This window comes from Nannobrachium achirus (genome assembly GCF_963921795.1).
Source record: "Nannobrachium achirus genome assembly, chromosome: 6".
NCBI lineage: Eukaryota > Metazoa > Chordata > Actinopteri > Myctophiformes > Myctophidae > Nannobrachium > Nannobrachium achirus.
In genome coordinates, this window is record NC_137815.1 from 37,430,440 (window position 1) to 37,502,528 (window position 72,089).

Here is a 72,089-nt window from a genome sequence, read left to right on the forward strand (position 1 = left end):
ATGGATCAGATTTTATTAGCAGTGTAGATCGTTGTAACATTCAATCAGCAAAACATGACTTTGATCAAGTTTGCTAAAGTGCACATGGACTTTTACTTGCAACATGTGCGTGTGTGTGTGTGTGTGTGTGTGTGTGTGTGTGTGTGTGTGTGTGTGTGTGTGTGTGTGTGTGTGCACGCGTGCCAGCTCGAGAGCATGTGTGTGCGCGTGTGACGTGCGCGCGCCGCGCATATGTGTGTCTAGTTGACGTCATCGGTTGGGATTGTGCTATTTTTTCCCTTTTTGTCTTTCAGTAGGAACAATATTATCCTGTGACACCATTACCACTTCGGGTCATAGATGTGACCATGTGACCCAGACCAAACGGTGTGCACACATCATCGTCCTGCAAAGTGGCAGCTAATTCACGTTTCACCAGTGTCATATGAGCCAACGCTGTGTGTGTACCACCCTGCTTGGCCCGTCACTTTGCTGCAAGCCTTCTGTCCTTCTGCACAGAGTTGAGATGTGAAGAGTGAGAGAGAGAGGAGCTCTGCTGCCATCCGACTGCAGATCAAATACACATCAGGCAGTGGGTGAACGACAAACAGTCAAAACAGAACCTGATCTCGGGGGCAATTACCAGTGTTTGCTTAATCTTTGGAACGTGCTGTCGAGAGCTGGGGTCAATGACGCCGTTTGACTCCCCTCTTTTCTAGCCGGGGCGAGGATAGGGATTATTACTCATTAGGACTTCACAGCTTGGGGTTTTTCGAGTTGTGTGGGGGTTGGAAAGTGTAATACTCTCCCCTCCCTCCCTGACAAACATGACGTTTTAGGGGAGTGGGGTGGGATGAGATGGTGAGTGAGTGAGGGAGGGAGAGGGAGAGAGAGTGCGTGTGTGTGTGTGCGTGTGCGTGTGCGTGTGTGTGCGTGCGCATGTTTTATATAGAGAGCAAGAGAAACGGGGGACAGGGAGAGAAAGAAAAATCTTTTAATCTTTTTCTGTTCTTTTATTTAAATTTAAACTACCACAAGCAAATAAGATGTAGACATTTCTTTAGCTTTTAATTTTCTTCATTTAATTTTCCAATACTTTTTGCAGAGAATAAAGCTGTGTGAGACTGAGAGCTCTGAACCGTTTCAACCGTTAACCCACTGGCAAAACTCTCCCAATGATTCAGTTACCTGTTTGTTACCTCAACAATAATTAAAGCTACTTGAAACCCCAACCACCCACGGGCGCTTTGCGCCGTACAATTAAGGTGGCGTGAGACCTGGGTTTACTTTAACCTGACTCCTTGGCACATTTTAAATGACAGCGTAAAAAGGCCCTTGAAGGCAGTGGGGAATTGCTTTACTGCGAGAGCTAAACATTTGTAATTACCTGAAAAAAAGTTATTACACCTAATTCCACCCAGCCGAGGTTATATGCTTTAAACCACAGACCAACACGTTTTGGTGCCTGGTTGTCACGGAGCTTGTCTACACTGGAAAATTAGGCTGTCGATACATACACGTTCTTTCTATGAATCATAAACGTTTTTTTTTTTTTGTTTTCTTTTGAGGTAGACTCAAATAGATGTTTAAATGAGAGGCTTCATGAGCTGTGCTGTAGTTACTAAACTGTGACTCGTTCCTTCTTCTTCGTCTGTTCCTGTTGTTTGCTCATACTACCTTCATATTTTCCAACAAATGCATGCAGTCACACACGTGCTTACACAAGCACAGGCACACGCACACAGGTTTGTATAACTGGAAAATAGTTGCTATTGCTGAAATTACAAAGTGTCAAAGTACAACGCTTTGTAGATCAGCTATTTTTCGGTGTGTGATATCACCGCACGACCACGTTTAAAATAAGGGAAACTCTAACCCCAAACCCCTAAATCTATAAATGCCTGATCCTAACCCCAACCCAAATAGTATGTTTTCACCATAAAACAACCATTTTTGTCTAATTCCCAATATACATCTGGCCCTTACAAGTATAGTAACACACACACACACACACACACACACACACACACACACACACACACACACACACACACACACACACACACACACACACACACACACACACACACACACACACACACACACACACACACTCTCTCCCTCTCTCTCTCTCTCTCTCTCTCTCTCTCTCTCTCTCTCTCTCTCTCTCTCTCTCAGATATTGTGGTCATGTAGTGACTAACCCGGGGGATAAGAAGGGGCTCCATGCTGACAGGATGTCAGTGCACAGTGGGAGATGGCTAACTAGAGGGAGCATCAAAGAACGACTAAATCAGCTCACTCCGCCACAGCACACTTAGTGCATTCCTCCAGGGCAGAGATATGCAACGGAATCTGTTGTTTTGTAGACTCTAGCGGTGAAAATGTGGTGCAGGGTGAATGGAGGTTTTGTGCGTACTTCACTGTCAATGTATATATCTTAAGCCGTTTCATTGTGATATGGTGAAATTGCAAATGCCTTATTAGTTTGGGTGAACTTCAGGGCTTATATCCACATATTTAAAGCTACTATTGCAGCCAGCCAGCCACCAACCATCTGTTCTTCCAGAGGGCATTATAGTACGAACAATATTACAGTCTCTGTATTACAACTCATATCCTATGGTTTTATAGTTTTATACAAGGCACCCTATACATTTTTCTCTAGCTACCTCCCATACAAATTTCATTGTACTCTACTCGATACTCATTGCAAGAAACACATTTATCTTAACTCCTCTAACAATGCTCTTTTTAACGCTACAGCTGTCTTCACTTTGTACTTTATTGTTCACCCTTTTCATTACTTTGGCAGCAATAACGCAGTAACCGCTGTCCTAAAAGCAAAGACCATATAACACTCAACGCTCGCTGAGAGGCCCTATGCGTGTATAGTTTCACCATTATGGAATGGCAAATGTTGCTGCAGAAAGGCCAATATAATGAGACATTTATTTGGTGACAGCTTCACTTGCTGTGTCTATGAGCCGCACTCGTAAAGGGACGCCATAAATGACAAGACGGAAGTCGTGAACATGCACACAAAAAAGGAAAACGATGGGTTATACTTTAATTTCGGAGTCATTTTCGAGTCTTCCAGCTGCGGGCGGATACATTTGCAGTGGTGTAAAGTAACTACAGGTAAGTAGATTTACTACTAGGCTACTGTACTTAAGTACAATTTTGAGTTATTTGTACTTTACTTGAATATTTCCAATACTTTTACTTCTACTCCACTACATCTCAGAGGCAAATATTGTACTTTTCCTCCACTACAATCAAACTATTAATTTACCGAATTATCTGTCCGCCGTACTGACATCACTGACTGACATCACTACAGTGCCCAGATTTGGAGATGACATCACAGACTGGCCTGGAACACCATATATGGGCATAAAAGAGTGCCAGCCAGACAGACGGATACAACGGGTAACTAGACATCGATGGTGACCATTCTGCCCAACGGGCACCGGTCTGGGTTCTCCAACATTACTTACTTCTCTCCAACAATCCCTCACCGCACACCCCCGGGAACAGGACTAGTTGTATTTTTTGCCTAAAATCACGCAAAGCGGTACACAGTATCTCTAAAGTCATGTCATCAACATGGATCTGTCCCCTTATTCCCTCCTGATTGGCTACGATTGCCTTCTAAAGTTTGTGTATACGACGTGACGGTCGCTTAACTCCCGATTAGGGAGTCTTACTGGTATTACAACTTTAGTTACTAGTTACTTTGTAGATTTTTATTAAAATTAAAAATCACTTCAGCCTTATATACATTTCGGCCATTTGAAAATAGCTGATCTGAGCTTGTAGATCTGCTATTTTCAAATAATTTTTTATCAATTTTATACATTGGAAAACTTGTGCATTATGAGTTCGTTCTACTTTTTTCTACTTGTAACAGGAGTATTTCTGCATTGCAGTATTGATACTTGAAATACTAAGTACTAAGTACTTTTTCCACCACTGGATACATTTTACCATATGTGTCTATCCTCCAATGTTTTTGTTCGGTGTCACGTTGTTTTTTTTATTGGTAGCTTTGCTTGTTGCAACATAAATGAAAATGCCCACAGACAAGTAGTGGGCTAGTTTTACAACATCATTGTTCACACATCAAAACTGTCACCATAAATGGAGGTGGGTAAACATTGCCTTTATTTTCATCCCTAGTGGGTTTTACCTCTCTGCGCTCTATAGCCTCACCCATTGTGTGCTAGCCACACAAAGCAAACCCCCCCCCCCACAAACCCTCTGACTTTGCCCCTCTAAACACGCCCCCACCTCTGTCCCCCCATGCGCCCCTCCCTCCCCCCCCCCCCCCCGCCAGCTCTGTCCCACACCCAACACAGGACCTGCTTTGATTGCCACTTAATTACACACCGTTTTACTCCACCATTTACCAGTCAAAAGGAGGGGCCAACTGGAGGTGGGGTTGGTGGTGGTGGAGGTGGAGGGAAGAGGAGGCAGGGAGGGGTGGGGGTGGGTGGGTTATGGGGCCCCCAGCATCTCCTCCATCAATGTCGGCGGCCCCCACAAAGGCCCCCGCGACAGGGGATGAGTAGCCATAATGCTGTGGCCGTGCCTGCCGCTCAAAGCCACCCCATTCCTAATTGCCCTCAGAGATGGCAGATAATGGAGGGGCTTTGAAGTGAAAATGGGCCCTAATGAGCGGGAAAGAGAGAGAGAGACAGACAGAGAGAGAGAGAGAGAGAGAGAGAGAGAGAGAGAGAGAGAGAGAGAGGAGGTTGGAGGAAAGGGGGATAGTGTGTATGGGATAAGGATCAGATGTCAACCTGCTTATAAAAAAGTAGTCAGGGAGAGAGAGAGAGAGATAGAGAGAGAGAGAGAGCGAGAGAGAGAGAGAGTATAGAGAGTATAGAGAGCGGATGTGTTTAGGGAGACTGCTGTCCCTCCTGTCTCCCTCTGTGCTCACAGGAGTGCGGAGGAGTCGGAGACAGGAGTCGGAGACGGACTCTCTGCAGGGGTCCGCTTCATCCATCTTCCTGCCCCCCATCCCCCCGCCTCCTCACTCCTTCCGTCCCACCCTTCTGTCTCCAGCATAGCCTTCAGGCGCCTGTCTCCCCCCAACGGTTGCTAGCAGCACCACTCTCTCTCTCTCTCTCTTGCCTGCCCACTCTCCCACGGATAGAACTCTTTTTTCGCCTTCCTTTTTCTTTGCTCTGTTGTAATTTTGTCTTTTCCATGCCCTCCCTCTATCCCTCCCTCCCTCCATCCCTCCCTTGTTCTGTCTGTGTGTCTCTGAGAATGGGAGTCTCTATGAGGAAGATGACAATAGCACCGCCACTTGGTCTGGCGTCAGGGACTTCTTCCCATACCAGCTAACATGCTTGGGATTCTTTGCACTGTCTCCGTATCTCTTGTCTTCTCCATGCATGCTTTCTGTGGAGGCCAGACTTCAAGGCAGATGATTTGCATACAAAGCGCCGTCGTCTTTTTAACTGCGTTCTTTCTTTTGTCAAGCTCCTTTGGTCCTGTCTTCACTTTACCTTTCATTGTTACCTCTCAATTTCAATTCAAAAGAGCTTTTTGGGCATGTGAAACATGTTTACATTGACAAAGCAAGTATTTAAAATAAGACTAAATAAATGTTTGTACAATTAAATATATAGTCATACTGGAATAAAATAAATGTGTATAAACAGAGCGGCGTAACATTGCAACTTCCCAATATAGTAGGTAAATAACTCAACTGAAAAATACAAACACATGTGCTTTTGCTGTTAGAATATGCATATATGCCCTAAATACAAATCCTCTCTCTCTTTCTTTCTTATTACACCTTAAGGTCAGTTCCTTTCCCCCGACATTAAAAACCCTAAACATAAACCCTCTTGCGATTTCAGATTCGGTACAATGAGAGAAATATTTCTGTATTCAAGCATGAGGAAAAAGTTACATTTTTGCACATGGATGCATGTCTTCAATACTCCCAGTTCGATTTGTATTGAAGTACAAAGTTTGACCTGGAGATGTCTTTGCCTGGTACATACATGCATATATTCAACCATAAATCGATACATGTCTAATATATGGAACTGCATTTTTGCTATTTTGGTTCATAATGACTATTAAGATATTCTTGTGTTTTTATTTTTGTCCACACTGTTGAGAAGTACAATAATGTCAATACAATATTTACTACATCTGTGTTGTAAGGTTCCAAGGTTTTTATTGCCTATGCATGTGACAATAAAAACCTTGAAACCATCACATTACAACACTACAACATTTTAAATGGTAGCACCAAGAGATTATAAAATTCATATGTATTTACTGGCCGACCCAATAGTCGAGTGATTAAGGTGTGTATCAAATGCATGACACTCTCATACTCTTTATCTGTTTTCTGTCTCTATCAAATGAACACACACGCACGCACGCACGCACGCACGCACGCACGCACGCACGCACGCACGCACGCACACACACACACACACACACACACACACACACACAATAATAACAGTGGGTGCCAATGGCCTAGTCCTAGCGGTTGAGGTGCATACCCCTTATAAGCTCTAATGCCCGGTGACCTTTGCTGCGTGTCACTCCCTGTCTCTCTCTCCCTGATTCCTGTCTCTCTTTACTTTACTATCCAAAATAAAGACAGAAAAGCCCCCCAGAATATCTTTATAATTATTATTTATTTAATAATAATATTAGTAATTATAATAATAATAATTTTAAATGTATTCCTTGGACTACACACACATCCAACCTCTTGATAACCTTTAGGTTCAAGTCCGACCAGGCCCTTCACTGCCGGATCTAGGGTTTGCCACTGTTAAAAACTGCCCATTTACCTCTGACGAGACCTATAAACCTGCCGGAGAAGCTGAGCTGACAACAGCCACTTCACAGCCCGTGAATGAAAAAAGGTCTCTCTGCTCTCTTTAAACAAAAGAGTCATCACACCAGACACTTCCAGGGGTATGTGTCGTGACCCTGGCTCGTTGCACCATAAAACAGCCTGTTTGGCTAAATGAAAGAGCCCGGTTTTAACTGTAATCTGCCTTTATCAGGCTCCATCAGCCATTGGAGGACTCCCTTGGCCTTTGTCTGGGGACCTTAAAAACAAGTTGTGCTTCTGCCATTTCAAAGGAGACTCTCTCTCTCTCGGCTCTCGACAAAGAGCAGCGACAGCAGGGACCTTCTGAATGACAATTGTTGTTGCGCATCGGTTGGTATTTACTGCTGCAGAGGGTTGAGTGCATTAAAGCCATGGCACTGATTGTTGATGTGTTTGCCTGTACTAATTGGCTCGAGGGCAACAGACTGCCTATACAATGCAAAGGGAAAACGGTATCAAAGGGCGGGGGTGTGGAGTGGAAATTGCTTATTAACCACTTAAAGCCTTTAGTTGCCCGGGATCCACCAGGGGTCTATTAGTTGGTGCCTTCCTTTAACTGCTCCAATAAGTGTTTTTCCATGGGTTTTCCAATTGGATGACATTTAAGTTTGACGTAAGCTTTCCAATTGTTTCCCTTGGGGTTATAACTACATGGACAGGATATCAGTATTTGATACCATGCAAAGTGAGTTAGCACCGCTCAATTCACACCGGTGTGATTTTTATTTCCCTCTACACCTCATCCCTTTTCCGAAAATAGCTGTGTGTGTGTGTGTGTGTGTGTGTGTGTGTGTGTGTGTGTGTGTGTGTGTGTGTGTGTGTGGTGTGTGTGTGTGTGTGTGTGTGTGTGTGTGTGTGTGTGTGTGTGTGTGTGTGTGTGTGTGTGAGATTGTAGATCTGCTATTTTTGCAGAATGTTTGCTTTTTATGGCAGGCCCAGAACAGGGATGCAGGGGTTCAATTGGTTGAATACTAAATAAACACATAGACACACAGATTCTTTACACAGAGTTAAAATGAACACTGAGGGTTTTACTGTGTGGCTGGCATCAGGAAGGCCCGATGACGACATCCACATGCAAAGCATGCGGTACAGCCTTGTTTATTCAAAACCAAATTATATACTCTTATGTATTCCAATATCTGAGGTCGGGCTTCATCAATGACTTGCATTATATGTTCATCGTGAAGTTACTGTATAATACCTGCATAATATGTATGAACCCGCACCACGGTGAATATAACTTAAAGCAGACTGATTTTTTTTTATGTCCATTTGACCTTCAAGGGGGTCTCCTGTCCTTCAGTGAAACCTCAGAGGCTGTCACTCTGAAATATGAAGGCGGTGAAACGAGCAGTGCAGGGACCTGGTTCCATCTAACCATGGGTGCTTGTCTACTTAGTAATCAGTACAAGCTGTGGGGAGACTTGGCCTAAAACTCACGACCACAATTTGTGCCTCCGCAATGGAAGAAGAAGAAGAGGAGGAATAACAGGGGCGGGGAGGGGGTTCACAGGATGAACGGGAAAGTGGCAATCTCTGTGATGTTAAAAGAGGAGAGGGCATGCCACTCGTCTAGTGAGTGAGTGAGTGCGTGCGTGCATAAATATGTGTGTGTCATGGATAAAGGTGTGCGTCAGATTTTTTTGTTTTAGTTTTTGCTGCCGTGTGTAGCTTCAAAAATCCAGTTCTAGGTCAGAGGAAGCCTACGTTGACTGCATGGCACACAGTGCCGAGAGAAATCAACGTGAAAGCCAAAAAAGTCAGGACCTCAAATGGTCATGGTTGAAACCAGTATTCACAGCGAATTTCCGGCCGCAGTGCCATGCCTAAGTCCCCCTGATTATTTTCTGGTTCAAGGGTTGCCTCGTTTCAAAGCCTTCCCCTCTGCCTGTGATTTGGTCTTGTTAAGGGGCCTATATTTCAGCCGAGAAACACACACGGAACCTTAAATGAAATTAAAAGTGACTATCAATCACACAGAGTTCTCAGTCTCCCATCAGCGTTGCGGTGTGTACCTTCGGTGTTCAACAGGCTGACCCTGTGTGACGCTGAGTAGACTGATATTTGCCGAGTGTTTTTGTAAAGCGAGGTTGGGTTTATGTACAAGGGGAATTCTATACACACCCAAGACTTGAAAGTGAGTAGCTATGAAACTAGTTTGTTTTTTACTGTAACGTTCAGAGGATCAGTAAAGTCTTGTCTCCTGTGAAGAGGGCGAGGGGTGGAAAAATATAAGCACTCACCGTCCAGCCCAAAAGTCCAGCATCAACTAATGATTTAGAGATTTAACAGTAAAGGATTATGCTTTTTTTAGAGCATCATTTAAATCATATAGTAATTCGGAATCGTAGTGAGAATGCGTTACACATGAGAGCATTTGGTGCTGTTAATGGGTTTATATTGCTGTGAATATTGGATATCAGCAGCACTTTCAGCTACGTATATGGTAAGATATTGCAAATTGGCAAAGAGGTACATCAGGATATTCTGTCTACATACTCATACCCTACCCAGAATGAATTAGCTTAAAAAATTCTTTCCTAGACTATTTATCTTCAATTTTAAATGTGCATGAAATAATTGGGTATTACTTTTAATAACTACAATATTTACTATAGGATTCACATTTCTGTGGCTCGAATTTGCACTGGACTATATTAGCCTAGCTGAGCTAGACATCCCAGCCATGTTAAAACAAGGTAGGAATGGGACTATACATGTATGAAACAGATACATTGTCTGTCTGACTAACTAACTGCAGTTAGTTAGCTAGATGCATTAGTATCTAGGCTGGCCCCAGGCTAGGACTATATAGATTACTGTACTGATACAGACAAGTTGCATTTGGTGTGTATAGTAGATCGATGCTTATCAAGCTTTACGATAAGATAATGGCCATCTCGACTCATCAGGACTTAAAAGGGAAAGAAATGAAGGCATTCAGACAATGTATCTGTTTCATATAGTCCCATTCACTGTTCACAACCCCCCCCCCCCTTCCCCACATGACATGAAAGAGAAAACCTCATAATAAAATTGAATAAACCGTCCTCCAAGGTTGAATTATTGTAATTACATGTAATTGAGTGTTTGGCGGCAAAACCATTTCCTCCTCAGATCCCGCAATGTACTTTCAGAAAATCACCAGCACTTTGTTCTTGGTCCTGAAGCCACTGCTTGACCTTCTCCAATTGCAGTCTTTGGTGAACGACTGTGACATGAGACAGAGTGAGAGTGGAGGGGGACGACGGCCACGCTATGTTGTCACAAAGATGAGTTGCTCTCTCCACCAGTTCCATATGGTTCCAGTCACGTACAGTACTGGGTTCCCTTCTCTCTCTCTCTCTCTCTCTCTCTCTCTCTCTCTCTCTCTCTCTCTCTGCCTCTCTCTCTCTGCCTCTCTCTCTCGCCCTATCTATAAATACATCAAGTTGTGCTGCGTTTTTGGGGTTAAGGATGGGAGAAACCACTGAGGCACAAATTAGTTCACGTTTCGTTTTGAGTGTCTCCGTGGATGCTGGTTTGTTCTAGGTACAGTAGGAATGCTTGGAGAAGCATGGAGAGCATCAGCAGGAGAGCAGAGGACTAAGAATTGTCCACAAAAAGTGATCCCATTTAGGCTTAAGTTGTCGGTCAATAAATTGTATGGACTGAATTATCGTTTTGTTTTTATTTTTGTAAGAAGAAGAGAAAATGTATGGCATCATAACAGCCTTTACTCCTACATCATTACATCGGTACTTTATAATGGATTCACTGTATGAACCCTATGACTTGGGCTAACACCCATAACTGCCCAAATCATTTCATACACCAACTATGTTTTCATGTCCAGTGAGGATGAGGCAATGGTACAACCAATGACCAGCTCAGTAAATGATTCCATGGTGTGTGTGTGTGTGTGTGTGTGTGTGTGTGTGTGTGTGTGTGTGTGTGTGTGTGTGTGTGTGTGTGTGTGTGTGTGTGTGTGTGTGTGTGTGTGTGTGTGTGTGTGTGTGTGTGTCCACCACCCCCCTTCCACAGACTATCGTGTCAGTGTGAAGGTGCACACCTATGTCAACACTGTCGAGACATAATTGAATAAGTTGCAGTGATCTATTCGGTTATGTGATGACCCCAGCTTGAGTCTCTGACCAGATCAGTTCAATTTGAATTCAGTAAAGGAAATACATTTCTGTTAACAACATAATGAATCCAGGGCTGTAAGAACCAGTGTAATGTAGCATCACTTGCCGTTAACCACTTAAACCCCAGCATCCTTACTGTGGGGAAGACATTCGCAGAAAATAGCAGATCGACAAGCTATCGATCGGCTATTTTCAGCGAAAGCTTTCCCCACAATAACAGAAAAGAGAAAAGGTACCAGTATAGAGCCCTGAGGGACTCACTCCGGTCAACCAGATGGGGTTTAAGTGGTTAATTGTTCAGCCATGACAGTTTCATCCTCAAAGAACAAGGAAAATACTATACTTTCATTTGTGTCCATTTGTCCCACTGTCCATATGAGAACATTTTTAACATTAACCACTTGTGTGCCCTATATATTTCTTCATACGTCAACATTTTTCTTTTCTTTACATATCTACTGCATAGTACTGTGTTCTATTCGTCTGTCATTCAATGTTATATGAGATACTTAAATGGTTTCCTGTGGAAATAAGCTTAGTCTTTTCATGGATCTCCTTTTAGTAGACCTTGTACCAGTGAACTGTACCGTCATGAAACTGTACCTTTTCCTATGCAAACTTCTAATAAAGTCTTCAATCAATCAATCAATCAACTAGCTAAGATAGCATGTATGCAAGCTCCCAAAGCTTTGCTTCGCTATGCGTTGCGAGCTTTGTGCTATTTTCAAAAAGAATTTGAACATTTGGGGAAATATTCATGTATATTGACATGCTTTAAAATAGAGACGGTGTTAAGGTCATGGGAAACAGACGATAAAAATGATGTCCATTGGATGCATGGGGAGCCGATGCATGACTGACTGAAAATATTCAGTTACTGTACTCCAGTTTCCATCTGTAGTCTACAGTGAAAGCTAATTATTCAAATCAATGAAGAAATAATGGTTACTATGATTGAAAAAGAATTATGTTTTACTTTTACACTTTTAAATTAAGTATTCAATGTTGATTTGTCAGTGGGAATATAGTATACTGGTCATTGATTACATGGAGTCAAGCTCAAAAGCAAATTTGAGGATGTCAGGTTGCCGTTTTCTTGGCTGATGAAAGGTATAATTTAGAACTGCCAGAACAGCAACTTCAAAAGCTCCAATCCCATATTAAGCTGGGAAATAAAAGCTGTCCAGGCAGAGAATAAAATAAAATACAAAATAATTATCCTATTTTCTGTTTACTCTAATTACACAGAGGATCCCCTTTCATTAACGGGACAATTGCTGTCCATTTCTGAAGATCATTGTGGAACTATTTTAACTATATCAACCATATACACACTTAAATCAGGCTGGTGTGAAATGTAACCACTGCGTGATTATTCATGTTCAGCATTCATATAAAATCTATGCAGAAACTCATCTGAATAGGAGGTGACAAAGTATGTTTTCATGGGTATACCTGTACATGTGTGTAAAATGGCACATAAAAACAATACAAGAACATAATATTATACTGTACATCCATAATCTAATCCTATATACAATTGTCCAAAAGACTTTATTCGTTACACTGCCTTTGCCATTTTGGGTAAAAGGGTCATTTGCTTTAAAACGATTTCACTTTCAGGAAAGCTTTTCCTTTCTTTGGTGATGTCTATGCCAACAAAATAAAAACAGAAACGATGGTTAATCCCTGCAGCGGAGACGCTGTGCTTGTAGCCTATTGGTAATGGGCAATGCCCTTTCTAATCTAAATAAAGTTAAGCATTTGTAACAGTGACTGCATTATGGAAAATCCAATTTGTGATTGCAACATCTGTACTTAACCTACGGGTAGACTGAGTGCTGATTCTTTGTTGGTCCAAAGTGGCTAAGCTGCATGTTTTTTCCATGATTATTTTTCCAGAGCACTTACATGATGTACATGACCTTGCATGCAATGATTATGATTCATATGCAAAACCAGGTCTCTTGGGTTATTATGGTGGTATAAAGAATTAACATCTAAATATTCTCAGACATGCAAACCCTGGCACATGGAACTGCACAAATGGCACGGAGAAAGATGTGAACTTAGGGACAATCTGTCTTTTTTTTTATGCACGCACACAAGACACACACACCCACGCAGGCACCCACGCGCACGCACGCACGCACACACACGCACGCACGCACGCGCGCATTCGCGCAAACACAGACAGACATCACTCTTGCTATTGATCATCAAAAATGACAATTAAAGACTATGTCAACTCAACATTCCCTCCCCTGTACTAAAGGTTTCCTCATAGTCCCCTTGATGTCATAATACTGGAATAACTGAACTTGATGGGTTAATTCAAAGTCTGCAAGATCCCCCCCAGCCCCCTGCACGCATGCATGCACGATACGTACACACACACACACACGCCTTGCCCCATACTGTCAAATCCTGTCAGACCGTAAGTCATGAGGGGAAGGAGGCGAAGAAAAGGGACCATTCTCAGAGAACTGGGACGTATCCAGAGGCTTATTTGTAAGCCTCCAGGGTGTGGCAGGTAAGCTTCCACCTCAAAGGCAACGGCTCCCTCCCATGTAATTGCTCTTCGTCAAATCGAGCTGCGTGACATTCCTTCAGACTGTTTCAAGTAATGACTACTAGTCGAGGACCGAGAACCGACTTGTGGTCAAAAGAGAAGCCACTATCTCAGATCAGGCTGATGAGTGATTACACAGGCTCACTATTTTACAATACTGACTGTGTGCCTTGATGAAGCTAAAACATGGAATAGAATGGAAATGCAAATAGCAATACACCATAGGAAAGAGCCAATCAGATGTGTTCAAACATTCAAAACACTTTATACATCCCAAGAAAGTCACCCTCTTGTCCTGTCTTGGACCATTCCTAGCAGTCAGAGGAAGGATGCATCCTCAGGCAAAAGGCGAGATAAGGGCCTTTGATATAATCAAGCCCACGTCAAACAGCCAATAAATGAGGCTTGTGAAGATAAAATGGCCAGGACTGACAGGTCTGATAATGGGCCAAACAAAGAGAAAGTGGAGATTAAGGGGTAGCTTTTCAGTCGGCTAAGTGGACTGCCCAGAGGGCACTCCGACAACATGGCTCATCTGTCAGAGACAGAAGGAATGGGATACCATCACCTCCGCATACTGTTCCTGTCTCATCGAAGGATGTCCTGGAATGGCTACCATGCTTTGTCTCTTATGCTTTGGTACCAGGCAGATTTAGATATAATATTGCTAAAATATTTTATATTATTAGATAGATATTAGTTAAATAATATAGGCCCCACGCCTTGGGGAGTTGTTTGTCACAGTACATTTGCACATACGTGAAATGTATTCTCTTCATTTTACCCATCCTATATAACGACTAGGAGCAGTGAGCAGCTATGTGGTGCTCGGGGAGAAATTAGGGGTTAAGAGTCTGGCTCAGGGACACATAGCTGCCTGACCGGATTCGTACCTGCGACAACCAGGAGCTCTGGCGCCCCAGGCAGGCTCCCTAACCACTCTGCTAATTGTATTACATCATAGGTTATCTTCATTAGGCTACTCCTAACACAATTATACAAAAATAACACAGAATAATATAATCACCTCGTGGAGCAAAATATCGCCCAGAGTTATCGTTTCCACTACTGTTGATGACTGGCGAGACGGCCTAGTGCCAAGTGTCACTGGTGGTGATGTATTTGATCCCAGATTGAGATGAAAGGAGGCACCTCTAATGTTTGGACAGACCTCACATTTACACATGTTGATGTCGTAAAGGCAATCATGCCTCGGTCCCATACACATAAACCTTGGCTTATGAACGAAGGTTCTCTTTTCTACGGGAAAAAACTGTAAGGAGCGGGAGGGGGGGGGAATCAGCGAATGGGAGAGCAAACGCTGAGGCTGCAAAAGAAAAGAGACAGTCACACCACCCGACTGTAACAGAGTCTGGCACAACACTAACAAAGGAAATGAGCAAACCGCACAGCAAATAACAGACTTTTATTCAACACTCCAGGCCCCCTCTGCTTACATCTGGGTGCCAACCCCAGTCACTTACAAATAAACGGGTTTATGAGAAATATTATGTACAAATTACTACATTCGTCTAGACAGGACATTATTTTAGCTCTACTTACATTGGCATGATCAAGCGCAATTTTCATAAATATGTATATTGGTGTATGTCAAACATTTACAGCTTCCAAATATGCACTTAAGAATAAATGACATGAATCAGCAATTAAACAACCCTTTTCCACAGTGTAAAACCATATGTTAAATGAACCGCTCTGACCAGGAATAAACGGCTATGCTACACAGTACTTCCAAAACGTTACCGTGGACAATTTCAAGAATGTGTTACAGTAGCTTACTTCCTGAAATTCCAGAGATTTGGCATTTTCAACATACATTTGAGCAACTTGTTGCATCGTTTCAAATTCAGGTCTTCCTGAGTGACCAGGGGCCATAAATCCTGCTGTCATGCTGTTTCTGAAAAGCCCAAATTTGATGCAACAGGGCGGTAACACAGAATTACAGTCAATGTTCGATCCAGGATCTTGGTATAAACAGACCACACAGTAAATAATGTATCTGTGCCGGAACACCTTTTTTGGCAATGCCTGCCAGTCAACTAGGGCTTGCCAATATATCGATATGTGACAATTAGACTAGATATCATCTGGCATTTTGGATATTGTAATGCCATGATAATGGCTTAAGTGTTTTTTCCTGGTTTTAGTGACATCAGGAATAGTGAGAATAGCTGATAAACAAGCTTGTAGATCAGGTCTTTTTACAATTTTTGAAAAAATAAATGAATAAATAAAATAAAAAATAAGAAAAGAAAATCACAACAATCCAATATCAACATTGCCTATTTGACATCAAGGTATTTGGAGAGAAAAATTGTGATACTTGATTTTGTCTCCATCACCCAGCCCTACGGTCACCCCCTACTGGTCTAAAACATTGTGGGGACATGTTTCATGTTTAGTTATACAATGACAGTTTTGACTGATGTATGGCCACATTTGCACCAGGCACCCGTTTGAACTGATTGAGCCCCCTATCCGGTGACTTAAAACTGATTTTACACACACTTTTTGCATGTGTAGTGACCATTCTACTCATAGTCTACTTTGTTTGAAATGACTGGCCTAATGGTTGTTGACTTTGGTCTATGTATGTCCTTTTGAAGCTTGGTAGCAATCCGACCTGCAGTTTAGATAGAAAAGTACATTTGTATTTTAAAGATAAAGAAAATGTCATAAAATCAAGCCAGTAGTTCTTGAGGCAGATTTGTGGTGTGAATATTGATGGATGTCTGTAGGTTTAGTGTAAATTGGACTCTCTAGGATTTATGACTTTTCAAAGTTCAATATTTTGGACTTGAAATTATAGCGCCCCATCTATTCAGGCCAATTGGGGTCATATTCATTGTCCATACAACTTCCAGTCATTGGTGAAAATGTCATCTCTCTACCATCTCATGCAAATGTGTAAAATCCCCAGTGAAACGAACCAGCACAAAAACAATAGAGTATCAGCACTGAGGCCTTGAATCCCTAAATAGTTTCTGCCTTCTCACACCCACAGGATGCTGATGCACTGAGGTGCAAGAATGTCTTATCCAATTATGGTTGAATTTGACATTTTTAATTAATCGTCCATGTCCAAAAAAAGATTTATATAAAGAGCACACCTCTGTGTGAAGTGAGTGGTGCTGATGATGATAGAGCCACATGATGTCCCATTGTTATATTGTCCAATCATAAAAGGAACAAACAGTTACGTAATAATAAGTACAGTATTTGATGGCCTGTCCATTTTGCAAGGACATACACACATGGACATACACACAAAGCCACATATTGGAGCGCCTAGCACCGCTCAAAAAAGCACCAGTAGGATTTCTGAACTTAAAATTTGTAGTGTAGACTTTTTGAAAGGCAATAGGCAAATCATTAGCGCTATTACCTAAAGCTGAAATCCATAACCTTAATGGCCTAACCAGTTCCAACATTTGTACTTGAACTATAACGGAAAAGGGGAAAAATCCCAGTTGTCCGACGCCCAGTTGTCCGACGTCCCAGTTGGGCGAACAGACTGTAATTATTGTCCACGACATTGCAAGCAGCGCGAAGGCCAGCGGACCTTGGCCGCGCGGCCGGCGGAGCGCCGTGCGAGTTACGAAGCCGTGGTGAATGCAATCGTTATATTTATGCCCAGGCCGTAAGGCCTGGGCAAGCGCACGATAAACGCATGAATGGGATGAAGATCGCTTGCTTTACAGTCTGTTCGCCCAACTGGGACGTCGGACAACTGGGACTAGCCCACAGAAAAGATGAGGAGCAATTGTTTCAATGCAATATCTCTCAAACAGTACTGGACTTCTCAAAAACAGCAGGGAGACCAACTACCACCACAGTTGTGTTTGTTAAATGGTAAATGGTGCATTTATATAGCGCCTTTATCCAAGGCGCTTTACAGCGATTGTACATTCATTCACACACCGGTGGCAGAGGAAAAAATGCAAGGCACCAACCTGCTCACCGGGAGCAACTAGGGGTTCAGACTCAGAGTCTTGCTCAAGGACTCTTCGAAACTACTCTGGGGGAGCCCGGATCGAACTGGGAACCCTTCGGGAATCCTCCCTGTTCTAAGACGGCAACTCTACCCCTGAGCCACTGAGCTTCTTTGACTTCCATTATAAGATTAGATCACAAACATAAAACATGTGTGAAAAAAAACAAAATGAGTGGAGGTACTTCTGTGGCCTACTGCTGGTGTGCACAAGACACTGTGCAATGATCAGTCCAGCGGTTTTGAGAGATTAGCTCCGGTCACACAAACAGACAGACAGACTATGTTGTATCTAAGTTTATAAAAAAAGAAATCACGGCTGGCATCGCTCAAAAATATGGATTGCGGCCTTAATAGCAGTTATGTTGCTCACTTTTAGCCAATAGCCACAGGTCACCATAGTGCTGCAGGGTCTCCTATACATTACTTTAGTCTTTTACGTGTCGGCTCTGCCATTTCTTCTTTCATCAGCTTAATTTTGAGAGTATAATATTCCTCTTGAAGCTTGAGTACAGCCTCTTGTCTTCTGAGCACAGACATCTCCAAGTCCAGTCTTTCTTGCGACGGAGTAGAGCTACAGTGAGAAGAAGCAAGGTGTGGTCCACTCATGGTTGGCATGGCAGTACAAGGCATAGCGTAATTAACTGCTGCAGAACTGGAGGCTTCAGTGAAAGCAAATCTGTTGTGTGTTGTTGGCGGAGAGGTAGAGGGCTCACTGAAGTGTGCTGAATGCATAGCAGGGGAAGCGCTACAGGCAGGGTGTCCGTTGTCTGTCAGAACCGAGTGCACTACCGCCGATGGTTCACTCGTTGAACGGCTGTTTTCGTCGTCGTCGTCATCCTCGTCTTCATCAAAGCTGTAAAAAAAAAAATGAAATAAAATAATATTACAAATAATTCTGTACATATTTTATTTGGTTTGTTTATTTGATTTGTAAACACATTTCAATTTAAAACCCTCATACTTTTAACTAACCTTTTCCCCCTGCCCCATCACTTGGGATTTCTCAGTCCCATGTGATGAAGCAGCCATAACTGCTACTAGATGTTTATACTGTACTGGTTTAAGTATATATATCAACAATTCAAGATGGATTCATTTGTCATTCATACAGGTACTACCAGCTAATTATATAGATGATTTCATTCTGTAAAGTCCTGAACGTTTCAAACTTTGTGAACTTCCTGCTTGTAATTGTTGCACTGGGAGACAACGTAAACTATGAGAGAAACAGCTCTTAGCCCCCCTAGCTACCCTGCAAATAGTGTCCATAAAGATTTTTTTTTTTTACTTTTTGAACCCTAGCGTCCATATTCGGAGAACGATTTTCAGATAGCTTTGGTGTAGAGGGGGAAAAAGAGCAGACTGAGTACAGAGTGAAAGGTCAAGTGTTTTATGTATTGACGGTTCAAGTGGTTGAATATCTGAAAACACATATTTACATGATTGCAAAATACACTGATGATTGTGCTGTCAAAAGAAGAAACTATATGGAATCTATTAACAGGTTGTGGTGGTCTCTGCTTCATCTCTCTCCACTAAGGGGTCCTTGGCCTGAAAACGTTGAAGACCCCTGGTCTATAATCTAGGTCTACATTTGCAGTGAGAAGTTGTCTTACCTTTGAGAATCCATCATGTGCATGATTGAAGGATCTTTCCTATCCTGAAGCAGCCTGTCTGAATTCATCACAGAAATCACGATTTGGGTAATATGGCTGAACTGCTCAAGTGAAAGCTCTGAATCTGTGAATGAAACATGTAGGAATGCACATCTTGTGAAATTAAGGTTGCATGAAAAACACGACAAGCTTTCAAGGTATTTTAGCCTTTTTTTATGTAGGCTAGCCTGGCTTTTCTTACCTTCACCCAATTGCATTTTCTGTCTTTTGATTTCTTCCCTTGCTTTTGCCAGGAGATTTTCCCATTTTTTGCTACAGTCAGATACAGTACGTTGAATCTGCGGGAAAACAGCATTGATGGCTTGGGCTATCTCTTCCCAGGCTTGCCTTTTATCCTGCGTCGACACTCCAGAGCTGCACTTTCCCCTGATCACTACTTTCCTCTCCTCCATCAACTGGGCTAGGAATATGCATTCCTGGTCGGTCCAGTTAGGCCTTCGTTTTCTAGTGGACATTGCCTCTAGTGGCAGGGGCATTGTTCTGAAAGACAGACAGAATAAGTGTGTGTGTGAGAGAGAAACACCACTTTGATTGATTTTGATTGTCATACAAATATGCAATAAATAAATAGGATTATATCATACAACTGGTTAAAGGACATTTATTAAACCCTTGTCCAATTTGAAATGTAACATGTTATATCCTAATTAGGCCTACATTGTACAATGTACAGTAGCAGACTACACAACATCTGGGGTGTTTGCTGAAGTGTGTTCATATTTGCCTGACAGTTTTTTTTTCCTTCAAAATTATCTTCCAACTTTAGATCGATATTTATTGCCCCAAATTCATAAGCATAGTGTTCAGCATGTTCACCCAGATTCTAGACTACAAACTGAAACATGACGAGTTAAAGCACTTCCGTATTGTCGCTAAGATAAGACATTATGCTTAAGAGAAAATTTAAAAATCTCCCCCAAGTGGGCCACCACGATCAAGTGTGGCTAAACGGCTATTTAAAACAATAATCATGACGCGAGCCATCCAGATAACCGATCAACCACTTACACAATATCAATACGGCCAGGTGTAATACACGCTGTGCTACAAATAATGTTGTTAAAAACGCCTTAAGATTAAAACGTAACGTTAAGGCTTTCTGAGCCCGTCTCATTCACTGCGTCGCAGGAGAATGACGTGGCCAGCGGTGACGTGTCCCCGTGTTTACATGGCCCTGAAACATGACGGTCCGTCATGGATCTGCCTCAACCTGGTGGTGAGCAGTTTAACCAATTTGCCACGTACGTCTACCCAAACGTTCAAATCTCAAAAATAAAGTGCTTATTGAAGTCTCATGGATGTCACAATATGGTACGCTGAAGCAGAATTACCTGTTTCTTCCGTATTGTTTAATAATAAACATTTTAATCCGATCGGCGGCCATTTTTTCGGATTTTTCCAACTACGCGACCCCATCGGTTGGGAGGTGTACTGCACTCTGATACATTCAAACATTAAAAAAAAAATAGCAACCGATCGGATTAAAACGCTTCTCATTAAACAATACGGACTATGCGGGTAATTCTACTTGAGCGTACCATATTGTAACATTAGTGACCCTGCAGTAAGTACTTTATTTTTGAGATATGAACGTGTGTGTAGACAAACGTGGCAAATTGGTTACCTTGCTCAAATCCAGGTTGAGGTCGATCCATGACGGTCGTGAGATACGACCGTCATGTTTCAGGGCTACGTTTTTACAGTGCTGTAGTGTAGGAGGAGGTACAGCTACACAGACAACCATGGCTGTTGACATAACTTTACTGTTCAAAGCCAGCGTCAAAACTGTGAAAACTCGAAATAAGGCGATGGGCGTCGGCTTTGATTCCCCCAAAGACGACATTCTGAAGCGGAGCAGCAACAGACCCAAGCATGGCTCATTTTCTCCCAAGGCGAAAGAGGTGGTAAGTGTTGTTTGCTATGCTATGCCGGGTGGCTAACTATGCGAGCTAATGTTTACATATGCCTATGCCTAATATGTAGTATAGTCGTATTTACTACTGTTGCTACAGCGGATAAACTACGCCAGAGTTGACGTATGAAGGTATACCTTTTGTGTCGTCGTGGTGATTTAATTTAAAGTGTTAGGGTTAGGGTGAACAAAGTTAATGTGAACATTCCTCCTAACCCCGATACACATGCTGTTTACAGTATGAATGAAAGGACATTCGTGTAGTGTACTAGTGTCGTGGTCGTGATACTGGGTGCTGATGCTGGCATGCTGCACACACCCAGCTCTTAGTTACAGGGTGCATCAGTATATCTGGATGGATTCTTCTGGAAGGGTGTTATTGTAAGCATGTCGTTTATTGGAATCTCAGGTGTGTAATTCTAAGCATCGAACAAAACGTTTTGAAATTTGTGTTTATTGAAATGTATTATTATTTTAAATGGTGCCCCACTTGTTTAGACTTAAATCATCCAATACACCCAACAAAAGTCAACAGCAGTAGCAGAATAAGCTGTCTGGCATTGGCAGAGAAGATTTGCACCCTAGCCATGGTTCACATGACTGTTGTCTGTCACAACAGTCATGTTTCAGAAATGAGTGGTGCTATTAATGATGAATTAATTTCATTAAGCGTCCGCAACGCTTGGCCGATGTGACCCTGGGTGTACAAACGGACAGATGTGAGCCAGTCAGGTGCTCTGAGTTTCAGGACAAACAGACAAAGCCAGATGTAGGCGCGGTTAGCACCGCTCAAAAATCATACCTAGGAAATCACAGAACACATTAAACGACAACAGGTGGATTATGCTCTTGTCACAGCCCTCTCCTTGGCCCTGCTTTTGTCTTTCTCCGTAAGGGGCATTTTGAGCTCCATTGCCCTGCCATTTATTTTCAATTTGCCATTTATTCTATTCTTTTGAACTGTCCCAGTGCTTTTTTATTCAATAACACATACAGAAGAGATGGTATGGAGTCAGCGCCGTTAGAGCTGGAGGGTTGCTACTGCTCCCACCACTTCCCAGGATGGCATCTGTCTGAAGACCTGGATACACAGCTCAAGTTTCCCCAAAACAGAGTAACAACCCCATGTGTTCTTTAGTGAATACACATGCAGAAGCTGTTGGAGAACAGAACACTGAGTATGAATGGCTTCTCAGTGACTCAGGATCAAGACCAAAACACTAAATGCATCTGCTGCCGTGCCGTGCGTTGGGATGTCAATAATAATGTAGGACCGCTAGATCACAGGGTGGCCAGTGTTGAAGACAAAAAAAAAAAAAAGACAATGATTGCAGGTCACTGATAATGCATCCAACAGCATTGCCAGACATCTTTTAAGTCCAAAACAACCAACCAGAGTGAAAAGAACCTTAAAATCAGAGGCTCAAAAGGTCATATGGTAGGGTACGTGTTTTCTAAATATTAAATAAACATAATATAATATGGAGGTTCAGTCAATAGTATATCTAAAACAAAAAGTACATTATTATGAAAATTGCACAAAATTACAGAAACTACATGTCTAAAATGGCAGCATTGTCCTTTTGTGGAAAAAAGTACACATAGATCATGAATTAATTAATTATTCTATTTGGTGATAAAGAAAGAAGAGCACATCAGCACTTCCACAACATACTATACATCAGACAAAATATCACAGAGGATAAAATAACACAGTCCAAAGGCTTATTTCCATACATATCACAAACTATGACACAGAATTCTACACACCGTTAACATATTTTAAATTACGAATTAAATGTACTAACTAAAACCAGGAGTAAAAGGAGGATAACAAAAACTATAAGAAGCTAAACATTGTTACCATCAAGATCATTTAATTATGTAATTATTCTACTTTGTTGGGAGGAAGTGGCAATAGTACCTAAACTGCTGTGCTGCCTTTGGGTGACTGAAATCCCCCTGTGGGATCAATAAAGCTATCTATCTAAAATTACTTATTTTGAAGCAATTATGGTCATACTTCTGGGTCGAATTCTTGATTTGACCATGATGGTACCCGTTAAGCAGTGCCAGACATGGGCTAATTCGATATACTGTATAGGTATAGGGAAAATAATTTGCAAGTTATACTTAGTTTATTGATCCTTGTGTGGAAATTTGACCCATCCTAACTATTAGGAGCATGGAGCAGGAGTATGTCACAGTATTTAAACCCTATTTAAACCCTGTATTTAGTCATAGGACAAATAGGGAAAATAGCAGATCTGCAAGCTTGTAGATCTGGTATTATTTAAGAGTTTCGAAAACCTTTGCCCATAACGACTTGCCCAATGAGGGATGCCTAAGCGTTATATTATACTTTAATACAATTTTCACACATAATAATAATAACATGCCCAAATTCTCAAAATGAAAACACCAGGTTGAAACAAGTAGTTAGAACTTGTCTAGTGAGGCACAGTATTATTCAAGAGGTTTACATGAATATATTTAAGAATAAATTGAGATTCCTGTTGAAATAAGGAGCCGAGTGAGACTCCTGTCAAATAAAAAGTTCTCAGCTGCATAGCATGTTCACTGCCGTGAAGCCAGAGGTCATTGGCCTGGCATGGATATCATGTATCGATAATCAAAACGATCTCGTGTTGGGAGAGATGCCAAAACCCAAGCCTTCCGTCGGCTGTTGGTTGGTTAATCTTATCTTCAAAATGTAGGCTCAACCGTGTTAGCTATCATCAGCTATGCCCGCAAAATAATTTCTTTTTTTTTCCTTCTTTTTTTCTCATCAAAACTGTGTTTGATATCCAAGAAACAGAACGGAAGTTCATACGGGTTCACTGTTATTGTTGTCAGTTTGAGACCATCTATAAAGAACCCCTTCAAAGCCACCTTGAAGAACTATTCTACGTTTCCCCAAGGACATCAGAACTTTTAAACCATACCTGATGCCTCCACCCCAAGTCTGCGGCCGACATGGGCCCAGTCACAGCAGCTGTGCAACAACCAGGCTTTTGTTATGTCCTCTGCACCCCTGTTGCATTGATATTAGAAATGGTGGTTTAATAAAAGCAAGGATGCTGATTCAAAAGAAACTCAAACCTAGCCTGTGGTGCCTGCCCTCTCCACTCCTCCCCCCTACCGCTGTCTCCCTTGTGCTGTCGATATCATCTCCAACCATCTCGGTGAACCAGCGTTTGGAGAAATTGAAATTGCAACTTTGGAATGTCCTGACTGCTTACAGTTACGTTGTGGTTTTCGCCCACTCTCTCCCCTTTCCAACTATCCGTTCTCTCTCTGCACAACTTGAGATAGGCAGCATTTTTTTTCTCTCGGTGCAAGCCCTCTCCTCGCATGTATGATTCCATAAACATGCTGCAATAACATTTTCTTTCGGCTCTCGAACAATTTCTTGGGGAAAGCCGATCCTCCCAAGAGCCAGTGATTAAAGGTGGAAGATCAAAACAGAGAAAATATTAAATTAGGTCCCCAGTAACAATGTTGACGGCCGGTGCCTAATGCACAACAGATGTGGGTGCCCTTCAAGACATGCATAACTCTTTTCAAGTTCCCACCGACGCTCCACACAAATAGATAAAAAATAAATAGAAAAACATCAAAGTAAACAGTTATAAAGAAGTGGCAGTTATACAGTATGTCTTTTTTCCACAAAAAATGTAGACTAGCTCATTGAGCAAGGAAATGTGACATCTTTAGAACCAAAAAAAGAAAAAGCCTTGATTGACTAATAAGAGGGCCAGTGTTTGCAGAGCGGGGCTTGGTCAGGGGAATCTTTTACCTCATAGCATAGGGGTCGGTTTGGGGCACTGTGATCTCCATTTCACCGTTCACCTCCTTTCTCTCCACAGCATGCTGCCCTTCTCGTGTTTAAATAGAGGAGGTCGCCTCAAAATTGTTAAATTGTGTGTAGAAAATAGCGCTTGGCTCCCCACTGTGCCTTCAGCGCTGGTATTCCTAAATTGGCTCCTTCTCACAGAGTTCTCTTTGAAACCCTGAAAAGTGTGGCGATCGGCCAGCGCTCTTTAAGTATGCGCTGTTGGGAGGTTTTCTACCATACTGCACGTTTCAAATGAAAATGATAATCCTGTGTTCTCTTAAAAATATAGTTTGAATTTGAAAGGTTTGATTCATTTGGAATATTGTATGTGTGGAAACATGTTAAAATCAGTTTTAACCACTTTAGCCCTATTATACAGTATGTATAAGCTGTTTGAACATAGCTGATGAACTATTATTATTATTATTATTCAAAAAATGTCACATTTTCTAAATAGACAATAGACATTGATGCCTGGGTTAATGTAGTTAAAGCAATATTTGAGGCAAATGTTAATGTGGATTAGCCTAATCACATGCAGAGTGTCAAATGTGCTATAATCTGTAAAATGCTGTAAATTAACAGCGAAGAAAGATGGTACATTTTGTGATGAGTTGAAGACTAAACTGTAAATCGTTGTGACTGGCACGTGGTTTACTGCTGCCATGAGCAAGCAATATGGCAGTATAAGCTACTTTAAGAGATATCATTAAGGTTAGCCTGACCTCTATCTTACTGTTATTCAGGTATTTGTAATTCTTTATTTACTTATCTCCAAAATGCTTGCTTGGCCTACCTTGTAAAAAAGAAAAACAGCCCAAGCTGAATGTATTCCATAGGTATGTATACTGAATAAATCACATGATGTACTTCGTTTAGCATATAGAAGAAAATAAATAAATTAAGCTTATGATGCGATAATACTCATGAGACATTATGCTATGATTGTGGGCAAATTTGTGCTGAATCCTAAACTATGAACAGTCATAGTGTATAAGTGTGTTATGAATAATCTCTCCAAACTTTACTTATGAAGTCAATTCAGCTTTCAGCTCTGTAAAGTCAAATGTGCAAAGATGCACAAAATAACTCTTCTTTTGTTGGCCCATATATAGTCTAAACAAACTGCAACTGTGCATAGTTCTTCTAGGCATTGAAAAAGTCATCCTCGCATAAGCAGAACCATTTAGGCCGTGACTATCCAAGAGGGTACTTTTACCATCAGGTTGCTATTTTCAGGGATTATCCTGGACTGAATGTGCTGCTAAACGCTCTCTTTACCAGTTGACCTAATCTCTGGACTGTTTTCCCACAAAGACCTGGCAAATTGAATTTTGAAGCATCTGCAACTAGGACAGATTTTCCCTCGCTACAAAAAAGGAACAGTGCATGTTTCATTAAAATGAAAACTAATATAAGGAAGAATAAGTCCTTTAGCACAGGTCAGTGGATACATGTCTCTTTGTGAATAAAGAGATGATCACCAGATACTTTGCAGACTAAACAGTTTAACTGGAACAGAAATAGACCTCAGGTTCATAGACGCGCAAGACTAAATCCTATTAATGTGTCAATTACTGTGAGGTTGTGGTTGTGTTGATGATTCTGTGAGGCTTGCTTGATTAGGTCTATATTTGCAATCAGTTACATTTTACAAATAAAACCTAGTCACTCTGCAGATTATCTAACATGGTGAGTTTCCAAGTTGACCCTGACACTCAGAAATACAACAACTTTAAATTAATGTTTGGAATAGATATGTTATGTTCTAGACTAGAGTGTGAGTAACTTATGGACTATATGTCACCTTGGCTTGTAAATAAGAAAATAAGGAAAACCAGACAATGGAATTGTTTAAATCATCAAAGTTAAACCACTGTGATGTTCTGGCCTGTTAGTGGAGTTCAACATACAACATCTACAGTAGATTAAAGGAATTGGTTAAGACAATTGTTTAAAGAAATAACTGGCTTCAAAGTCAAATAGCTTTAGAGCTTGCTTGCCTACGAGGTACAGACTCCCAAGTCTTGTTTCCCTGCTTTCAATGAGGCTTGAGTGTTACAATATTGTTAGCATCCTTGAGTCCAACAGCTGCCATATATCTTTGTTGTCCACGCAAGCTCATTGCTTCTGGTTGCTATGTCTGTGTCTCAAATGATGTGGCTTTCTTCAAACCAGAAGAAAGTATATATAAAAAATCACACCCGTGTGAACTGAGCGGTGGTTTACCCACCAACCCTGTACTGTACTGTACATATTCTGTGTTCTATATCTATGAATTCTATGTGTTCTAGATCTATGAATTCTGTCTCCCCCCCCCCCCCCCCCCAGGCTAGTCTCAACAGCACCCTCTTACCCCCCCCCCCCTTCCCCCCTGTGTGTGTGTGTGTGTGTGTGTGTGTGTGTGTGTGTGTGTGCGCGCGCGTGTGTGTGTGTGTGTGTGTGCCTGGCCTGGCCTGGCCTGAAAACAGCGCCCCTCCCTTAACATGTGTGGTCATAAAAGGTACTGTAGGCTACATACAGACAGACAGACAGACACGGACGGAGACAGACATACCCACACACACGGCCACGTATAGGAGCGTTGTGACCACCGCTCAAAAAAACAATCAACTTGTTTAAAATCAGTGATGGGAAGAGCTTGCATGCACGATGCATTTGGTTTCTTTCTGGCTTGTTTTTTGAGCTGTTTAGCCTTCATTCCGCCAAATATAAAAGTTGAAAATCACGAGACAATTCTCCTGGACAAAATAAGTCCTGTAGGCTACATAATTTCTACCCAGTTACCCACCATAATCAGTATAATAGGTAAGGAGACTGATTACCTAATAGTTTAAAATTGTTAACAAACAAGAGTCACTGCTTAGTATTACACATTTTCCAGGACAAATCGGCAAAATGTGAATGGTCCTATTATTTCCCCAGACGCTAATCTAGGTGCTGCCAGTTGTTTATTGTGATGACGTCCACCAAATGCACTTTAAAAGAAAGTGAAACCTTTAAAGACAGGCATAAACATGGTGATTGGTGATAAAAATCAGCAGGCACTGTAGATCTCTCCTGTAAGCAACGTTTCGCTATCAGGCCACGCATGTGAAATCGAACAGATCGCTGGGATGGCCTTTGGTTAGAGTGTGTGTCCAGTCCCTAAAGCCTAAACGTGAACAGCGGCTGCTGGAGACGGTTGTTATCAAATTCTGGTTACATGTATTTTAGCTAAAATAATGAGCCGTCCAAAGCTCCTCAAAAATCTGCAAGCTATGCCATTTCTCTTTTCTGCCTTGTAATAATCCATCTGATGGTTTGTTTGGATTTCGCCAGGGTAGGAGGGACGCTGGAGGGAAGGAGAAAGTGAGGAGGTGAAGTGGGGGTCCTTGATGTTGATGAGATTAGATGTAGCCCGGCAGACTGTCTCCTTCTGCCTTCACTGCAAGCTCTCACACACGTACACAGTTACATATTTGTGTGTGTGTGTGTGTGTGTGTGTGTGTGTGTGTGTGTGTGTGTGTGTGTGCGCGTGTGTGTGTGCGCGCACATGCATGCACATATATATGTACACACACACACACACACACACACACACACACACACACACACACACATACATAGGGTGAGTCACAAGCGCACAGGGCCACCCCCTTCTTCATTGTTGAGGAATTACTCGCTCTTTAGGGTCTTAAGTTACAAGAGCAATTGATCCCTCTGACCCCCTGCAAACCCTTGAGGTTGCGCTCGCAATCTGAGCTCCAATGTATACACATAGGAGACAGCTCAACCCCCAGAGCAGCACTTTCACATGTTGTTCCCGTCTCCACTTGTTTGGATTCCCATTCAACACTTTTCATTAGTGTGGACTTAGCACTGCCTGCTGGTCAGATAGGTGTAGCACACAAACACCTACAGTACCTACATACCGGTATGTGTCTGTCGAGAGTGCATTTTATGAGCTTATAGGCTTGTGGTCTACCGCTACATTCAGGTATTAGATATAGATTGCAGTAAAAGATAAATGAGTCACTCCAGACTGAAGGCCAAAATGTAAGTCTGCTTTGTGGCAGAGCTACTAAGACCTTAAAAAGTGGTCTGGGGCAAATGAGTGACCAAACTTAAAATGTGACTTTCTCCTCAGAGGTTAGTTTTTTCCTGCCATTTAAAGGTTCATAACTTTGCAAGTGGAATCATAGGATTGGTTATACTTGAGGGTGGTGGGCTGAAGATTCTCTCTATTCCAGTATATGACAGTCTTTGAATAGCTGCTGCTTATTCTTCAGAAGCCAAAAGCTTGGAATTAGGAAGACTTTACATACTAAAAGGCACATAAACTTGAGCATGAGACTTTAAGGACAGTTTTTGCTTCATTTAGGTAGACAGAGAAACTTCTAATCTAGAGGGAAGGACAATGCAACACAGGTCTTCGGCCAGAATGAAACCAAGGATGTGATTTATGTGGTCACTGTCCTGTTGGATACCAGCGACGCAGGTAGATCTGTGACATTTTCCTTTTTTGGCAGATGTAACAAACTGAACTTGTTTCAGTGACCAAAATGACATTTATAGTGTCCATTACAGGACGTTCTGGAGCCCACTTGAGTTTCTGTCGAGTGAAATGTCACACACCACAATCTTTTTTTTGTTGTTTTTCTTTTTTTGTTACAGCCTTTTTTCGGCGAGAAACGTTTCTGTCTTCTGATCCCTCTACAAGTGCTCTCAACGACAATTAACTTGTGACCTCTGATAATTGTATTATTACAAAGTCCCACCTTGTTTCAACAGCCCCAAAGCCGTGCCATATATCATTTGATTGCTTTCTAAGCAATGATGAGGAGGGCTACATTTCTAGCAAATTGCTCGTCTCTGTTTATCTTGACACCTCATTTGAGCAGCGAAAAGCCTGTCACCTTTCAAACGCCATCTTTAATAAAACATTTTTGTTTTTCCTCAGGTCACCACAGCTCTCAGAATCTTTAGACACAATTGGAGGGCTGGGTCCAGGTTACTCCTTTACAACCGAGGCAATTTGATAATTAGGGTTGTTAGGCTCAAAAGACTGAAGGTTGAAGACGCCGTCGTTATGCTATCAAAATAGTCTCCCACGCTCAGGGGTCCCTGTCACAGTCAGATCCATTGTGTCATTCTTTCAATCCCTTCCCTGTCTAAACTCTGTCTTCCAGCGGCTCCAACAGACCCTGCTGTGTGCGTTTTTCATGCACACTTCTGCCCTGCCAGCAGACCCATGTGGACTGGGAAGCAATTTGGCCTTTTTCAGTGTTTGACCGAATTACAGGAGCAAATATTGGATTGAACATAGTTTCCTCTCTGGTTTTCTTTTCACACACACACAGAGTACATTTTCCCTGTGATAGATGGTAACGGATCACGAATTTCAGGCTTATTAGAGATTGCTCTGTCAGAGCTCTGTGTGGAGTGGCTCATGGTTTTATTTGCTCAAGTTATTTGACAAGGAAATTGCCGGTTTGATTTCGGTATGTCCTGTAGTAAATGAATTGTCAAAGGTAAACATTCAGAATAGACCGAGATAGATGGACATGGCTGCCCGACACAGTCAATAAATACCAAATCATACATTTAAGCCTTATTCATACCTCGACTTATGATGGTGTCACTTCGCCAAAAATAACGAAATAAGTGGCGTGATGCGTTTTAGTTGAAGGTAGTCGGTACAAACTAGCATTCAGTTTTTTGTGTGTGTGTGTTTACAAACTCAGTTTCTCTGCCATGTTGACATGTCTACTGAAGCAGAACCATAGACATAGCATTCTAAATATAGCATGCTGCACACTCTCATTGATGTGAAAGAAAACGTTCATGTGTTGCTTTGCTTCTTCTCTGTTCATCCCGGCAGATCACAAACATCACCAAACTGAAAGACTTCCTGCTGCAGCACAGAAAAGACTATGTGAACGCCGGAAGGTAAGCCTCTCCTCCAATCCAATCGCCTCTTATGGTGCGTCCAAACCTGAAGCTATTTCTTCTATTCTAGTCGCTTCTATCGATTCACATTGGTTGCGCTGATCCGCGTTGGTAAAAAATCATGCCCCATTGGAATCAAGGCGAAACACCAGGAAAAAAGGGAGTCCCAACACCAAACACCCAAAACATATGTCTCGTGTCTCCGGACAACATCAACGCTGATTGGCTGTCAGGACGCGATGGGTGGAGTGGGGGTGAAGTGAAGGTCGCTTCAGTTGGATTTTTCCAAGTGAGGCGAAGATACCGAAGCAACCGTTCGCGCTGCCCCGTTCAGATCGTTCGCATCGCGCCCGGTCGCGCGTCGTCTCGTCTTTGCATTGACTTTGTATGTAATCGCGCCGCTCGAACCATCCAGGATTGAACCCAGCTTCAGAAACATTCTGCTTAACCATTTAAACCTATATACTCTCGCTGTAAATGTAATGGCGAAAGTAGGGAATATACTAACTTGTAAGCTTACAATGCGTCTGTGACGCTTTTATATCTGCTATTTTCACCGGATGTTCACTGGATGATCGACTGTTTTCTCCAAACTTTCATCCATTTTCACTGGATGTTTGCCTGCGTTGTGACACGCCCGGAATAGGGCTTCTAGAGTGTATTGTATGTGGGTTAAAATGGACATGACGATGTGAAAGTGCAGCAGGGCTACGGGGCAGGGCGGTGGTGGCTTCTGGTGATAATTGGTGTGGTTGTGAGGTGGTCAGGAGGAGGAGGACTCAAAGCTGATTAGACCGGACGGGACAGCCAAAACCTGTGACTACAGGGTTGTATCGTAGGCTCCTCAGGGTTTATCTAGGATAATTGAGGTATGTGTGTGCAGGGGCGTCACAAGGGGTAGGAAAGTGGGACTGAGTTACTAGGGCCCAAGGTGGTGGAGGGGCCTCAATTATTTTATACTTTAGCTATTGAAAAATAGCAGATATACAAGCTCACAGTGCGGAACCGAGTGCCGCACTGCGAGCTTGTAGATCTGCTATTTTTGAAAATTCGTGAAAATGTGTGCAAATCTTTGAATATATGTATTTTTTAAGCGAACATTTGTAACTCAAATTTTGCTTCTGGGGGAGGGGGTCCCTGGAACTAAATGTTTTGAGATGGGGATCCGTGGCCAAATACATATCATTTTGGGGGTCCTTGATATGAAAAGGTTTGAGCACCACTGACATAGAAACATAGGTGTCTTGGGCGCATTTTCAAGATTTTTTCAAAAATAGCAGATATACAAGCTCGCAGCGCGGCACTAGGTGCTGCGCTGTGAGCTTGTATATCTGCTATTTTTCAATAGTTAACATTCATGGGGGGCCCGCAGTGAATCCTTGTACCCAGGGCCCAGAATTTGGTATGACGCCCCTGTGTGTGTGTGTGTGTTCTTGTGTCAGTGTTGTGGGGGCTGGCTGCTGGCACAAGGTCAACAGCGAGTAGGGTGGTCCGACTCTGAAGCAGCAGGCTCCAGTCTAATTGTCTGGAATAATTGAGCTGCAACCAAGTGAAGAGCAAATCATGCCTGAGACTAATCCCGGCCTTCCTCTCTTCAAGGCCCCTCTGTGTGTGTGGGTGTGTATATGGGTGTGGGTCGTAGTGGCATGTTTTGTTAGGAGTGTTGATAAAACAGAATAGATTAAGTAAACACTCCACATGCAAATGGGCGGAGTGGACCGTTCTCTACGGATAAGGAAAGGCGTCAAGCCACCCTGAGCGCTACTCATTTAAATGTCGACCCCCTTTTCTTTCATCATCTCCATAATTAGCCGTAACAAACTCCCAATCTTTGTGACGTGGCATGGTCCACTCTATCTGACTTTGTCTGACAGAAGAAAAGCTACCTAGAATGTGTAGCACGTTTTTTTTCACGTTCTTTGAACCAGAGGCTAACCTTTTTACGAAAGCAAACACAGTGCTGCTGAAAAGTTAGACTACAGTGGGGGAAATAATTTGGCAAAATGCAACGGGGACATTTGTTTGCCATAAATCACATTTCATCACCGCCTTGTACGTTTTTATTGCTATCTTAGACACCACATAATCACTTGCTGTCATTTGGCTAACACTATCAGACATGGTGCACATGGTGCACACACTGCACGCGTCCACCGCCAAGTTCACAGAACTCCCACACACACACATTGTATTTGTCAATATCGCCTTTAGTCACGATGTGAGCTCTGATTTCTCTTTCCATCGGTTCATGAAGAGGGTATAGGATTTCCACAGCCTTCGTTGGGGGGCGACAATTTACTTGATTTCATGCCAGGGGAAAAATACAACCCACGCTAATAGGCCTACTTAAACCCTGCAGCCTATTCTTCTCACCATATGTGGTTGAGTGAGCTGTGTCATTGTATCATCACAAGTCCAGAAGAGAGAGACTTTCTCAACTTAATGAGAATGACATTATGAGTATCAAAATAGTGAGTATTATTGGAGAAACAATGCATAGGCTACTTTCTGCTCTTTCTGCTAAATGCCAAAAATAGTATCATTGTAATTAGCCAGTCGCTATGCCCCTCCCAAAAAGCTTTTGTCCAATGCTGGCTTAGAATTACTTCCTGCTTGCCAAGGTTTGCCTTGGCAACAGCCTTGGCAAGCTGCTACAAAAAAAAAAGAAGCTTTTTGGGGAGGGGCATAGCTACTGGCTAATTGTGATAAGCGATTCTTCATACTTAATATTGGGGTAAAATGAACCTTTTATGGAAGTCACCAGATGTTAAAACACTTGTTATTATTATAAATGTGTTCACAGTCTCATCTCATCAGACCTTACTCACATGACGGACAGTGAACGAGACCAGATTGACCAAGACGCTCAGATCTTCATGAGGACCTGCTCTGAAGCCATCAAACAGCTACGCACTGAAGGTACTGGTGTGTGCTTTACTATAGCTCAGAAATTGATACTGTTAATTTGTTTGGTTAACTAATTAACATAAGTTGCCGCATTGGCATTAGAAGAGGCGTTCTTCTCACATGCCCTACCGTTCTCATTCTTGTCGGAACAGTCGAGTACGGTACTTGCTACTCATGTGAGATATGACTGTAGCACACCAGACTAGGCATTTGGTGATGAAAATTATCAATATACTGTAGCATCCATCCATCTGCAGGCTGGCAGACGGCTGTAACTTAAAAGGACAACTCCGGACTAAATAACATGTAGGCTAATTTTCCTACCATGGGGTCTATTTGCAGAATTGCCCCTGTCGTCCAGTTTCCCCAGCACACCCCATAGCATACAGTAGAGTGGAGCTGGAGCCCATAAGCATATTGCTACTTAAGCAATTTGTTGCAATTTAAAGTTACTGTGTTTCTAAGTTTCTGTTACTGTGGTCTTTTCCAGCTGAGAAGCAGGTGTCATCAGCCCAGGTAAAGGAGCACAGAGGAGCAGTCTTGGACCTTGTCGAGATGTATCTGAGAGGTAGGTCCCTTGTCACTTGTCACACTAAAACACACTGCCCCGAACTGTCAAATGTCATATTCTCTATGGAGTTTTGTTTCCATGTCTGTTCATTGTGATGTAGGTCTGGAATATGTGAACATGGGGGCGCCGATGGCCTAGTGGTTAAGGTGCATACCACATAGACTCTAATGCCATGCACATGAGTGAGTCACGGGTTCCATTATCGAACCCGACAACCTTTGCTGCGTATCAGTCCCAGTCTCTCCCCTGTTTCCTGTCAATCTACATTGTTCTTTCCAATTAAAGTTGCATAACCTCATTCAACATATATATTTTATCATCATGGTGTAATTCAACAAAATGAAGAGATGTGGTGTATAGGGGACAAAAGGTTAAGGGTCAAGTATAGATGGGCAGCAATAGCTGAGTGGTTAGTGAGCCCGCCTAGAGAGCCAGAGCCCCTGGTTGTCCCAGGTATGATTCCTTGATTGCTCCCCGAGTGCCGTAGAATGCAATGGCTGCTCACTTCTCCTAGTTGTTATAGGATGGGTAAATACAGAGGATTTCACACATGTGAATATATTCTATTCTATTATATTCTATTCTAGATCCCTGGGGGACCATGGTCAACAAAGTATATAGGGTTTAATTGGTTAAATAACTGAAATCACCTTTAATATATGTACTGTATGTATCTCTTTGTTGTTTTTTAGGAGTATGTAAGCTGTACTCTGAGCAGAGAGCGATAAGGGTCAAGAGAGTGGTGGACAAGAAGAGATTGTGAGTATTCACATTGTCCACTGAATAAACCTAGTAGCTCATCCACATGTATGGAGTCAAAACAGTGTACAACTAATTGTGAGCGTGTAACATTAAGTTGCACTCACAGAAATAATTTTGCCTGTGCAAATTTGTGAATGCACATTTCATTTACAATAACAAATGGTTGCATGGTTTTAGGTCAAGACTACAAACGGATCACCACAGTAAGAGTATAGACAAGAGTCCCCAGCTGGAGATCACGGAGGAGAAGGGAGCAAAAGAGGACAACTCTGGTATGCTAGCTGCTACTGTATATTGTGTGTATGAGAACTTTCTGTGTATAATTATTTTTATTATTATTATTATTCATTGTAATGCACGGTATGCACCTACCTACACATTTATCGTATGTGCAAACATACACGACCAGCAAAATAATTCAGATTTTTACTTCCGGTCCTACAATGTCTTATGCTTAATTTATACTTGGTCATGTGCCAGTGTCGCATGCCAAAAATAGACAGACATAGATAGATAGATAGATAGACGCTGTGAGCTTGAAGTATAAATCAGGATTCTTTTTCCCTCAAATGAGTGAATACCTGAGAATGTGTGAACAAAAAAATTTAAAAACATTTTTACAGGTCAACACACTCAATAATCACTGAGGATTTTCATGTGCACCTGAGAACAATTCAAGTGATTAAAGTTAACAATTGAGTGCTTGGTGAAGGGAAAATACAGTGAGTGAGCGAGCATTGCTGTTAACAATGTGGTCCATGTTCTCTTCCTGTAGAGAGGGGAGTGTCTGAGGTCCTGGACAACAGCACCAACCTGTGGGAGGAGGGCAAAGTGGAGGATGAGCTCTCTCCTGAGGAGATCCAGATGGTGTGGGAATACATAGTTTATCATAAATACAAGATACACAATTGTTAATGGTCCTGATAAGTCTGTTCTATTCTATTGAGCGTAGACTATGCAGTGAAGATAGATCAACATGTTGTCACATGCACAGAATGTACTTGTACAGTGAAAACCCCTTGGGGACTGCCTTTCTTGGCTTTTCCCTTTGGTTGGCGCAGAGTGTCAGTGTCAGTTTGCTTGCCTCTAGTTCTGGGTGCCTGACGCCTTTTAGTTCATTACTACTGTGGAGTCTGTAGCAATTAATATTCTAGATTAGGAGTTGAGATAATTGCTCAAGTATTATTGCAGTTGAGTACATTTGAGTATTATTACTGTAGAGAACTACTAAATATGAAATATCTTATTGCATATCTTAATTGCTCATCACTTTATTCCTTTCTAGTTTGAACAGGAGAACCAGAGGTTGGTCAGTGAGATGAGCAGTCTGGTGGATGAAGTTAGGTGAGAATCATCTGTCAGCAGAAATATTACTCAACCTTCTCTTAGTGGTATAATTAGTTGTTAACAGCATTGTCATAGATGTCATATTCCTTCCATGACCCTTTATTCATCCACGTTCCTGTAGGCACATCGAGGGGAAGGTTGTAGAGATCTCCAGACTCCAGGAGATCTTTGCTGAGAAGGTCCTTCAACAAGTGAGTTGAGTCAAATCTATTTGAATCTGCATAGCAAAATTTGGCTATAAAGGGGGCAGAGTGCCTTCCGCAGTTCCACAGTTACGCACTTCCGCCAGTACTGTTTGACCAGTCGCGCCAATGAACTGCAGCGGCTGGGGAGGTATCTAGCTTTTTATATCTGTGGTTTACACGTCTTCTCCCTTTACAGGAAACGGAGATCGATAGCATTCACCAGCTGGTTGTGGGCGCTACAGAGAACGTCAAAGAAGGCAATGAAGATATACGAGAGGTATTTACTGCTTTCTGTTAGCCTAGCTATTGTTGTATTTCTATTACATATTCCATTCAAAATGTCAAATATAGTATAACTCACAACATGTCACGATGCAACACATTGTGAGCTGGTAGATCTGTTTTTTTATTTTTTATTATTCGATTCAATTATTAATCTGAAAAGTAATCGATTGAATGATCGATAATTGCAGCCCTGTTTTTCATGAATCTCATTATGTCTCAAGGCCATCAAGAACAACGCCGGTTTCCGTGTGTGGATCCTCTTCTTCCTGGTCATGTGCTCGTTCTCTCTTCTTTTCCTGGACTGGTACGACAGCTAACCTTGTCAAAGCTTCAAACCACAGGAAGAGGGATCCATCCAGCATCAGCCCTCATTGGTTTGCTTGCATCCAGAAGTAATGAACTCGCTAAGACTAAATGTTGTTGTGGCTGTACACAATGGACTAGGAGAAACGGATATCTCCAGGGGTCATTGTTCCTCTTATCATAATGATTTGGAGTGAAAAGTAATCCCAGTCTAGTGCTTTTTGGAGGTCTTTGTGAACAATGGCAACTTGCATCCACAGGAGGGCAGTGTTGAACACTTGATGTACATCAAAGCATGCTATTGGCCTAATAAGTGCTTTTTCTGTGTCAGTGGACAATAGGTGTGTTATTTCTATCACTAAATTGATGCCAATTGATTAACAGACTAAAGCTTTCCTTGTCCGGCTCTTAAAAGTTAATCTCTTGTTGTTGACTTAAATCCACTAAAGTATACTGTGTATACTTGCATTGCGATGGCAAACATGTTTTTGAAGCACTTACAGTGTTATTTGTTTATTTAATCATTTCCAACCTGGCATCCCTATTTTTGTCATACTGTACTGTAGGTGAAAATGTAAAAATAAATCTACACGCTCATAACGCATCACACTGTGCCGCATTGTGAGCTTGTAGATCTGCTATTTTTTTTTTTACTATTCATCATTTGACTAAGTATATAGGACTTATGTGGGTTAAGTGCATGATAGACGTGTTGTGTCCTGCAATCACTAATGTTAGACTAGACTTTCAGTCACAAGAGAAAGACTTCCAAGCAGCAGCCCTACTGTAAAGACTTGCACTTTTTACTCAAATAATAAAGCCAAGTAATGCTCTTAGTGAACGTTTTCATTTTATCTTCATTCTGTTTTTCAAACTCACAGGATATTACTTTATAACAGTTCCTGCATTTTTATTTTTACTTGTCTCCAATATATCCAGATTACAAGATGGTTTTGAAACGCTCCCAGTTGCCTTGTAAACCAGAACATTTATTTTCAGGGAGTAAAACTAGAATACACTGCACTGACTGCAGTTATTATTTTGATTCACACCGCTCACTTCTATTTCTGTCTGAACGTTTATTAGGATTAATATATTATATTCCAGTGATTCAAGTGTTTAGAAACGTCACTTTGACCTGGACTTGAGGGAGTGGGAGTCTTATCTCATGGTGGGAATTTTGCAGCGGCACAATTTTACAACCTGTTGTATTTTTGTGTGATGTGAATGAACATTCATGTATGGCTTCCACTCTACAGTTAATGTGAAATCTGGGCACTTTATTTCCATCTTTTACATTTTAAGTCAAAGCAAATCGTTTTACAGTTTGATAGCAAATGCACTTCAATGGTAAACCTTACATGGTTTCAAAAGGTTTTAACGTGACAACTAAATGTATATGACAAACAGGAAAATAGCAACAGGACAATCACTACTGATTCATTACCGTTTAAAGTCTATAGCATCTTTGCTCACCACTTTGTTCACCAATAGTCATCTGGTGACAACAACAAAACAAAACCAAGGCATTGCACAATACATCTTCAATAGCAATGCAAAAACATTCAGTAAAGTAGGATTAAAAAGGTTTATGCTGCAAAAGTTATCATTCATTAATTTCAAGTGGTGGTGTGTCATTTTATGCAATGTATTGTGGGAAAAGGTATAGTACAATGTGTGGTGCTCACAAAGACGTCAAATGAGTTATCGAAACAATCATTAAAGCTGTTGAAAAAGGCCTGTTGTGTCAACGATGAAAACATATTTAAAAGCACTATAATTATGCAGAAAGCCACTTGTTCTTTTGCAAGACAAATCAAGACGTGATAAGAATGCTTAATTTATCCATTTAAAATGTGTCCCCCACAGATTATATCTGATGTATTCACAACCTAATGAATGCAAGTTGTCATCTTTATAGATAACCTCATAGCCAAATTAGCTGCAAACTTTGTACAATAAGAAAATAGCCACGTGCTATATCTCGAGAGCTACGTCTTGCATGCGCTAACTTTGATGTATTCAAAAAGGAAAGGCTGAATACAAACGGATGCTTTTTCAAGTCATGCGTGCGTGTGTGTTTAAACAAGCAACGCAAGACAAGATGGTTCACAGTACAAAGCAGAGTGGAGATCTCCGTTATGTGTGTATATGTACAAAGACATTTGCCAGTGAATGTGCATCAGTGTACCAGTTCCAGAGGCATTTTTTCTACACATTTGCCACTGTTTTTAAAATGTAAATAAATAACCACGTTATTCAAACAAACCAAAAATCCACCCGAGCGGCAGTGCCGCTATACCCTTTTCCATCCAAAATACTTCCACATTTCCTAACTACAATACGCCTCGATTAATCAAAATGTCTCAGCCAAGCACAGCAGCTCAGACAAGTACGGTACAATCAATTTGACCCCAAAGACAACTGCTGGATTTGAGGTTTGCTTGAATTGCACAAACACGTTTTTATATATTCTTTTGTAGTCACGGCATGTGATGATGCCACTCCTCAATCCCTCAATCCCCACGTTGATTTAGGCCAGCTTCTGGGCTGTCTCGGTCTCCTGCTGGGTGACCTTCTCCTCAGACATGACGGTCATCCATGGTGACACGGACCTAGTGATGGTCTGCTTGGCCATGTTGTAGTGGTTGATAATGGTGAAGAGACGCCCGCGACCACCGGGGCCCTGTTGGGGGTAATAGCCATACATCCCTGCTGGCATGCAGCGGCCTTGCTGCTTGCAGAGAGAGAGAGGGAGAGGAACATATAGACAGAAATGACAGATTATGAAAAATCTATCACTCAGCAGTCAGCACATGGTGGTGGTGGCGGTATAGTGGGTGTGGGTAAAGAAAATAAATGGTGTGTGAAAATATCTGCAGAGCAGAACGATACAGCACGAAGAACTGAACAGCTTTTTGTAGGTTTTTGTAGGCTAGTTTAAAGGGCTAAATCTCGATATTCCGATGGCCTGAAAATGTAAAGTCAGTCAGTCTAAAGGCAGCTTTCCTTAATTAGATGTGTGAAAGACATTGAGTGAGGGGATCATGATCTGCGACACAGGTCACCATGAGCCAGATTTGAGCCCATGATGACATCACCATGAGGGCGATGTTTATATTGAATGTAATATATGCCAACTGGAATCATAGATGGGTCATAGCAACACAGTGATGATAGTCCCAAAAAGGAGCCGTATGCTTGAAAGATGGATGAGTTTAATATAACTTCAGAGATGGTCTGTTTCACATGAGAAGTTATTTTACTAATTATGTAAGTGTCTGGGACATCTATTTAGGAATATTAGTCAATATCCAGTTATACACTCACAAAGTGTAGGAACTGATTCATATAGCAGCACCAGTTATTTCTCTCCAGACAAATTAGACATTTACCAAGATGAATATCGACAATAATGTGTGCTTCCAATTAAAGTTGCACTCTGCAACTTTCATGTTCAACTGGAGATTTGAACAAGTGCTGACTTTTCTCCTTATTTCTTAAACCATTGAGTCAATATAGAGCATCTCTGCTTGCTCAGTGGAGATATTTAATTTTGATCTTTAGGCAGTACCACGTGTCGTACCATACCACAGGATCAACATTTGTAAACTATCAACTATGTAAAGTGATAAACATAAACACACTTAACACACTAATCAAAACACAAGAGCAACTCCGTAAAGTTCTGAGTTTGGAAGTTGGAATTTTGCTGGACGTACAAGCTAATAAACTGCTTTATTTATGTACTGTTTATTATTCACAAATCACAATAAATTTAATTCAAACAAAGTGATCGTGGTCAGTGAAGGTGTGCTCACCGTGTACACAAAGCTGTCAGGACAGGGCTGTTCGTACTGGTAGACCTTGTAGACTACCAGGAACACCACACACACCAGGAACGCCAGGGCACAGATCACCAACAGAGTAACCTAGGGAGGGAGACATCACCCAAACAATAAATTAGGAACTGGAAAATTGATTGATTAAAAATGATTATCTGCTGTCCCCTTCAAATACATCTACCCCACATGATATGCATTTTCCCCACCTGCACATTTACAGAAGCAATGATGGAAGTCATTTTCACATATAGACATATATTCACAATAAACCAGACCAGTCCTAAAGTGGACCAGCAGAAATGAGACTCAGTTGCGTTTATATAGTCAGCTTATTTGAAAGAAGACTGTTGTATGAATGAATGAACCAGTGTAAAGCGATTTGAGTACTTAGAAAAGCGCTATAAAAATGCAATTCATTATTATTATTGTTGTTGTCCTTCTGGCCTAGGGTGCTAAAATACTAAAAGAAGGGTGAAGCAAACATGGAGCACTGTTCACAATGCATGCACAGGTTAAGTGAACCGTAACCCATACTCAAATTATCTCTTTCTTTTCGAGTGTTAACATTCAGAGGCTGAAAGGAACAATGTTTTCAAGCATCTAGTTGTGGTGTCTCATTATGGATGGTTGGAATGACCATCAAATGGTTTCATTTAGACTTTTGAGAACAGAAAGAAATCACACAGAGAAACATAAGGAAAGTGTAATATCACAGGAACGTCTCCTGCCAAAGATCCTTGAATACTGTAGAGACAGCAGTGTGTGAAGGGGTTTTCAGAGGGGTGCAGAACAGTGTTGCCAAATCTGCTTATTATAAGCGACTTTGGGCTTGTTTTTCCTGTAAAGTCGCCTGTAGATATTGGTAGTTGCTGGTTGCTTATTTGGGCTCCCTTCCTAATCTAACTATTAATTTACCGAATGTCTGTCTGTCTGTCTGTCTGTCTGTCTGTCTGCCATCTGACCGTCTGTCTGCATGCTGACATCACTGACACTGATACTAAATAAACAGTGTCGCCACCATGGTAACAGCTGCATGCTAAAACAATGCCCAAGTGACATCACTGACTGACATCACTATATTGCCCAAATTTGGCCAGACTGGCCAGGACACTGGCTTGGAAAACCATATATGGGCATAAAAGAGAGACACCCAGACAGATGGAAAACAATGCCCAACTAACTGACTGACATCACTACAGTGCCCACATTTGGATATGACATCACAGACTGGACTGGACACAGAACACCATATATGGGCATAAAAGAGAGCCAGACAGACAGGCGGATACAACAGGTATTGCACAAATGGACATCAATGGTGACTATTCTGGTTGGTTCTCCAACATTACTTCTAAGACTCCTACATTCAATCCCTCATGTACTGTGCACACCCCCGGGCACAGGACTAGTGTTGTTTAAACCTGTGGTTCTCAATCATCTTCTTGTCAAGGAAGGACCCCCAAGTTAATATGTATTTGGTTAACAACGCATCCCTTCACGACACATTGTAAGCTTGTAGATCAGCTATTTTCCACATTAACCCTGGCATCCTTACTTTCCACATTATTATAGGCAAATAGAATGTCTACAAATTCTTCTTGTAAAATGAAACGATCTATAAAAATACAAGAAAATCCCACAAAGATGGCCGAAGTTCACAACTGGTCGCAATGCGGTTTGTGTTTGAGGCAGGAGAACATTCTACTCTCACAGGAACACCTTGCATGTGTGTGAGTGTGGCCATCTGTGCTGCACACTGCTCTCAACTCCCCTAGGAATTATGTAACGGCTATCTGTATTTCTAGGAAGTAGAGGAGGTGGACGAAGCAAGGTGTGACTAAAATCACTTTACATTACAGTTGCCTGATGTTAAAGGCTGATTTATCTACAGTACATTTGTCATGCAACACTTTTGTTCAACAAAGCATACATTGGGCTTAAGCACAAGACATTATCAAATGATCTATTAATGTAGTTGAGATCCATATATTTTATCTCAATGGGGTAACCTCACGTAACCAAGAGGCTTTCTGCCTGTGGAAAGCCAATCACGTTATGTTGGTTTGTTTACTGCTGAGTGAGAAAACAATGTTGCAAATTAAACTAATCATCTGGCGACCACCGGAATAATTACCACTGCTCTATACCAGCAGTCAGCAGCTACTGGAGTAGTGTGGTGGTGTTTAGCTGCAGAAACACATTGCCCTCTCGCTGTGTTTTTGTTTCGGTAGACTGGGATGTTCTTTGGTCTACCAAAACAAACAGTGAAAACACCAAAATACAGTGAGAGGACAACGTGTTTCTGTAGGTAAGCACCACCACACTACTCCAGTGGATGATTACTGTGACATCCGCTCTAGACCCTACTCCAAATGGAGTTACCCGTTGTGGATAAACTGCATCATTTGAGGTATTCCTTATTTCCTTTAAAAAACACTTTCATATTTGGGAATACAATGACAATACAGTGGTATTATCACCTTGTCATCATCATTTTAATCTACCTTTGCAAGGTATTTGTGATTGTAAAATGTTAGGTTTTAGGTGTGTTGTAGCGAGATCATTTAGCGACCTCCAACCTGGTCGCAACCTGGTCGGTAGTTTTCACCGACAGGGTCGCTAAATCTACCGACCGGGTCGCTAAATCTACCAACCGGGCTGCGAAATCACCGACCGGGTCGCTAGATCTACCAACCGGGTCGCTAAATCTACCAACCGGGCTGCAAAATCACCAGGTCTGTGATTTAGCGGGCCGGTCGGTAGATTTAGCGACCCAGTCGGTGATTTACCGGCCCGGTCGGTAGATTTTGCAACCCGGTCGGTAGATTTAGCAACCAGGTCGGTAGATTTAGCGACCCGGTCGGTGCTTTTGCGGCCCGGTCGGTGATTTAGCGGATTTAGCGTTAGCGACCCGGTTGGTGATTTAGGGTTAGGGTTAGGATTAGGGTTAGGGTTAGGGTTAGGGTTAGGGTTAGGGTTAGCAGCCCGGTCGGTGGATAAGCGACCCGGTCGGTCGATTTAGCGACCCGCTCTGTCGATTTAGCGACCTGGTCGGTAGATTTAGCCACCCGGTCGGTGATTTTGCGGCCCGGTCGGTAGATTTAGCGACCCGGTCCCTGAAAACTACCGACCAGGTTGCAACCCGGTTGGAGGTCGCTAATTGATCTCGCCCTCTCTCTTTTAGGTTCTCGATAAGCACTATTGGACTTTCAATTGTCAATATAGGCTAAGAGAGCAACAAAGAAACACTGATGGAAATGTTTTTCGCATTTTAACTGTATAGTCAGTGTTCTCACAACACATGAATAAGAGTATTGATTCTTTAACAAACACAACATTCCTTATGGTCCAGAACACATTACTATTTGTACTCTAATAATAAGTTGGAGTGAGCAATATGAAAAGGACAACTGAATTATATTCCCACAGTGGCACAGTGTACAGAACAGCATATACGGTATATATATATATGTATATATATATATATATATATATATATATATATATATATATATATATATATATATATATATATATATATATATATTCAGTTATATATATATATATTTTTTTCTTTCTTTCTATTGATAATGTTGAAATGCATTTGTAAGGTACAGTATGACATGAGATGCAGTTGGCCCCAAGGTATTTCCCTATATTCAAATATGGCCCCCTTTGACCAAGGTTTGGACACCCCATAGCCTGGTTCATTTTTCACAGAGCCTTCTACCTACGGAGAGTTGCGTCACTCCCGTTCACTTCATGGGGCCAGGTCTTCTACGCACACATCTATTGGCGTATAGTGACAAACGGCGAACCGGAAGTTTACAAAATGCATTGAAGTCTATGAGGTGTAAAGTGACAATGAACAACGTGACCAGCGCTGTTTCTGACCCCGCAGTGGCAGGACTCTCTGATTAGACGACTCTGATTTTTCATAAAAAATAAAATAAAATAAAAAATAACAAATGTACAAGCTTGCAGTGCGGCCCGAAGTGACATACTGTGAGCTTGTACTGTATATCTTCTATTTTTGAATAGCCAACGCTATAATCTAAAATGACACAGATGCTGTCCCCTTTTTTAATGGGTTAATTGCAAATTGAAGATCTATAAGCTCGCAACACATTGTGAGCCTGCAGATCTGCTATTTTTGGTGTGCAGTGCAGCATAAATTAAGCATCACAGAGGTGAAGCAACAGGAGTTGATAGAAGAGATGTCTCAAAGCGGTGATGTTGAGTAACATGCTTTGTTCCCCAGAGCCTGTGATGTGTCTTCTGTTTGCCTTCACGGAGAGCTCTCAAATCAAAGCCCACATCATGACTTTAATGAAAGTGTTAGATGATCTGCAGAGTTAAACCCTCATCTGTTGATTTCCTAAGCTATTGTTTTGATGTTTATTTATGCGTACACAAAAGTCATATCAATTATAGGGCCTTTTAGGGCAAGCTCTTGACACACTAACACATCAGGAGTCTGGACGTTCTAATTTCGACATGTCCACCTGACAATAGAATAGGATGAAATACATTTGGATTTTTGTGTTAAAAAAATAAAAAAATAAAAAAAAATAATATATATATATATGAACAATGTAAAGTATGATGTGAACATGCACAGTACATCATTATCAGACTTGATTTCATCCTTGACAGGTCTTGAAATTAAGACTAGTTTTGATTTTGACATTAGCATTTGTTGTGAGAAATCATCCACTGAATGATGATGATGCTCCCGACCAGTGAGCATTAAGGGAGGCGGTGTAACGGCACTGCTGCCGTTTGGAGGCCATCGCCATGGTAACGGCTGAATTAATGAGAGGTTCAGGGCGGGGTTAAGTGAATCATTGTGCACTGTGTCCCTGACAAGCACAAGTAGGACGACGCTGGAGAAGACGAAGGTACACTGCCTCTGTGAAGTCACAGAGCCAGGGACTGATGTGCTCTTTGTCTTGGCACTGTGGCAGAGGGAATATTATGACAGCGATGACAAATGTCCCCCCCGTCTGAATGCAAAGCATCAGGGAGAGAGCTGTGTTTCTGGACTCCTGCGTGCCGTGCGTGCGTGTCCCAGTAAGCCAGTCGGCTATTAGACGTCTGTCATAACTGGTCTAAAAGCATCTATACATTTTTAAGCGTCTATATGTAGACCATCAATATATTATTTAGCTGTTGAAATGACAATAGCCGTTGAAAAGACCAGTTATTATAACATGGTTTTATCCTAGCCTTTTAGATGTATTTTAGACGTCTAATAGCCCAACAAAAAGGTGTGTGTGTGTGTGTGTGTGTGTGTGTGTGTGTGTGTGTGTGTGTGTGTGTGTGTGTGTGTGTGTGTGTGAAATACAGATGGGGCGAAAAGCTGTATTTTTGAAGAATCAAGCTCAAATGTTTTACTTGATATGAGCTGAACATAAAAAAGCTGCATGGTCTTACTTTGAGACGCTCAGAAACTCCTTCTATGATGCTGATGGAGAACTCTGCAATTTTAGGAGATCGTAGCTTTCCTTTCTTGTTCTCACCATCATAGTCGGTTTTAGTCTTCACAACCACCTGGTAAACAAAGCATAACACAATAAAAGCATCTGACATGAACTGGATGCTATATTGGTTGTTGACTGAAACGCTCAGAGGAGAGTCTTTAAAACAATAAAAAAGCCTATAGACCAAAATTACAGCACATCATTTTTAATTCAGATTTCTGACTGTTATATGATGTTTTATATTTGTCTGTCATTTAATGTTTAAATGAATTGAGTACAAATAAGGACCCCGATGGAAACGAGCCATTGTGCTTTCTTGGGTTTAAATCCCCTTAGCAGACCTTTTATTGAACTGTACTTTCCTGTGCTTTTTTCTGCAAACTGCTATAGGCTATTCAATCAATCAATCAATCAATCAATCAATCAATCCGGTTACTGTACAATTTCAGTTTATATATAGCCTAATACAGATTCTACTTCTATTGACCATTTGTCAAGCAAAACCTTACCTTGTCTGGTGGAGGAAACTGCAGCTGGCTGGCATCTAACGGTGTTATGAGGGGAATGGTATCAAATCCATCTTCAGAAGAAACGACCTTGCCATTATTTTTGTCACAGAAATTATTCCCCAGTTTAACCATTTTGCCAGATGATGAGAATCAGATCTGAAACAAACAAAACGGCATTTTTATTTACTACAGTAAATAAATAGCAGATAGATCAGAGCAAGATTAGAGCAGGCCCAAATGTTTATGTTATATATTATATAGGCTATCCTGTGCACACACAAATCATGACTACAATTGCACAACAACTGCAAAACACCTGCCCACAAATAATGTGAAATGAGCTGCGTTTGTTTTCTGGGCCATCGTGAGATGATGGTGAAAAATAGCAGATCTACAAGCTCACAATGCATTGCATCGCAAACGCATTGTGAGCTTGTAGATGGGCTATTTTTCAAGAACCACAAAAGCGCACTGGAGAAAGAGAACGCATGATAAGAAAGGATCTTTAAAAAAAATAACATGACGGTTCCACGCATGCAGCGAGATATAGGCTAATAAGAACCCACATGTATCTAATTCCAAATAGGCTACTTACCAGTTCCAATTAATATATTCAGTGAGATCCTCCTGTCGTTGTGATTTTATTTATTATTATTATTGTTACACACCTAGAAAAACCGCTGGTGTTGCTTGGATGTGACGCAGCCGATTTACGAGGTGGCTGTGTTTAGGCTACAACAATATGGCCAGAGTCTGACTGAAGCCAGAGCTATACTTCTTCGTCGCTCGACGGTGGGGGGGAAAAGCAGATCTACAAGCTCACAGCGCGTCGCAACGCGACGCATTGTGAACTTGTAGATCGCTTTTTTTGACGCGCGGCACCGTCATGCGGCGAGGCATAAATTAAGCATGAGCCGTTGATGCTGCAAGTGATGTAACTCCTCCTCTTCTCCTCGCATCCATGGCAGCAGCACATCTGCACTGGCGGCACATGACGGTTGTATGATTCTCACAACCGTCATGGATCGACCTCAACGTGGTGAGGAACAGTTTGGTAAATGTGCCACATACGTCTGGACACAAACGTTCAGATTTAAAAAATAAAGTGCTTACTGAAGGCTCACGGATGTCTCAATATGGTACGCTTAAGCAGAATTACCCGTATCTTCAGTATTGTTTAATAAGAAGCATTTTAATCCGATCGGCAGACATTTTCTAAAAATGTTTTAATGTATCAGAGTGCAGTACACCTTCCGACCGTTAGGTTCGCATAGTTGAAAGCAGAGAAATGTCCGCCGATCAGATTAAAATGCTTCTTATTAGACAATACAGAAAACACGGGTAATTCTGCTTAATGCGTACCATATTGTGACGTCCGTGAGCCTTAATAAGCACTTTATTCTTGGAATCTGAACGTTTGTGTAGACGTACATGGCAAAATGTCTACACACTGCTCAACACCAAGTTGAGGTCGATCCATGACGGTTGTGAGATACAATTGTCATGTTTCTGGGCTACCTCCTCTTCTTCTCGCATCCATGGCAGCACATCTGCTGGCAGCAGGACATAATTGTCAAATAAGCATGTATGTTGGCAGAGCTATGCTATTACAAGCTATGCTATTACATTTCCAGCATAATCTTCTAGGATAAACATGGATTAACCACACATTTTGACTTGTGGATGAGCGATGTTATATAAATTGTGTGATTGCTTGTATTTGCTGTATAGCATAAGAATAGTCTGACCTCCCTATGATGGCATGGTAGCCTATCATTGTCTACATTTGTTGGATAGATAATTTAGCCTAATTATTCAAACCCTGCAGGGTTTGATATTGCAGCAAATTGGTCAAACACTGTACTGTAATCACATTTAATAAGGATACCTATTGCCTAATGGGTTGGCGGTGGACAGACCGTAACATCCGAAGCTGTGAGATGCACCATTGCTCCAATCCGCATCAAACTTGGCACAAACAGTGTTCAGGAGTCTGCCATCAGAATAGTCAGACCCGGGGCCATGTGTGGCCTCCAGGGACCATGTTGAGGGCCCCTGGGTTCCCTTTTAAACCTTTTTTTCCTGCCTCAGTCTGGGCGACTGATTTTCCCCTTTGGGATAATAAAGGTATCTCTCTATCTATCAATCAAAGTTCAGTACCATCTTTTTTAGATTGCTTGTGTCTTATTAGGATTCTTTGTTATTTGTCTCATTATTTTTATACCAAAATGGTTCAAAGGAGATGTTTAAAAGTGGCCAAGGTAACCGATCAGGTCCCATATACACAATACCATATTTTTTACAATATAAGCAAGAGAAATGGAGAATAATGGATAAAATCCATTGTGACAGAATACTATTCAGACATCTCTTATATGTATTAAAGGGTTTTGCGATACAGGGTAGAGATCAGACAGTATAATAGTTGTTAATTTTTTGTTGTTGAATTAAATCAAATAAAAGTCCCTGACAATAACCTCCCTACCAGTCTGATTCTTGATAACTTAATAAAGTGATCAAACACTTCCCAACCTTAACAGCCTCCTGCTATTTTGGCCTATAAACCCGGGAGAGATGGGGGTTTTAAAGAGGGTTTGGCTCAATTGGCTGACTTTGAGTCACTGGGTCAAGTCAGTGTGTCAAATGTGAAGTGAAGTGACAACGTTTAAGGTAACTTTGACCCAGACACCTGTGTCATGTTTACTATGGCATTGAACATTAAAATTGACAACACACATTATTAAACACAGATTCTACTAGACATGCTAGAGACAGTACAGACATTACGATAATATAAATCACATAAGTCATTGAACAATTCAATTATGTTTCTCACACAATAGAATAGCACTTTCATTTACTGTTTATCAACTCTTATCAGTGTAACTGCACTTAACTTTACTTTCCCAGCTTCTCCTTCCTGGCTACCTCTGGAGTCAGATGTGAAGGCTGCAGTTGTCTCCTCTTCTCCTACATCCCAGAAAGTAACTAAACTAAGCGAAAGACAAGTATACCCAATCTACAAGCTGATGTAGAAATAGCTGTGCGAAAATAACTGATCTACAATCTAAGAAACCAACTTGGGAACAGGAGAGGTGCATAACTATCGCTGCTTGGTGACACTATTGTGTCTGCATGTCCTTATAAGTTACATTAAAAACTATTTAGATAGAGTATAATGTGATTTTCTGCCTCGTCTCTCATCTTCGAACAGTACATTCCATTGATCATTTATAGATATATACTGTTGTGTTTGTGTTTACCCACACATGATGAAATGATTCTTTTCGTTTCTAAAAGCAAGTACAATATTTGTAAATTACAGGTTGACAGCTGTGGCAATTGAAAAATAAAGTGACCGAGGAAAAGTTAAAACAACGTCCATGTAAAAGTTGCACACAATGAAAATAATTTTTAAAAAGTGATATATTGTTATTGTTAATTAATGTTACTTGTGCTGCTCAGCTCATTTTCCTTGTAGTTTAAGATGGATAGTAGGCTACACAATATGCAAATGTAGCTAGAAGTTATGGGGTCCTGGAAATTTACCACTGCACACACACTATACATTTGTACAGTACTTGTACTTTTAGATACATCAATAAAGTATTGAATAAACAACAACTTGTGTTCAAGTCAGACTCACGTTAATTTAGGTGTTTAGTTTGCAAGAATGGGAAACATGAACAACTAGAAGCAGTGCTCTTCCGAGCACAGGTCTCCACCAGGCCACACAAATCGGCCTGTTATAGCGCCACCATGAGGCTGATTTTAAAAATGTGGGGCAGAGGTTCTGAATTAGCATCCAGGGAGTGTGTGTGCTCAGTTTGGCAGCGATCGGGCCAACAGCGCCGGAGATTAGCTGGTAACAACCAGGCCACACAAATCGGCCTGTTATAGCGCCACCATGAGGCTGATTTGAAAAATGTGGGGCAGAGGTTCTAGATTGGCATCCAGGGAGTGTGTGTGCTCAGTTTGGCAGCGATCGGGCCAACGGTGACTGAGATTAGCTGTTCACAAACTGCGAGGACGCACGGACGCACGGACGGACGCACGGACGCACGGACGGACGGACGGACGGACGGAGGGGAAAACATACTCTCCCTCAGCCTTCGGCTGGTGGAGACAACAACATGAAAAAGCATAGTATTCATACTAAATAGAATGAACATTGAAGAGGCTTAGAATAGCCCCCAGTCTATGCACCTTTCTTCTCAGACAGAGAGTAAAATTCAAGAGTTCAAGTTCTCACTGGGACCTTTTCAACCTCTGCCTGAGGCTGGACAGGGTGCCTCAACTCTGGAAAAAAAAACTGCATTGTACCATTGCCATCCCTTGGTCCTCAATGACTTCAGGTCACTCTGACATCCACCACATCACATGTCATGAAGATCTTCAAGGGACTTGTCCTGAAGCACCTGAAACCGTGAGTGAGTGTTTCATTGGTGTACCAGCCAGCTGCTACCAGGAGAACATTGGGGTAAAGGATGCTTGCTATATGGTTCGATTGATTGAATACTGTAGAGGTTTACATTGGAAAAGGTATGACAGTACAGTTCACTGGTACAGGTCAACTAAAATGATAAACACCACAGGAAAGCCTTTGGCTTGTTTCAATTGGGGTCCAATTAACTCATAACATTGAATGACAGACACATAAAAGTATTATGCAGAAAATATAAATAAAAGAATGTCGTAAAACAAAATAAAACATAAATGGTATTTACAGTAGAAAGGTCAGGGGGAGGTAAGGATAGGCATTGTCTTTTTTTTTATTATCTATACCTGCTAAACAGAGCATATCCACCTGGACCCAGTGGACAGTAATCATGTGCTTTGACTTTTCCAGGACACCTGCTAGCTAGCTGAGAAGCTCTCTGTGATGCAAGTGGACCACGGCTTGGTGGCCTGGATCACTGACTACCTCACTGGCAGGCCGCAATAGGTTACATGTCGCTGGAGATCGTGGACACCCCTACATCAGGTGTTCACTTGAACAAGAAGCTGAGCTGGACTGACAATGCTGACACCCTCTACAACAGTGGTTCTCAAAGTGGTATCCATGAACCCCCAGGGGTATATTGAGGGGGTACCAGGTGTCCCGTGCCGATTTATTTTGTTGGAACCAATTGGACCCTGGTCCCTTATGGGTCTGTAACTCAAGAGTGTACAAATTGAACAAATGGACCCTAACAGGTAGACCTACACTTGGTTACAATCTACACTACACTGTAGATTGGGGGTCCGTGGCCCAATGCATATCAAACTGGGGGTCCTTGAAATTAAAAGTGGTTGCCATAGCTGTAAAACATTCTCTTATGTGGGTCCCTGCAAGGTCTGCAGGCTAATAGGCTATGAAATCTGGGGTTCCCACTACAGTAGAGACTTAGGAAGCTCAGATGTGTAGGATGCTGCAGATGTTCTACAAGTCCACCCATCCATCTATCAATCAATCAAATTAACAGCCAGCACATGTGAGTGCAACAACCTCCAGCACATCACTTTTCTTTAGATTAGCTTTTCTTAAATCTTGCCCATTTATGTGGAAATTGAAATGTTGATTGATGTGCAGTGTCCCTGATAAAACATGTAATACAAAATAATCATGGTATATTCATTTTTATTAAATAACACTGACACAAATCCTAATTGTCTCTAAACCAACTCAATTCTCGACGGAAAAGGGGTAGGAGTCCCCGCCCGAACGACCTCCGATGATCAGGTAGCTACTGTTACTGTATTGCTGGTCCACGTTACACTGATAAAACTAGATGCGTGCGCAGGGTCCGTACCAAAATTAGCCAATGAAACCAGCGCTCCCCAAAACAACAGGTTTGGGGATTGGACGGAATTGATTACATGATACAGTCAGCTGTGCATTTAGTCTCAATGTTTGTAAACAAGAAACCCGTAATTGACAGGTGCGTTGCAGTGTGGGGTAATTTTACAACTGTTAATTTGTGTCCCATATACTGTGCTCACTGAACTGAAGCTGTTGTGAATGAGATAGGCTAACCTACTTAGTAGGCTACTTACTAAATATCCTACACGTTTTCAACTTTAAAAATTGAATAGTCAATGAGCTGACTGACAAGTCACAATCATAATTGAGTAAGTAGGAGTGCTATTAAATTAGAATATTTTAAAAAGTGTTCCCCCCATTTCTAACCCACATTTTGTAGCCTATAGCACGTGTAGCAACTCTGTGTCTTTAAGATACAATCCACTATTGGCATGTTGCCCAGAAAGTTGGTTTCCAGCCATTTCCCATCCATCCAGCGGCATGGAATAGACTGACTCCCACCACACACACACGTCACGAACGAAGGACAAGTCTTCCCTTTCACAAAGCAAAGCGACTGCAGCCCAAACATTCTCTGCACATGTTGTAGTAGGCTACTGGAGTCGACTACTACAGGCAACTGGATTTTTACAGGACTGTAACTTTCTGTCTTCCGGACAACTGACAGCAGCACATCACAAAAGAAATCTTCGTTCCTGATTTGTCAAGGTATGATTTTTTTACACTCTAAAATTGACAATCTCACTATTAATCAGGTGCACCGCTGTATACCGTTATGTCTTCACTCTTCATCATAAGCCTGTTGCATAACTTGTGTAGTGAGTTAGTTGAAGAACCTAAACAGTGGCTCTGTGTGGTTCCTCAAGTCAGAGGAAATGCGGTCACCACTTTAAGATATGTCAGGTGACCAACTAATATGGGGTTTAAATAGCTGTGTGACTGGTTTTAACCTAAACTCCTGCTTCCATGTGCTTTGATTTAGTGCCTGAACATGTTCATTTAACCAATGTTCTTATCCATTCCAAAGTGAAACCAACAAGTCCAAAGTAAAGTATGTATGTGTTGTTGAAAGCATTATTTAGGAGGCAAGACTCCCTATAACTATAGTATAAACACATGTCAAGGATTGTTGTCCAGTTGTTGCATTTGGCCACAATTTCCCTGTATTCTCTACCTCAGTGGTTCTCAAAGTGGATTTCAGGGACTCTAGGTTCCTTTATGGGGGTCTAAATGTACCCTTACAAGTCTGTAACTTGATAGTGTAAAATAGAACCAATTGGACCCATTAGGGTTAAGTTAAGGGGAGACCTTAACATTTGGAATTTTAAGAACCACTGCTCTACCTTATATGGTGGAATCAGAAACAAAGATATGAAATGGGATGTAAGACCTAGTTTAGGTAAAGCATTTTTGAATTGCTTGTATTTTACAATAATTTTCACTCACAATTCTTCCTTCAGTATCATGTCCCAGTCTCAGAGCAGAGTTTCAAAGTTCATCCACCCGCTGGTGGCAAGGCTGGCTGTATAAACAGGATACTAGTCTGCACGCTCACATGCACATACTTTACAGGCTGATGCTTCAGCTGAAAGGACCAACTGTGCATTGGCTCCAGTAGTGGTACCACTGTTGATGTAGTAAACATGCATGGCTTAGCCTTACATTTTCCTAAATTGTCTGACCTGCCGGTTATTGTGGACAAACTTGCATGGAGGTTGCATCATGTAAAAAGAGGTGCTTCTGAGGTTTCTGCAGCTTAAATGGGAGGAAGATGAGGTCAGCGCGAGACACACCCTAAAAGACCCGGGTTCTGCCAAGCAAGGAACGGACGCAGTGTGGAGTGGTTCAGCCGTGGTTCTCGGAGAGTCACTATAGCAGAGAGGAAGCCATAGTTCTTTGGAATGTGTATCTCCATTCAGCTCATGGTACTGGAATTTGTGTCTTGTGGGTTATTATGAGTGCTAAGCCGGCTGATATGTCATACATTTACATATTTAACCACTAGGCATGGATGTTTCAATAGATGTTATGGCATACATTTACTTGTTTTTATCCACAAGGCATGGATGTTTTAAAGGTTTTCACTGGAATGTGGCTGGAATTGAGAGCTCTGGAATTGAGAGCATTTCCTCTCAGCCGAGCCGAACTGAGAAATCAGGGGTAGACTTCCTTTTTGTAGTGCTTAACCCGACTTCCTGACCTCTCTTCCCCTCACATGGTAGTAGTGGCTATAATACACAGGCACATCCTTTGACTTATATATATCTACAGATTACTGTCCCATTTTTAAATAGATTAACAACTTCTGTTTTCAGTTTGAGAGTTTTGTTTTGTTCAGTAGCGGGTTTACGTTACTGGTTTTGTTGGGCGAGCCCATGTGGAATTGATGGGAGAAGTTGAGTCACATTGATGCTGCTGGAAATACAGTGCAGTACTCAGATGTGTTCTGGCAAATGTGAAGCCCATTGTTAAGAGTGATTGTATAGTCTGTTAATGTTGACACCATCAAAATAAAACAAAGAGGGTAAGTGTACAATGGAAACGCAGACTGCTTCATTTCTGTTGGGTGTGTGGTGGACTGTGTACACATCCAATGTAGTTTATCAAGGTTGCATTCAGAATACAGTGGTGCCCGAACAAAGCTTTTTATGCCTTTATTTATAGGTATACATTAGGTTGGCAGGAAATGGGGAGAGAGATGGGGGAGTGACATGCAGCAAAGGTCCTCAGGATTGGAACTCGAACTCACAACACGCTGTTAGGCCGGATTACCAGCTCAGGTGCCTGGACCACTACTCCAGTGGCCCAGGGCTGAGAAAAGAATCTTGATGAATCTTGATGTGACCTTTATAGCCTGTATAAAAACCTGGTGGTTGATGATTGTCAATATATAATTACACAAGTTGATTTCTACATCTTAAATGGATTGGCCGATGGGGGAAGCATGAGAGCAGCTCATGGTCTGTTTTACTATTTTGAGCACTCAGTAGACAAGCAGAGCTAATGTGTGATTAGCAGTAATTTCTATAAAATGAAAGGGCAAACGTACCACATTTTTTCTGTTACTTGTTTTTAGAGTTATTCTGACAGAATTGTATGACAGACATATAGTTAACTTTCCAAAATTACAGTTTCCAGTATGTGATGCTTGCTGGTTCACCCTGCCTATAACCATAATGGAAAGCCATAGGAAATGATGCCATGGAGAAGAGATGACTATATGAGTATACTTGCAGTCATGCTCAAAAATAGTTTTTAAAGTCTACCAGAAGATGTCAGGCTTTCCCTAATTTATCCCACCTGTTTGGTTACCCTGCGTCTTGGCATCCAACTTATCTTAAAACACATTAGATTAGTTTAATCATATTTGCCTGTGTTAAGAGAAAATGCCTAGGTAACCATTTTACATCATTAGGTTGACATTAGGTTGGTTCACAATCATATACAGTTGGCTTATTTCACTTTGAGTTTTAAACCTTTTTGTACATCTACTTGAATGAAAGACAATGCAACAGTTATTGCTTAGCCTTATGAAACTAAGCATGCAAGTATGACAACTATGTAGCCTAACTGATCTGTAACTGTTAACTGACATCTATCTGTACTGCAAAGAAAGATCCTGCACTACTCCTATTGTCTCACATGCCATTTATTTTAGAAAACATTCCTCTGTTATCAGAAGACTAACTGTAAAGCCTGTATCATAGTCGGGTCCGCGGAGGAAGACTTTACACCGCGGTGTAGTCTTTTCGAGTCTTTTTGAGTCATGAAACTACAACGTTACATCATTCCTCACGGTGGAGAGCTTTACACCGTGAGTCCCAACACATCTCTCTGTTTTTACTATCAGACAGGCAGGCTCTACACCCCGTTCACTGATTGGTCGACCTGAACCGGTCTAGGGGTAAAGGACTTCACCGTGGGCCGTGACTATGATGGCCTGCACTTATTTTCTGACTTGAGGTGGAAAGCTTTCCACCTCAAATTTGCGGTGGATAGGTCTCCACCGTAGACTCTGATACGGGCTTAAGAGGGTGTTTACCTCTTGTGAAGTTATAGCATGAACAACTTTGTTCAGTGTAGGGGTGAGACATTATGTAGTATAAAGCAGTGGTTCCCCAACATTTTAGCTCGAGACCCAAAAGAGAAATCAGACGTTTGCCTGGGACCCAAACTAGTGAAAACAACAATGAATTATAAAGCCTAATTTGTAGATTGTGTCACTTGACGTTGTGCAACAAAGTATTATTAGACCAAGGTTTGGTAAGCTTTAACCAAGAATATATGAACTGAACTACCCAATGTAGCTGCCTTGAATAATAACTAACTGCAGTATCATTCCCTCCTTGTTTTAACATGGCTGGGAAGTCTAGCTCAGCTAGGCTAGTAGTTATATCATCATGGCAAGGTAACTTTACAAACCTCTACCAAAGTGGTCTTGCCCTTGAATATGATTTGGCCCACTCTTCTTCAGTTCAGTTCTATCATCTTTGATGGAAATTGTCTCCCAACTGTTTCAGCTCTTACAGTTCAATGGAATTAAATAGCACTATAGCGTGGTGCCCACTGACCTACCGGTCCAGGTGCATGCATTTCCTGTCAGTCCACTGTCCTATCAATAAAGGCATAAAAGTCCAGAAACATATCTTAAAATGTTTTAATAAAGTACTAATAGCAAGCCAATACAGAAAGGTCCCAATGTTTTCATGTCATCTATTCTGTGCTTTTTGATGTATGTTTCGGGTCATTGTCATGGAAGGCTTATGCCACATTTTCCCCAAGACAAATGAATAATTTCCTTCCTGTAATCGTGTAATGTATGTTCATAACCAGTTTGGAACATATTCAGAACTTGAGAACTTTTCCAGGTCAAGCTTTGTACAGTTAAATCAGTTTTCCTCTTTGTTCTCTCTCTCTTACTGACTGATATAAGCTGTATTCTATTATGGTGGACACATACCTCAATACAAAAAAGTGTAACAATGGTATTGATATCTAACCACATTTAAGTGCAGCCATAAAATCAAGATTATGATTAACTTTAAGATCCCTCATTAAAAAGTGTTGATTTGCTTTAACATTGAACAGAGCTAGGTTGATATGCTGATAGATTAATCCTCCAGTTTAGTTTTTATCACTTTGTAAGTTTGAGCCCTTGGATCTTAGTCATGGACTAACGTTGAAATCTAAATGAAAAAAACTATTTTGGATCACATTGGGTGGAAAGAGGATTATTTCTGGCAGATGCCTGTCTTAATTACTTTTCTAGCGTGAGACATCGCTGTCCTGAGCTAGTTTCAACAGAACTCGTTTGCACTCGTCTGTGAAATTTTATGTCACTTCTGTAAACTAGTGTAAACAGAGATGAGTTTTAGAGCTGGTGTACTACTGCAAGGCCAATATGCAGCCAGCCGTGCTGTTCTGGTTCAGGTCATGTTGTTCAGTTCAAGCTAATGCCATGTGGTTTGTTTGAATTTGATGCATTTAGAAATTAAATGAACTAAATGTTTAATTGTAAATATATTACCGTTTGCTTAACTATTTCGGTTAAGAGTAATATACATACTGTACTGTGCTTCTGTGATCACACCTTGTTTTATTGATACCGATTATGATTAGAAGCAAAGACAATTTATACTGTGTCCAACCAGCTTGTAGCCTTGACGAGCCACATAGGGCAGGAGCCTGTTTCCTGTTTCTGTAGCGTGAGGCAGCTTGATGTACAAGTACACCCCCTGGACATGACGCTAGTATGTCGCAGCTTGAGGTAGCTCATAAAGGGCCGCCACGGCAATATTTGTTTTGACTGGACTATTGACAGAACAGTAAGCTGTTGTTCTTCTGAATTTCATAACACTATAGCTCCAGGAACTAGTCAAGTCAGATCTGCCAGAGCCTGACGCCAGAGCCTTACAGTCAGTATCTCACTCTCTTCAGTGAAGCTTGAAGAAACCCTGTTTCATCTCATGACCCTCAGCTGTGTACAAAACTTAAGACAGAGACTTTAACCTCAGGACAAACATGCACTCAAATACCCCACGTGCACATAAGACGGCGACAAATGCACAGCGGTCGCACCCAAGTTTATGACCGTACAGTACGCTGTTTACCTCCAGTGAGGTAATGGAGGAGGAGACTGGAGGAAGACAGCCGTTTAGAGGTGAGGTGGGAGGGAGAAAAAGGCAGCATGGATCGGCTGATAGATTGTGGGAACTCTGCAGCAGCAGTTGAACAGTCTCTGACACGCACAGGACGGTATGCTTACTAGCTAGAGGACAAAACACAGCTGTGTGTGCTGTTGACTGACTGACACACAGAAAGAAACAGGACTTCTATCGTGGTGGGGCAGAAGAAAAGTCGCAATGGGAGGCTCTTTTAGTCAGCAGAAGAAGACCAATGTGTCAACGAAACAAGCACGCCACTCCAAAAGTAGCATGTGAGTCACTTGTTTACAATCTCTGAATTTTACCACGGATTTAAAAAATCTGATTCAATGTGCGATGCAGTTGTGGTGCTCCAACCTGAAACGTATAACAGATGAAAGTCGTTGTAGCACTTTATTTCCAAAACGTATTTTATTGTATTACCCTCAGGCCTGTCTGTATGCATGCTCCTTCTGTCATGCAATATCCGTTGTACCCACTGTCAGACTTAGTGCAGTACCCCCTCATCACAGTACAGAGGCCAGTCTATGATGCCAGGACTGTCATATTGATGACATCAGGAATATCCAGTCCAGTTACAGGTATAAAAGGGACCTATATTTGTTCTAGATATATGGGGGTGGGGCAGACAAGCAGAGCTTCTGTGAATTTATAGATTGAGGATAGTAAAGAGTTAAGTATTTACACCCACCACCTCATCTCAATATTGTGCTAAACCGTGACTTGGTGTTTAAGGCTGACTGACCATTTTGAAACGAAATCCTATGAAGCGTTTTACATAGGCTGATGGTGTTTTGACAGCACCTGCAGAGCAAGCGCTCTAAACAGAATGCATTGGATGTGTTGTCACTTGTCTGATTTTCACATCCTCACAACAGAAGAGAATGATAGCTTTCAGGTTTGAAAAGTTTCCAACATTTGTTGTGTTGGTGTTTTGGTTGTATTTGCCTTCATTTTCTGAGCCGAGTGCGAGTTAATGACCTCTGTTCGAGTGTACACTTGCACACACATGCAAATATTCACACCCTCGGAATGAGCTCGGCGATAAGGCTCAGGCTGTGGATGAATGTCCCATCAAATACGATTTGACTGGTCTTGTGGTTTATATACACGAACACTTGTGTGAATGAACATTGCATTTAAACATTTCATAGTAGAGAAGCGTCCGGTCTTATGCAATCTCAATGAATCAGAAGCGACTTAAAATAAACAGTAAATATTTAATAATGTGCAGCAAGATAAATCGTTTAGGCGTTACACAAAGCAAATATGATCGGTTTAACATGATCTGCGTGAACTAATGTTCACTCATGGGGCTGTCAAAATAGAGGCATGGTTGTTTCCTCAGAGTTATGATCTCACTGTGAGAAATATATCCTGTCAATATTTGCTGGAGGCTATTCATGTGCCCTTTGTTCTTAAGTCAGCTCTGTCCTCTGTAGGCTAGACTATAGAGACATGTCTAGCCTTGTATGCACTGTAGTTTCATTTTGCTGTCAACTTAGGTTTCATGGTTCAACAGGAGTAGAAACCAAAAACATTAACAATACAATCACAGTTAACCAGCCTCCAGAGATGGGCAGTTGTGGTTAGGCAAACTTATGAAACATTTGGACCACGGTTACAATTCAGAACACTCAAATGATCGAGAGAATCCAGTGGATCTTGTCAGATCACACTTTTGAAAAATGGTTGGTGGAGGCTATGGATGCTGTTGTGGACCACCACATGTACTATGGTTACTTACTGACTTTGTTCAGAACTGTTGGGCAATCTGGAGCTTACTTGATCTTCCAACTCTGGTCTTGTGTGTACCATAAATGTACACTCACTGCTGGGTGATGATATTACATTGGATATTGCCTGGGATTTTGCTCATAGTGATGTTGTAATATAGATTAGTCAAGTTGTATTTTCCTATTCTTAGAGGTTGCATTACAGCTGAGCGTAATTCACATTACTAAATGATTGTTTCTAAAATAAATAAAAAAGAGCACATTTGTGCTTTCTTCTGAAAGCACAAATAGTCATCCTCAAAATATCATCACATTATTGAAAGAGGTATTTGGTCAAAAAGGATTAGATTTCCTTCCAATATGGACTATTCTTAACTTTGGCCATCTCCATCCCCCGGTGTGTTGGTCTCCTCACTCTTATCTGCTACAACCCAGAGTCTGGGTGACTTGTCCTTCTGTGTCTTAGGAGACACGGTGTCGGGCTGGAAGGAATCTGCAAACCTCTCACGGGCTTTCTCCCAGTTCTTCTGGGTTCTGGATCTGGTCAGGGAAACCTTGTCCACAGAAACTGCAACTCCGGCTCCTAAGCCTGATTGCGACTTCCTGATCTTCAAATCAATCTAGGAAATCAATATGAGTACATGTGGTTAGTTTGTAAAAAACAAAACAAAAAACAACAACAACACTTTACATCCGAGGCCAGTAAAATGTTAAGATTGATGCATTCTTACCGGGGCTTTCATTCCAGATCCATCTTTGCCGAGTCCCTCTCCTTTTCTCCAGCCCATCTTCTCCAACATCTTGCGTCCTTTATTAACTTCACTGATCTCCCTTTTAGAACAGAGAACAACTGAATTTATTATTTCTAATTCTGTAATTGATTTACCAACCATTGCACCACCTGTTAACTAGTGTCCACTTACACATGAACTGAAGCTGGAGCATCATCTCGTTTGAAAACGCCCTCACTGCCCACTGTTTGTCGCCGTGACTCTGCTCGGTCCTGGTACTTCGGATTCCGTCGTGTGTTGGCTTCCTCATACTCGCTACTCTGTTAACGAAAGAGAAAAGACAAGCAAGATTACCGTACTGGTTTACTGAAAGGAAATAATTTGGTTGCTGGGCATCAAAGCGCTCACCTGCAGGCCATATTTGGCTTTTATTTGTTTAAGCTCCTTCTGTCTCTGTGCTTCCTTTTCCTCTTTCGTTTGGCTGGAGACAACAGGTCCTTTGGAAAAGCGGAGAAAAGTTACCGGTAAACCTCTCGCTGTGCTGCTTTACTTTCCGCAACCCTCGTCTCAAATCGGGGTGGGTAAAGACAGATTTATACTTAGTTGCATGCTGGTATTGCATGCAGTAAATAGCAGATATACAAGCTCACACCTTGTGAGCTTGTATATCTACTATTACTGAGCCCGAGTATAACCAACCAAGTATAAATGAGACTTTACATGTCATGGTAAATAATCACTGCAGCTCAAACCCACACAGCAGGTGAAACAGTATTAAGTCTGTATTATGACAGGTCTCATCTGTCAAGAAATGCATTATCGGTTTTGAAGGGAGAAACACGTTTTGCCTCCCTCACCCGCGCTCTCGTGTCTCTTGTGTTTGCTGAGGTGGGCCATCACCTGACCAGGCTCGCATCCATCACATGTATCTGTCCCAGAGTGGATGTGGAAGGACAGCACCGTTTCTCCCATCTTCACCTCGTCACCGTGGGTCAGAGCACAGGGCTCACACTTGGTTTTAGGCTGCAGCAAGGCCAGAAAAAGGTGTTAAATGCTTTCATAACTCAAGCATTCTCTAGTTTAAAGCTTAAATAATAAGCATAACCAATATTTAATAGCAGTAAATATTGCACATAAATACAATTCAAACAGCATTTTAACTGAAATTACATTCAATTACAAAGTGTATGTTCCCAGCTAAACTAAATGAAATGCAAGGGGGAGCAGATGCATTTCATTATTGGCCAGCATATTGGTCCAAACAGCCATTGGCAATAATATGGGAAATTTCGGTTGACCCCCTAATAAAACAATGACGATCGATTACAGACCTGTAAGATTCTGTTGCCATTGATTACAGTTCCATTTTGACTGCCCTGGTCCACTAGCATATAGCCCTGCTGGTCCTGGTCGAAGTAGACCTCTGCATGGAACTGCATAGGTAAAAAAAGAATAGGATTCTGCTCTGAAATTGGCCGGTACAATAAGCATTTCAAAAGATCCACATTTGAATTCCCTGTAGTAAATGAAAGGCTCATTTTGCTGCTTAGAGGAAAATGGTAAAAATAGTCAAATGTAGATGAATACCTTGCTGACTCCCATTTCTGCTATTCGGATTGCATGGTCCATATCTTTCTCTCTGCGACAAAAGATAGAATGTCAAACACCAAACCATTATCACGATTTGTGACAAAACTCCCCCATGTGTCAAGAGTGGAGCATTACTCCTAATTATTACTGTATGTATAAATTATTTATTCTTTATCATCAAAAACCTGTAGCTGAGTATAGACGACCAGTTGTCTCTCTAATCTAGCTGCTTTGGGTTGTGTTCAATCAATCAAATGACAGTATATTATCACAGTAATATCTTCAGTTCTTCACTGAAAACAGACCTCATGATGTTTCCATGTAAAAGCATGAACATAACGAAGTTCTAACCTGCCAATGGTGGCTGGGGAGTCAGCAGTGATAATGAAGAGGGTGCCCACTTGAAGCACTGGGGACCGGACCACAGTCACTCTTACGCAGGGTGGCCAAATGTCGTTGACTGCAATGAAGAGGAACAAAGGCCATTACAGACAACAGAATGCAGAATGGCTTCTTAGGAAATATATCATGCTGTCCATCAATGGCACCAATCCTTTTGTTGTGTAAAGAGAGCATAGTGAAGTGTTTCAGAATTTCTTTTTCACCGCCATAGACCGATTTCGACTGTGTTGTAACGATCGACAAAAAAGAAAGAAAAGAAAATCTATTCTTGATTGTACGATACGACACAGTAGAAATGTGCTATTACCGTGCAGTACCTCTATCAGGGAGTGCCTCTGTTTGCCTTAGTAGTGTACAGTGGATTTGATTAGCAGCTCGTCAAACACAAATCTACATGTCAGATAAACAGTAGTAGTGTCACTGTTCACACCGCCACAGTGAGCCCAACCCCGTGAACAGAACGGATCATCCTCATCCCCCCTCACCTTCTTTATTCTCACTCTCCATCTCTGACTCTGGGTTGTCCCCAGATGACGACCAGGATGGCGTGGACGCCCATTCTCCTTCAGACTCTGTGCTGATCTCACCCTCTTCCGGTTCGCTGTTCCCGCTGGAGGAGTCGTCGCTGCGTGTGCCCGTCTTCTTCCTCTTCTTGTGTTTGTCAGATTTAGACTTTTTCTTCTTCTTCTTTGATCTGCCCCTATCATCAGAGCGTGAGCCGTTTTTCTCTTTCTTCCTCTTTGAAGAGCCCCTTTCGCTGTCGTCGCGAGACTTGGAGGTGTCTTTTCTCCTTGGGTTCGAGTCCGGGGTAGGGGACCGTTGACTCCGTTTCCTAGATGCCGTGGTCTTTTTGGGCGACTGCCGTTCCACCCATTCAATATCATCCTCCTCCATCTTTACAGCGTCCTGTCACCAGACAGTCAAACTTTACATCTCCAAAGGAATCCCCCGGAAGAAAGGCGGCTGGCTTTGTAGATCTGTTTGTTTTTGCATGGCGTTCTCATAAAGGTCTCAGTTTTCAAAGACAATTCTACAATATGTTGCCCCAAATGACCCTTAAAAAAATACTTAATGACTCCCACACTGATCTAAAACACAACCGTTTGTCTTCAGTTGAAGTGTCCAAGAAACATTTAAGGACTATGGTACTAGGGTGATGTATTGAGAACTGTTCAGTATATACACATAGGAAGAATAGTGGCCCAAATGAGTTGTTTTGAATGAAATGAATCTATTATGTAGTTAAGTGAAGCAATATCATCATCACTGTAGGGTGGAAACCTTGTATGTCTGTCTAACACTGTTACTTTTCAGGTAATGTAAAAAAGAACCTGTGTTCCAATTGATCGAATTATGTTATTATTTAGTCACTCACGTCTTGTTAGTACTTTTCATTGGTTAAATGCTAATAACTCATGGATAGCGTTGTGAGCTTGTCTATTTTTGATACTTTTGTGTGGTATTGTAGTATGACGAAGTAGGACATTCATTCATGAAAAAATATGAAATATGGAGATACAAGGTTTCTGCCCGACACCAATGATATGCTCTATTCTGTGACAAAGTACCTCTGTAAGAAGCAGTATTCCAGTAAGCGGAAATCTTCATATTAGCCAATGATTTAGTCATCTCTTGCACCTAGATCAGAGGAATAGTATTTAAGTTTAGTCTATAACTTATAGAAATGTGTATTTGAAGACTGAGACCAATAACAGTAGCCAGTGGGGAGAAGATCTTGCATCAATCTCTTCTCTTCTCTTAAGGGGAAGTGAATCAAAAGCCAGCTGCCATTCACCACAAGATTATTTTATACTACCACAAGTATAAAATACATGAACATCAATTTAATTATGTTACTTCTATTGAGAATTTTAAGTGATATATATAAACTATGTAATACCATACCTTATCCTCCTGGTAGGTTTTCTTGCCTCCCTTTTTACTTGACTTGGCTTTCTTTTCAGTTGTCCTCTTGTCTTGACAAGATTCTGCTGCAGTTTGTGAAGGCACCTCTATTTTGGAATGGAACTGGTATCGCCCACTGTCTGCATCATAGGTGTAGTAAATGCCTGTGTTGTTATCGTAGTAAAGCTGACTGGTCTGACGAAGAAAACAACAATAACTAAATTGTTATTATTCTGGTTAATGGCCTACTTTATTTTGATTTAAAATATCCAAACTAGATTCTCTTGTAAACTAAATATATGAAAAAAATATTAAATTGTGAAAATATAAGCATGCTGCAGACTAACCGAGTCATAGTAGAAGGCTGTGCTGTGGTCATAGTACATCCCAGTTGTCTCATCGAAGACAAACCCAGTCTGAGTCATGGCCTGCTCAGCTGTGGCTCTCAACATGTCAGCAATGGATCCTCCATCCGTTTCCTGAGAGAGATCATGGGTTAGTTAATTACATTTAAGTCTTCCCAAGTTTCACAATCTTATTCAGGGTTGAAATACTTGAATAATATATTAATCAATCAAAAGAAAATTAATAAAATTAAGCTTTTAGATCTCGTATCACTACACAAATGTACGTACAATTGTCTTGATCAAAATATGTGAATTCTTGTCTTTGTTGGCTCCATATTATAAATATGTTAAAAAAAAAAGTTTTGACTGCAGTGTAAATATTAAGCAAAGATGTCTATTTTTATTCAGAAAAATTGTGATGAGTATATTTAACATTTTGTAATTTATTACCCTATTTTACCATACTTAAATGGTCCAAATAAATTACATAGATGCTTATATATATAATTGATTTACAGACCTGCTGAACCAATCTAATACATTTAACTTACCAACTTGTTTAAACAAATTCACACCACTACAAGATAAATATCTTGTAGTGGTGTGAATTTGATTCAAATACAAATGAAAAGATCTGTTCACCTTCACCTCATCTATAATACCAAACATAGGCTACAGGTCAGATATACTGTATGTACCTCTGTTTTAGCTGCAGTGTTATTTTCATCATGTTGACCAGAAACGTCAACGGCCACTTCATCAGGTGGTGAAACTCCTACAGCCTGATTAGCTGCATCCAGTCCCTCTGTGCTCACATCTGTAGCTTCAGCATTCTGCTGGTAGCCCCCGTAGTAGTAATTGTAATAATCTGTCCAAAAAAACAATGTTATTTCCTTTACCGGAGACAGGCAAAGTCTTATAACTGTAATAATTAAATAACGCATGTTAGTCAGAGAAAGACCACAGACCACTTTCTGTCCATGTGTATTCCTCCGTCTGAGTTTCCACGTCAACTCTGGCTTTTTCTTTCTTCTTCCGATCGTGAATCTCAGCACTCAGCTTGTCAACCTACCGAGCATTGTTATGCAGAAAAGAAAAGCACATACAAGGCATATCACTTCATGACAGAATAATGCATTACTGATTATACAGTCAAAGAAAACTGAATATTGTGTAAAAAAGCATGCAACTGGACTTCAAGTAACTATGACTTCCAAAGGTTGACATTTCTGTATTATAAATCCTTGTTTTGAGTGGTCTCGTGTAATATTGTAATATTTATAGAAATTGATTTTGATATTCATGAGCTGTATGCCATACAAAATCTAAATCAAAACAAAAAGGTTTTGAATATTTCACTGCATTCGCAATGTATCTAGAATATATGAAAGTTTCAAATTTTGAATTATATTACAGCAGAAATGTAACTTTTAGATGGCTCTGTAGATGCTCTTTCATTTGGTGAACATTGACCTGTTTCCTCAGGTCCTCGTTGTAGCTTTCTGTGCTCCTCTGCAGCCTCTCAGACTGGTTCAGTTGTTTCTGTAACTTCACCAGTTCAGCTTGGCAGGTTTCCAGCTCCTGTTTCAATGACTCCACTTTCAGTCGAAGCTCTGCCACTTCAGGCTCTGGCCCCTTTTCGTCGCCGTCGGCATCGCAGGTCTCCATGGCCTTGGATAAGGAATCGACGATTAGCCTTAATGAACATTAACCCACTTAGAACAGGAAACCCTTTAGGGGTTTTTACCTTTAAGACAGGAACCCCTTTTGGGGTTCTTATTGCTATGTACAGCAGTGGTTCCCAAACTTTTCAGGTCAAGACCCAAAAGAGAAACTTTAGACGTTTGCCTGGGAACCAAACTAGTGAAAACAGCAGATCTACAAGCTCACAATGTAGCTTGTAGATCGTCTATTTTCACTACCTCTTAAATATTTGTTTTCTAATTTATGGAATTCCTTAGATTTTTCTTTTATTTATTAATGAAATTACTTAATTAGCTTTTTGGGTAATGTTTTATTTTAAATATTTTTTAAAATAAAACATTTAAAATATATTGTTTTTAAACAATGGGTTAATAATACTATTCCAAAGCATTGGTTCTCAACCTTTTCGGCCACAACCACCAAAAATAATATTTTTTTTTACCTGGGGAGCAGACCCCCCCAAAATAATCATATTTGAGTTGAGGCATAAGGCATTACATTTAATGACTTTGTTCCACGGATAAATATTGTGAAAAGTCGATGCGTTGTATGCTTATAGATCAGCTATTTTATTTTATTATTATATTTACAAGTAAATTGCACCTGTAGAGCGTACAATAAGACGACGTACTATAATGAATGACCATTCAGATTCAGATTCACTTTATTGGTCACTTAGATGCACTGGGTACATACATGTGAAAATCTTATGCTCGGAAGCTCCAGTACAATAAAAACATGATAATAAAAGCGTATAAAAACCTACAATAAAATACGTAATAAACACAAGGTAAGGCAATAATAATCAGTCCAATAAAGTGCATAGCGCAAAGTGCAAAGAGTTATTGCACATTCCTCACTTTGCATTTAAAAGTCTCATGGCCTGTGGGAAAAAGCTGTTCCTCAGCCTGGTGGTGCGTGCCTTGAGGATCTTTCATTTTGTCAGAGCTTCAGTTACTACTGCTGTTGCACTACAGCAATGAGTAATAATGACATATATCACATCATCAAATCATGTCACAATCAATCAATCAATCAATCAATGTCTAACGATAACAATGTTCAGATTGGTTGGTCCCAGAGATAAAACAACAACTTTTCAAATGGTCACCCGTGGCCTAATGCATACTACGTACATCGGGGGCTCTTGCAATCAACAAGGTTGAGAATCAATGCTTTAAGCTTAAACAGCCAAAAGCTGTTTCAAAGCAGCAGCAGTAGATGATGAATGGACTTGGAGGCTGTCTGGTCACACAGTCAGTCAGTGCATCACAACAACACTTCTTACCGAGGCTTGTTTTTCTCTCCTCCCTGCAGTGCGGCACTCGTTTTAATCTCCAGGGAAAATCCACCTGCAAGTTAAATAAATAAACATCATGTAACCACTCTGCATTCTCGACATATCCGAGAACATGTTTAGATGATATTGAGACAGTTACAATTATTATTATCACGTTAACAGTCCACCGTGTTCGCGACCACCATTTGCTAATTTTGCTATGAAGTTACGTCACAAGGGACGGAAGCGGAAACCAACAACATGCTATTCTTCCTCTGTTGTTGATGATGGCGCTTGCTAAACGATTTGAAGCGCAACACTGCCACCTACCGACCGGCAGATACCTTCTCTAAAACAGTGGTTCTCAAACTTTTTCATGTCAAGGAGCCACAAATTGACACTTATTAGCCCGTGGACCCCCATTTGAAAAGATATGCCAGGGACCCCCATAAGAGAAGATTTTTACAGTATAGTGATTCTCAACCATTTTAATGCCAAGGACCCCCAGTTTGACAATTAGGCTACAGACTCCCATTTAATGGCATTTCTATCTCTGGGACCCCAATTTATATTGTAAAATCAATGAATGAATGTAAAATGTAACTTTAAATGTGTACAAATGTAACCAAATGGACCCGTTCCATTTGTACATACCCATACCCTCCCTGGAATTCTCTCAAGGACCCCTGGGGGTCCCCGGACCTCACTTTGAGAACCACTACTGCTCTAAAAGACTATTCATCTCCAGAATTCCCTATTCCGACGTAGTGATCACCATCATTTATCTAATTGTATTTGTTTGCTATTGCCATTGTGGTATTTATGTTAATTGTAAGTAGTTTTATTAAAGGCATTTTAAATGTCCACCGTCCAATCTGTGATTCAGAGATGTAGCCCCCAGTGTATCTCTCTCTCTCGCACACACGCACACACAGGCAGGCAGGCATGCAGGCACGCATGCACGCACAATATTAACCAGTAAGATGCCCTAAGGGTGAGAAGCGCACATGGGCGCGCGTGCAGCCGTGCACGCATCTGCCTGGGTGACAGCAATAAGTTCAACAAAACTACCGACCCGACTTGTGTCTCCGATTTGACTCAATAAGTTCTCTGGACAACAAAAGATTTCCTTTCCTTTCACAGCAGGTCCAAGTGTTTTGATTGATTGATTGCTTGGTTGATTGAATACTTTATTAGCAGTTCGCATGGGAAAAGCACAGAACAGTAACAGTTCAGATACAAGGTCTACTAATAGGATTTACGTAAACCCAAGAAATCACTATGGCTTGTTTACATTGGGGTCCTTTTGTTCTCATTTCATTGAGTACATTGAGAGTTTCTTGGCCATTGTGCTGCTCCTGTATTGTCTCGCAAGTCGCAACTAATGCTCTAATAAATGAAGTAATAAATCATAGCTACTGATGGCTAAACTTTGATTTAGCCATGCCTTGCTTGCAACAGTGTGTAGGTTGTGTCACAGTGTCACAATCTATGTCGCCACTGGATGGCACTGCAATACATGTGATGTCAGTCATACAGGGCTTTACTGTTAGTGTAGTAGTAAATTAGCTGTTGTTTGTTGAAGAGCTCAGCACATCTCTGGGAGGATGTGGTCTATGTACAACTTCCTTGTTTTCATGTTGAAACAGGACTGTCAATCTTCATTTTGCATCTGCTGGTTGAATCCATTAGCTGCAGTGTTCTGACATCATACAGTGTCTTTCATCAGTTTTACAGCTAGACTACTATAATGTATTTCTTTTTAGGGCTGTCATCTCTGTTTTGTTTCTATAAAGAGTAGAAAGTGACTGGATATCATATCAGTGCTTTAAGTTCAAATCACACTTACTGACACGACAAGATAGGTGACAGAACATGAACTTGTAATGTAATGCGAAACTGTCAGTCACCGAATTCACCAGATACATTTGACCTCTCCCTGACCTGTTCCTTAATATGCACACATTCTCATACACTTTTTCTTTGGGTGATCAGCATTAACTTAAGCCCTTTTCCTTCTTGTCCTTGATCCCCATCCACCTTCTAACCACATATTTCTGTAGAATACCAAAACGCTCACCCTAAAACACAGTCACCCAGGGCACAAATCCAGCAACCTCAGAGTGGTCTTTACCTAGTATTCCTAAACATAACATCAGTAAACTATGCCTAAACCTAACCTTATTCCTAACCGTCCTTAACCTCTGTAAAACAGTGCCAAAACCTAACCCTATCCAAAACTTAACCTCAATAAAACTATGCCTAAACCTAAACGTATCCTCAGTAAAACAAATACAAGAATACAAGAACCGCCCCTGTCTGAGGTCGGCGGGAAGAAATGGGGGCGAGCATGTTTTGGGGTGAGCTGAGCGTTCTGGTTACCCGTACTTCTGTACTATTCTTTAGCAACTTTCAACCTCTGATAGCTCTCCTTGCTTGCGTAGGAGTTGGCTTGCCAAAGTATAGGCCCTCTCTGTCTGTACCTATTTCTGGACTTAGAGGAGGAAGTGCTGTTATGCAATGCTTCAGTTGAGGCATTGTTGTCCAATACTTTCAGGACGCCTTTCAGTCTCTACCTTGAGCAACGCACAGTGAGTCTCTGTTTTGCAGTGATGTAAAGTAACTAAGTACATCTACTTAAAGGGGAAGACCACCCATTTTCAATATTGAACTATGTCATTAATATACCTTAGAGGAGTTGTGTGGAAATAAAAAAAAAGTTCCCCCTCTTCTGTGTTGCTTAGAACTGGAGGATTGATTTTGGGGTTTGTATAGTAAATTACAACTTGATGACATCACACATTGTACTTTACAATACAAACCCCAAAATCAATCCTCCAGTTCTAGGCAACACAGAAGGGGGGGAACTTTTTTTGGAGCGGTGAAAGCGCTCCCAATAGACAGGTATGTCCGTGGGTGGCTATGTGGCTGGCTGGCTATGTCTGTAGCCTGGCAATACCTTGAGTGGCCACACAAGTTAAAGGAGGGGCGCACACACACACACACACACACACACACACACACACACACACACACACACACACACACACACACACACACACACACACACACACACACACAGACAGGGTATAGCTGCTCAGATTCACCGCTCCACTTCGAACCGAGGTTTGATTTTTCTATTTCCACACAACTCCTCTAAGTTATATTAATGACATATTTCAATATTGAAAATGGGTGGTCTTCCCCTTTAAGTATTTTCTGTACTTTTACTTCTACTCCACTAAATCTCAGAGGCAAATATTGTATTACTGCACTACAATCATTTGAAAACTTTA

At 41.4% G+C, this 72,089-nt stretch overlaps 4 protein-coding genes across 5 annotated transcripts; 1 reads left to right on the top strand and 3 right to left on the bottom strand.

Annotated features, from left to right (window-relative positions):
• Positions 1-17,998: 17,998 nt before the first annotated feature.
• Positions 17,999-19,730, bottom strand: LOC308287074 (uncharacterized protein; the record flags this gene model as incomplete). Its single annotated transcript, XM_080728195.1, has 3 exons — positions 17,999-18,431; positions 19,195-19,318; positions 19,436-19,730. 3 exons carry the CDS (start codon positions 19,728-19,730, stop codon positions 17,999-18,001), a joined length of 852 nt encoding a protein of 283 aa, XP_080584321.1.
• Positions 19,731-20,996: 1,266 nt separating this feature from the next.
• On the top strand, positions 20,997-37,729 carry stx18 (syntaxin 18; the record flags this gene model as incomplete). The annotated part of the gene is made up of 11 exons (XM_080727411.1): positions 20,997-21,158; positions 30,868-30,935; positions 33,739-33,854; positions 34,333-34,410; positions 35,106-35,172; positions 35,353-35,447; positions 35,951-36,042; positions 36,461-36,519; positions 36,644-36,713; positions 36,904-36,984; positions 37,214-37,729. 11 exons carry the CDS (start codon positions 20,997-20,999, stop codon positions 37,307-37,309), a joined length of 984 nt encoding a protein of 327 aa, XP_080583537.1. The 3' UTR covers positions 37,310-37,729.
• A 2,099-nt stretch (positions 37,730-39,828) lies between these two features.
• On the bottom strand, positions 39,829-47,264 carry LOC308287311 (neuronal vesicle trafficking-associated protein 1-like; the record flags this gene model as incomplete). Its single annotated transcript, XM_080728433.1, has 4 exons — positions 39,829-40,029; positions 41,117-41,227; positions 46,577-46,693; positions 47,133-47,264. The coding sequence occupies 4 exons, from the start codon at positions 47,262-47,264 to the stop codon at positions 39,829-39,831; spliced, it is 561 nt and encodes a 186-aa protein (XP_080584559.1).
• A 13,071-nt stretch (positions 47,265-60,335) lies between these two features.
• Positions 60,336-69,021, bottom strand: aggf1 (angiogenic factor with G patch and FHA domains 1). Of its 2 annotated transcripts, XM_080728492.1 has the most exons (16): positions 68,954-69,021; positions 68,803-68,866; positions 67,284-67,481; positions 66,779-66,878; positions 66,509-66,678; positions 65,811-65,942; positions 65,464-65,658; positions 64,044-64,464; positions 63,508-63,616; positions 63,154-63,205; positions 62,898-62,999; positions 62,424-62,589; positions 61,975-62,063; positions 61,759-61,886; positions 61,567-61,666; positions 60,336-61,455 (listed from the first exon to the last, which is right to left on the bottom strand). In XM_080728492.1, exons 3-16 carry the CDS (start codon positions 67,476-67,478, stop codon positions 61,207-61,209), a joined length of 2,208 nt encoding a protein of 735 aa, XP_080584618.1. In that variant the 5' UTR covers positions 67,479-67,481; positions 68,803-68,866; positions 68,954-69,021; the 3' UTR covers positions 60,336-61,206. The 2 variants fall into 2 exon arrangements, with proteins under 2 accessions (XP_080584618.1, XP_080584617.1); XM_080728491.1 differs by having other exon boundaries at positions 68,803-68,999.
• Between the last annotated feature and the right edge of the window lie 3,068 nt (positions 69,022-72,089).

Excerpts from the sequence above, each read along its gene's own strand:
- aggf1 (XM_080728492.1), bottom strand. The coding sequence starts at position 67,478 with ATGGAGACCTGCGATGCCGACGGCGACGAAAAGGGGCCAGAGCCTGAA. Across the intron at positions 65,659-65,810 it reads CAGCCTTCTACTATGACTCG|ACCAGTCAGCTTTACTACGA; the intron begins GTTAGTCTGCAG and ends TTTCTTCGTCAG. Across the intron at positions 64,465-65,463 it reads AAACCTACCAGGAGGATAAG|GACGCTGTAAAGATGGAGGA; the intron begins GTATGGTATTAC and ends GTCTGGTGACAG.